General features: G+C 41.2%; 1 long non-coding RNA gene across 2 annotated transcripts; it reads right to left on the reverse strand.

Moving 5' to 3' along the window:
* Nucleotides 1–21,711: 21,711 nt before the first annotated feature.
* On the reverse strand, nucleotides 21,712–58,256 carry LOC143974999 (uncharacterized). Of its 2 annotated transcripts, none has more exons than XR_013272310.1 (3): nucleotides 58,169–58,256; nucleotides 31,763–31,982; nucleotides 21,712–22,831 (listed from the first exon to the last, which is right to left on the reverse strand). It is a non-coding gene; the product is annotated as an uncharacterized LOC143974999 (long non-coding RNA). The 2 variants fall into 2 exon arrangements; XR_013272311.1 differs by lacking the exon at nucleotides 58,169–58,256 and adding an exon at nucleotides 57,801–58,008.
* Nucleotides 58,257–72,089: the final 13,833 nt, after the last annotated feature.

The raw sequence follows: 72,089 nt of genomic DNA on the forward strand, positions 1-72,089 counted from the left end.
CATGGCTCTCTCTGGTGGCGCTGGACAGCATGGCTCTCTTTGGTGGCGCGGGGCAGTGTAGCTCTCTCTCTGGTGGCACTGGGCAGCGTGGCTCTCTCTCTCTGGTTTCTGCCCAGCACACTCCTCATTCTTTGTCCTGTAGCACTCTCTCCCTCAGCTTTTTTCCAGGCTGCAGTATCTCAATCTCTCTCTTGATCGAGCTGTAGCCTCCTCCCTGTGGAAAAGGGGGCTACCAATCTTTGGGACTACATGTTCCTTGATGCTCTCCTCTCCTAGTCTCCTTTGATTGGCCCTCAGTTATGGCCAATAGGGAAGGAACGGAGCGGGCAGGAAGCTGGGCGAGGAACCTGGTGAGAGCTGTCATCTCTTCTCCCAGAAGGGGGGGTGACTGGGGGAAATCTTGATAGCCCACAGCTCGCCTTTCTCCTGTCACAGCACCGCCAAGTTCTCTACTGGACTGAGCAGGAAAAAGAGCCCGCAGTCACACTGATAGAGAACCTTGATGGTGTCACCCCACTGGCGGGTTGCCCACGGATGTGGGCTGCCCGCATCCCGATAGCGATGGAACTGTGTTGAATTTAAGATCTGATCCCTGATTCCAGGGGGGGGCACTTGACCCCCCTTGCCCATACCTGTGGACGCCCATGGTCCTCTCCTCTTCTAAGAGTGTCAACGTACTGTCTATGCTAGCCTAGCTCCTCTATCCTTCCCTTCATCTCCTTTTATAACCTTTTATGTAGCTGCCAGAGGGAGAAGTGAAGAGGAAAACTATAGATGGTGACTTAAAGTGGTTGGAAAGCAGAGAAGGCACTTTAACTGCTTTCCGACCACCGGCTGTCAAATGATGGCCAGGCGGCATGGCTCTTGTGGCGGGAGGCCGTCATATGATGTCCTCCCATTTAAACAGGGAATGTGCGCAATCGCGTGCGCACATCCCAGTTCCTTTGGTGGCAGCGTGTCACGGTGACACACCGCTCGCCACCGAGGGGGGTGAACAGTCATTGAGTATGGCTGTTTACCACGTGATCAGCCGTGATGAAGTCATGGCCGATCACAGATGGTTAACCCTCACTGTGCACGGCGCGTGCGCGCGACCGCGCTGTGCGTGCACGTCGGTGGCTGCATGTTCCCGGGAACACTGCTCATCACCGACGCTGGTAAACGGCCATTGGCCGGCTGTTTACCCACATGATCAGCTGTGATCGTTTCACAGCCGATCACTAAATGTAAACAAACCGCTTACAGTGTACACACCAATCACACTGATTGCCCCCCCCCCCCAATAAAGAGGACCTATCATCACCCATCATAGTACCTGTCACTCACAGTCCATCAGAGTACCTGTCACAGTCCATTCAAGTACCTGTCACAGCCTATCAGAGTACCCGAGTACCTCTCACAGCCCATCAGAGTACCCGAGTACCTGTCACAGCCCATCAGAGTACCCGAGTACCTGTCACAGCCCATCTGAGTACCCCAGTACCTGTCACAGCCCATCAGAGTACCCGAGTACCTGTCACAGTCCACCTGTCCACAGTCCACCTGAGTACCCGAGTACCTGTCCAAGTCCAACTGAGTATCCGAGTACCTGTCACAGTTCATCTGAGTACCTGTCAAAGTCCATATGAGTACCTGAATACCTGTCACAGTTCATCTGAGTACCTGAGTACCTATCAGTCTATCTGAGTACCTGAGTACCTGTCACAATCCATATGAGTACCTGAGTACCTCTCACAGTTCATCTGAATACCGAGTACCTGTCACAGTCCATCTGAGTACCCGAGTAGCTGTCACAGTCCACCTGAGTACCCGAGTACCTGTCCCAGTCCATATGAGTACCCGAGTACCTGTCACAGTTCATCTGATTATCTGTCAAAGTCCATATGAGTACCTGAATACCTGTCACAGTTCATCTGAGTACCTGAGTACTTGTCACAGTTCATCTGAGTACCCGAGTACTTGCAGTGCACTTGTAGCGCAAAGTGGATTTGCCTCTAGTAAATAAACCCCATAGTGTCCAGCGGGATGCCTCCTGAGAGTAAAGACAGCTGCAGAAGTGCCAGCTGACCAGCAGTGGTAAACACTGTGGGGGGTATTTACAAAAGGAAAATCCACTTTGCACTGCAAGTGCACTTGGAAGTAAAGCATCCGAGGGGGACATGCAAGGAAAATAAAAAATAGCATTTTAGCTTGTACATGATTGGATGATAAAATCAGCAGAGCTTCCCCTCATTTCAGATCTTCCCCTTGCAGTTTGCACTTGTAGTGCAAAGTGGATTTGCCTTTCGTAAATGACCCCCACTGTCTTTTGCTAAATTTTAATATTATCACATATACTTGTCTTCAATTCTTACTCATGCACCTGTTGAGCATGATAGTAGGTGTCCAACAAGCCTAGTGAAATAAACAGGACACAAAAATGCAAAGCTTGCCTGTGGTCTGAATTTACTAATGAGCAGAGATGAGATTCAAGTTCAAGTACATGATATTGGAAAGACTAAAATAGCCGCTGACACTAATCACAATCCAAAATGTGTATCAAATCATCAAACAATTAATGTGCAGCTCTAAAACAATCTAAACACATTAAATGTGCATATATAGTAAAAACATAAACATTCTGATAATACCCCACAGATATCACTCCATATGTGAAATTAAAAAACATACAGTGAATAAACGCTTAGAAAATATTTGGACAATTGAGAAACAGTGTTCATATAAGCAAATGATATAACTTGCAAAAATAAAATTGTAAAAACAATTTTAGTTCATAACGTCCCCACAAGGAAAATGCTTCATAAGAAGTGCTTACTTAAATATAATTTTTTACAATTGTATTTAAAAATTTTCAGTTTTATTTTTGTTTTTTGCAAGTTATATTGAATGTTTATATGAACACTGTTTCTCAATTGTCCAAATATTTTCTAAGTGCTTATGCACTGTATGTTTTTTTTTGTTTTTTTGTTACATTTTTAATTTAAAGATGAGACATGGATATAAACATAAAGACAACTTTGCAATGCATATAGAATGTAATGAACATAACTGGTATAACAACCATACAAAATAGTTGCATGTGAGTGAAGGTCACTATTCAGTCAGACTTATACCACTCGCTGAAGTTTAATATGGGGTAAACATAGATGTCTGTGCCCATCACTTCTGTTTCTTTTTTATTGAAAAAGAGAAATAGGAACGGGAGCTAAAGAGAAAGCGAGGGAAAGAGAGGGGAAAAGAAAACCCTCGGGGGCGGGAGGGAAGGGGCAATTACCACCTGGGAGGTACAGATCGGTGACTGGCGATGGGGATCTTAAACAGTGGATCCTGTCATTTATTGGTGGAACTAGGAGAATGAAAGAGGTTCCAATGAAACCATCTGGACTTGTGTTTCTCAGACTTATCTCGCAATGCAGAGGTCAGATCTTCCATTTTCTCAATGTCCTTCACTCTAGCGAGCCATTGGGCTACCGTTGGTGCAAACTGTTGCTTCCAAAGAGGTGGGATGCTGGCACGAGCAGCATTAAGGAGATGCTTTAGGAGGGATTTATGGTAATGTTTCCCCAATAAGGGAGTTGGGTTAAGGAGAACCGCCGCTGGGTTTCCCTGAAGGGGGATGTCCGTGAGTTTCTGTATGAGCTTTAGCACTGACTGCCAAAAAGTTTGGAGCACAGGGCAGTCCCAAAAGATATGTAATAGGGTGCCTGAGTGTAAGCCACACCACCAACATCGATCAGTTTGTAGAGAAAATATCTTAGCCAGCACAAAAGGAGTTCTGTACCAGCGGCTCACTATTTTATAAGCAGTCTCTTGATGTTTGCAGCATAGGGGGGATTTCTGCGTGAAAAAGAGTATGCAGTCTTTTGGGGTTCTGTGAAGGTAACTTGCAAGTCTCTCTCCCATTTAGCTAAGAATGGGGGATCCTCAGTGGCGTGAAGGTCTAACAAGGATTTGTAGGAGGTTCATAAGGACCTCCGGATTGGTCCCTCACCCAAGCAGAGTTCCTCAAAAGAGTGGAGCTTTCTGACAAAGTGGGTTGGTTTGGGCAGAGAGCTGAGAAAGTGAGCTAGTTGATTGATCCTCCAGCGATCCAATGAGAGTGGTCCCTGACCTGAAAGACAGTTCTCCGTAATTAGCCAACCTAATAAACACAAAAATGAGGAGGCCCTAATGAGTTCCAGTGGGACTTGTGAGAGAAAGGGCAGGTCTGTGAGGGCAGGTATAAAATCTGGATGACCAATAATTAGCGTTAGCGGGGATGGAAAATTTCTTAGTGAGGCTAGACGGAAAAACCTTTTCAGTTCCATAAGAGCTGGCCCAATCAGTGGATAAGTAATCAAGTGGATAGCAGGAGTTTTCCCTGCCCACGGAAGACCCTCAAGGGGGGCCCTGGCTGCCTCCTGTTCCAGTGACACCCAGAGCTTCAGATAATTGTGTCGACACCAGTCCACAACCCTGGTCATATGTGCTGCAGTGTAGTATAGGGCTCTCTCGGCCACGGGACAAGTTCCGTTTTTTGCAAATTATGGGTTCTTTCCAGCTTTCCTGCCTGATATTGTGCCTGACTCCTTGGTTCCTGCAGTCCAGGATGGGATAAGTATGCTTCAGTCAAACAACAAAATTTTGCAAGAGGCCATTTCCAAAGTACAACTGGACAATAAAATGTTTTTTGACAAGAAAAGAAGAGGAGACCTAACACTTCAAGTAGGAGACAAGGTCTGGTTAGCCACAGCCAACCTAAAATTGTCATGTCTTCCAAAGAAACTCGGACCTAGGTACATCGGTCCTTTTCCTGTCAAAAGGCAGATTAATCCATCTGCCTATGAACTCTTCCTCCCAGAGACTTATAGGATTCATCCCATCTTCCATGTCTCCCTACTAAAGACCGCAAGAGTAGACCCTTTTCCTGGCCATGAGTCAGGTCCACCCACACCTACTTCTGTCAACGGCAATGAGGAATACGAGGAAAAAACAATTGTGGATTGTAGGAAGAGAAGGAACATGATCCAGTTCTTAATTAAGTGGAAGGGCTACAGGCCTGAAGATATCTCTTGGGAACCAGAGACCAATCTTCATGCCAAGAAGCTGTTGCAGGTGTTTTTCAAGGTGTTTTTCACCTCGAGAAGAGGTTACAGATGGACATCCAGAGGTTGCCCATTGAGGGGGGGCAATGTCAGAAATGTCTGGCTAACAGACGTGCACCTGCACACAAGCATAGGCACACCAGTGTAAAGAAGGACTTGTATTGGCGCATGCGCAGGTGCGCACAGGAGCACGCCAATGCACGCACACAGGAGCACGCCACTGCCCGCCTGCGCACATGTGCACGTATGGGCACCAAGTAGCTTATTTAAACTGAGCACTTACACATAAACTTTGCTGAGTGATCTTTCAGCTAGTGCTTGTTTACCCGATCTGTTCCAGCAGTTTCCAGTGTCTTGACTCGGCTTCACCTTAACCTTCTCTTTGACCCCTGCCTGCCTACCTGATACTGGCTTGTGTTTGACTCTGCTACTGCCTGATGCTCCTGTACCTTGCTGCCCATCTGTGTACCGAACCCGGCCTGTGTCCCATCTTTGCCTCTGCCTCTTGTCTCGGTACCTGCTCTGTCCGGCTGTTGATGACCTACTGGCTTACGTCCCAGCTACACCTCCATCTGCTGACCCAGCAATATGGAGCTCCGATCCTCAGAGCCTTCCCAGTGCTCTTCAGCCATCTGGTTCCTGCCAAGGACCGGCCAGCACCATCCACTGCATCGGCCCTCATGCTACTCTGTGTCTGTCACTTCCTGTCATCACTATCAGGCGTGTCGGACAGGAGGTGCAAGAGAAGCCCTCTCTCCAGCTCGATCTCCACCAGGTACATGACAGTCAGTTTCTGGTGCTTCCTGAGGTCTTTTCTTTTCCTGGTCGATGCTGTGGTGTGCGGATAGCTCCATTTTTGGGATGAAAACCCCCTGTGGAAAGTTTCTATTAGCCACTGTCTATCTGTGAGGAGAGGAGCTCAGCTTTTAGACATCCATTTCACTCCGGCCACACCCCCTGCAATGTACGATTTTTATCAGAGTATTTATATTTTCATTAGATATGCACATTTAATGTGTTTAGATTGCTGCACAGTTGATTGATAAACTAAATAGGTGTTTGATCTAGTTTCTGGCTGCAGTAGGAAGTGATAGGTTTAGGTGTGGTATTACTACTGCTGCCAAATGTAATAGCTTCTGGCTGAAGCTAGTTGTTAGGGAGCATTTGGCCTTTCAGTTATCGTATGGTCTTACAGAGAAAACCTCATTAAAAAAAAAAGAAAAAAGCATGGGGTCCCTCTAAAATCTATGCAATGACCTTATCTGAGCATGAAATAACATTGAATAAATATGGACATGACCATATTTACTCTGTGGCATTAATAAGTATACCCCACCCCTTAGCTTACAAATGGCTGTCAACTAGTGATTTGTCATTACCAGCATACAAGCTGCCAATTTAGAATCCAAATTTTGGTAAAGTTCAGTGAGCGTACCCCAAACTGAACTGGTAAATTTGACTCATCTCGACTAATGAGAGCAACAAATTCCACTTCTGGACAACTTTGGAAATCCAGTCAGTTTTCAGGTTTACTTTTTAGCCTGTTTTCACTCCCTGTAACACATTAATTATTAATTATAATAATTCATATTAATATAATATTAATAACATCAAGATGCTTCTAAATGGGGAGGTGGCAAACATTACTCACTCCTTGTCCTTCTCTGAGCTGGCCTCTCAGCTGTTGGCTAATTGCCAGCTCCTATCTCTCCACAGTGACTCACCTATTGATGATATCCTTCTTGTCAGTCCCGCCTACTTAACCACTTAAGCCCCGGACCATTTGGCTGGCCAAAAACCAGACCACTTTTTGCGATTCAGCACTGCGTCGCTTTAACTGACAATTGCGCGGATGTGCGACATGGCTCCCAAACAAAATTGACAACTTTTTTCCCCACAAAAAGAGCTTTCTTTTGGTGGTATTTGATCATCTCTGTGATTTTTATTTTTTGCGCTATGAACAAAAAAAGAGCGACAATTTTGAAAACAACGCATTATTTTTAACTTTTTGCTATAATAAATATCCCCCAAAAATATATAAAAAACAAATGTTTTCCTCAGTTTAGGCCGATACGTATTCTTCTACATATTTGTGGTAAAAAAAAAAGCAATAAGCGTATATTGATTGGTTTGTGCAAAAGTTATAGCGTCTACAAAATAGGGGATAGATTTTTTTTTTTACTAGTAATGGCAGCGATCAGAGATTTGTATCATGACTGCAACATTATGGCAGACACGTCGGATAATTTTGACACATTTTTGGGACCATTGGTATTAATACAGTGATCAGTGCGATTAAAATTGCATTTATTACAGTAAAAATGTCACTGTCAGTGAAGGGGTTAACACTAGGGGGCAGTGATGGGCTTAATATGTATCCTAGGGAGTGTTATAACTGAAGGGGAGATGGGACTGTGCAGGAGAACTAACAGATTGCTGTTTATACTCGGCATGAACAGACGATCTGTCAGTTCACTGCTTAGAGAACTGGATACTGTGTGTTTACACACACAGCTTCTGGTTCTCTGGCTGCCCCGAGCGATTGCTGGAGCTCGGCGGCGATTGCAGGAGCCCGGCGGCGATCGAGATCAGCGGGCACTCGCATCTGCTTGGGGAGCGAGCGGGGGCGGGCGCGAGTGTCTCCGGCGGAGCACAAGCGCCCCCTAGTGGCCGTTTATGCTACCGACGTAGCATAACGGCGATTTGCGCAGCCGAGCCATGCTGCCCCAGTACAACTGCGGCGGCTGGTCGGTATGCGGTCAAGCTGCCCAGCCCAGAGGATTTTTGCCTTCGCCTTGGTCAACATCACAGAGACTATTTCCTGCGTTCCTGTTAAATACTTGCTTGGCTGACATTCCTTCTGGCTCCACATCCTGCTTGCTGTTCTACTACGCTGATATCTGTCTCCCTGACTTTCTGGCTTGTCTGACTATCCATTCCGGTTACCGAACTTTATTTTGACTACATTTGTTCTATTTACTTTTATTATTAAACAAGTGTAATTTAACGGTACTTCTGTCTGATTCATGGTTTCTGACACTCCTGTCTGTTGGTTGCTTCTAAAACTAGGAATGTTGAGGCACTACAGGAAAGAAGCAAAGGCATTTCAAACCAGTGAATAAAATGAGCAGTCAGATCACAGCTCATAAATACAGTACATTAGATAACTTTTTAGTTGGTAAAAAATGAACTAAGACATCTGATCTGACTGAGAATGACAGTGCTTTGTCAAAAACTGATATACTGTATTTAGTTCTTCTTTACGTTTGTATGATGACTTCAAAAATTATAGTGCAGAGGCTAAAAGTCACACAAGTACAGTGCCACACACACCAAAACGTCTGGCTCGGTCTAAAGGATGTATTTTGGTATTTATTGCTTAAGAACATCAAAAGGAGAGGGGTTTAAGATCACAAGTGAAGCATGGTGGTGGCAGAATCATGCTGTGGCGATTTTTTTTTGCCGCAGGAGCTGGGAGACTAGTCAGGATCGAGGGAAAGATTAATGCAGCAATGTGCAAAGACATCCTTGATGAAAACCTGCTCCAGAGCACTCTGGACCTCAGACTGGGGAGAAGGTTCATCTTCCAGCAGGACAACAACCCTAAGCACACAGCCAAGATAACAAATGAGTGGTTACGGGAAAACTTTTAAAACTTGAAGACTAGAGCCCAGACTTGAATCCGATTGAACATCTCTGGAGAGATCTGAAAATGGATGTGCATCAACCTGATGGAGCTTGAGAGGTCCTGCAAAGAAGAATGGGAGAAATTGTCTAAAAATAGGTGAGCCAAGTTTATAACATCATACTCAAAAAGACTTGAGGCTGTAAATGGTGCCAAAGGTGCTTCAACAAAGTATTGAGCAAAAGGCTGTGAATACTTATGTACAGTATATGTGATTTTTTTTTTAATACATTTGTATAGATTTCAAACAAACTTCTGAGGAAAAAGTGAAGTTCTGTGAATACTTTCCGGATGCACTGTAGCTAGATAGATAGATAGATAGATAGATAGATAGATAGATAGATAGATCAGTCTCCTAGAATTAATTGTAGAAATATTCAAAATCACAGATATTAATTTAACTGTTATGTAAAAGTAATTTTAGCTCAAGAATGTACAGGTCCAATAAGCTATTTTTTTTTCATACTTGAGATCTAAAATACTGCATGTGACAGTAGGAAACTCTCAGTCAAAGCACAAACAGAAATAACATACAGTACATATCCAATACTAAAAGATTAATTAAAATTGATGTCATACAGTCCATTCAGAAAAACAGCATTTGGAATTATGGATTCATGGGACAAAAAAGTGGGATTGGCTGAAAGCCATTGTCAGTTAAAATCTATCATGAAATTTATCATGTTCTTTAAATTTTCTTCTGTAAAGATAATATAACATGATGCAAGTGAAGAGGGTACATTTCAATCCACTTAGTCACATTTTGTTTGGACCATTGCCATCAACAGTCAATAACTTGGACAGCTTAAGCCCCATACACACTATCAGTTTTTCTGCTGAGTTTTCCCATCAGATTTACCAAAACCATATAATAGGAGGTCAAACCTTAGAAGTTTCAATTAGTATACAATCAGGTAGGCCCTTCTACTATATGGTTTTGGTAAACCTGAAGGAAAAACACAGCAGAAAAACTGATAGTGTGTATGGGGCTTTACAAGACATGCATATGCCATTATTTCTCTTGGAGGCCTATGTCTAATCTGAACATTAGGGCACTGTGCAAGGGAAGCAGGTATGGGCATAGTATTTCATAGGGTTGATTTACTTTGTAGGGGAAGTTGAATGTTGCATGGAAAGCTTAGTGAATGAGCTTCCCATATTGTGCAAGCAAAAGTACAGTTTCTTTTTTTTTTTCCTTGCATGTCATTGGGTCTCTGCAAAGTGAAATTTCATCACATTCAATAAGCTCCCTTGCAGAATGCAAATTTCCTTGCAAAGTGAATGGCATATTTTCCTTTAGCAAATTAACCTTTATGTATCTGTCAATTACATTTAAATGCAATAATATTTTTTTACACATGGTATAGTTTTGCTGCTTTGAATGCTATGGGGGTTATTTACGAAAGGCAAATCAACTTTGCACTGCAAGTGCACTTGGAAGTGCAGTCATTCTAAATCTAAGGGGTAGATCTGAAATGAGGGGAAGCTCTGCTAATTTTATCATCCAATCATGTGCAAGCTAAAATGCTGTTTTTTATTGTCCTTGCATGTCCCTCTCTGATCTACAGCAACTTTACTTCCAAGTGCACTTGCAGTGCAAAGTGGATTTTCCTTTAGTAAATAACCCCCATAGTATTCTTGGTCAGGTTCTCAAAGTAACGGCTGCTTCAACGGCAATAACTTTACTCATATTTTGTGCTAAAATATCAAACAAAGGGTTAAAAACATATCAACTTCTTTCTCTTGTACATGAATTGTTATTTGTCTGACAAGTTTACACAGCAAATTACCTGAGCCATAGCACCTTTGCATGCTTTTGATTAGCTTAACCTTTTGTAACTCTGTCCTAGTAGCATGAAAAAGATGTAATAGTAGTATTGTTATTTTTTAAGACTCTTCAATTCCTAACAGAAAGTATCAATTCCACCTCTAAATCGAATTAAAACAAATGGCATTGGGTTTTCCAGTGTCTGGCTGTTTGAAAAAAGGTACTCATAGTTGAAATTATTCTTAGTTCTTACATAAAGTTGCTTTGAAGAACATTTAGGTATCCTTTTATGAAACTGCGGTAAAATACCGCTATTCAGTTCTCAGGCATTCTCAGAGGAGATCGCTCTCCTCTGAATGCCTGTTTATGATGATCTGTACATCGCTTCTCATGTTGTGTTGAGAAGCGAGCTACAAACGCCGGGAACTCCTGAGAACGGCTCCTCTCATTGTAATCTCGCGTGATGTAGCGGGATTACAGCATGAGGAGGTGTAAAATACAAAAGTTAAGCACAAATCAGAACACATTATTCTCCAACATATTAATAAAATAATAAAGTTAAATTCCCCCTACACAATATACTTAAATGTGAATGGTGTATAGTAAATGAATGTAATCCACATATGTAATGCAGCTATACACCATTTATATAAATGTAAAATACATTTATAATCATTAAAAAATTATTTTAATAAAGTATAGAAGTATAAATATTTATTAATAAATTAAAATAAAATATATTTCATAACCGATAAACCCCTGTATAACTGTAATAGGGCATGCCATGGGTAAAACCATATTTCAGTGTTTACAAAATTGTATTTACTAATAAATAAAAATGATATAAAAATGACATTAATAATAGCATTTAAATGCAGGTAGAATATATATATATATATATATATATATAAAGAATTGTTAACAGTTATTTACAATACCTCACATTTTTAAAAATATTTTATTAAATTTTTTCATGTGACAACACTGAAGAAATGACACTTTGCTACAATGTAAAGTAGTGAGTGTACAGCTTGTATAACAGTGTTAATTTGCTGTCCCGTCAAAATAACTCAACACACAGCTGTTATTGTCTAAACTGCTTAAAACTAAAGTGAATACACTCCTAATTAAAAATGTCCAAATTGGGCCCAAAGTGTCAATATTTTGTGTGGCCACCATTATTTTCCAGCACTGCCTTAACCCTCTTGGGCAAGGAGTTCACCAGAGCTTCACAGGTTGCCACTGGAGTCCTCTTCCACTCCTCCATGATGACATCACGGACCTGGTGGATGTTAGAGACCTTGCGCTCCTCCACCTTCCATTTGAGGATACCCCACAGATGCTCAATAGGGTTTAGGTCTGGAGACATGCTTGGCGAGTCCATCACCTTTACCATCAGCTTCTTTAGCAAGGCAGTGGTCGTCTTGGAGGTGTGTTTGGGGTTGTTATCATGTTGGAATACTGCCCTGCAACACGGTTTCCGAAGGGAGGGGATCATGCGCTGCTTCAGTATGTCACAGTACGTGTTGGCATTCATGGTTTCCTCAATGAACTGTAGCTCCCTAGTGGTGGCAACACTCATGCGGCCCCAGACCATGACACTCCCATCACGATGCTTGACTGTAGGCAAGACACACTTGTCTTTGTACTCCTCACCTGGTTGCCACCACACACACTTGACACCATCTGAACCAAATAAGTTTATCTTGGTCTCATCAGACCACAAGACATGGTTCCAGTAATCAATGTCCTTAGTCTGCTTGTCTTCCGCAAACTGTGGACTTTCTTGTGCATCATCTTCAGAAGAGGCTTCTTTCTGGGACGAAAGCCATGCAGATGAATTTGATGCAGTGTGCTTTGTATTGTCTGAGCACTGACAGGCTGACCCCCCCACCCCTTCAACCTTTGCAGCAATTCAAGCAGCACTCATACGTCTATTTCCCAAAGACAACCTCTGGATATGATGCTGATCATATGCACTCAACTTCTTTGGTCAACCATGGCGAGGCCTGTTCTGAGTGGAACCTGTGCTGTTAAACCGCTGTATGGTCTTGGCCACTGTGCTGCAGCTCAGTTTACAAGTCTTGAAAATCTTTTTATTGCCTAAGCCATCTTTATGTAGACCAACAATTCCTTTTTCACATCCTCAGAGAGTTTGTTGCCATGAGGTGCCTTGTTGAACTTCCAGTGACCGGTATGAGAGAGTGAGAGCGATAACACACCTGCTCACTTTTGTTTTCAGCGGTTTAGACATTAATGGCTGTGTGTTGAGTTATTTTGAGGGGACAGCAAATTTACACTGTTATACAAGCTGTACACTCACTACTTTACATTGTAGCAAAGTGTCATTTCTTCAGTGTTGTCACATGAAAAGATAGAAGAAAATGTTTACAAAAATTTGAGGGTTGTACTCACTTTTGTGAGATACTGTAAATAGCTAGAGAGAGAGAGAAAGAGGCTGGCATCACAATTGTGCAATCACAGATATTGCATGTGACGCATTGCTGTGCATATCACATGCAATGTTTGTGCAATGTAAATTTAAATCATATTGCACCAAAATGGTACAGGACCCTTTATTTGGACTGCACTGGAATCGGATCGCATGGGTGTTCACACCCATGCGATCAGATTCCTGCACCATTTCATTGTTCGCACTGCGATCTGTGAAATAATCTAGGGGTGTCATTAACTTTACATTGACACCAGCAGTGCCAGATGCCTAAATAAATATATATATATTAGATTTTCATGTCTCTGGCTGGGTTCACGCTTGTCCCATGTAAATCAGCATAAAAAAACCCTAATGAACTCTGCTTGTAGATAGCTCCTTACTTGCTTAGCATTGTTGTAATCCCTTTTGTTCTTTAGAATGACGTCACTGAGCATCCCTGATTTACGGCACACTCTCTATGTGCTTATCTATCTGTTATCAGGACTTCCTACAGCACACAACACTGAACTCCCAGGAGGCTGCATAATCACTCAGAGCTTCCTCCTACACACCATGTGACCATGTGACATCACATGCAGTGTAAAGCAGGGCATGGGACAGCATTACTGCAGTCTTATCAGCTGAAGCTGATAAGACTCACACAGGCAAACACTAGATAATCAGCACAAGTAAATACTATGAAATAAGCAAGTCAGCTATGAACAGAGAAGCAGGGTTGCCATAGAAACATTGGATTGAGAAGAAGGCTTGGTTAACAGTACAGGAAGTTCTCAATGTAAGGGCGGAAATATACTCCACTGTGCACTCAGAAAACAATACTTAAGATGGTGCTGCCTAACCCCTGGAAACAAGTTTTTTAAAGATTCTTTAAACAGTAAGCAATATGAAATTTGGGCTGGATTACAGTGGCTATAGTTTGATAATTACTTATTATAATGGACTAAATGAAAGAAGCATCAGAGTGGGAGAGTTTACTTCCTTTTTAAGTAAATAGATTTCCGAAATTCACTTATAAAAACAAAAAATTACCATGTGAAAATAATTGTATTATGTTTGTTGATCATTTTTTGTTTGATGCCTCTTTACCCTGATGATGCCTGTGTAGGAAAAAAGCATTGGGTGGTCCAAATATGTGACGTCATCATGCATGTTAATGTTGGGCTGTGCCAATCATTGTACACATGCTGATCTGTCTTCTCTTCCTGTAAGTGCAATTTTAAATAACCTTGGCTTTTGTTTTTAAAGTGATACTAAACATTTGTTTTTATTTTCCTATAAAATAACAAACATGTTATTCTTACCTGCTCTGTGCAATGGTTTTGCACAGAGCAGCCCCAATCCTCTTCTTCTAAAGTCCCCACTGGCGCTCCTGGCTCCTCAACTCCACAGAGTGCCCACCATAGCAAGCTGCTTTCTATGGGGGCACTAGTGCGTGCACACAGACACACAGAGCATGGCTCGGCCCCACCCCACTCCTTAATGGCTTCTGCTACTGCCTTTAAGGCAATGAGTAGTAAGAGAGCCAAGAAAGCATTGACTCTCTTGCACATCGCTGGATCAAGATTGGGCTCCTGTAAGAATAAGGGGGTCCTGGGGAGGAGGGGGTGTGCGCAGAGCCTTTATGCATTTTATGTAACCACTTTAAGTACTGCACTATGGGATTTGTTAGTTTTTATATCTTTCCTTTAGCATTTAGGATTACTGTGTAATCATGGTTACACGGGTAGCCAAGCACATGGTGATCTCTCTGTGGGATCCATCCTTCTGACAAGAATTGTATAACACCAGTGGGAGGGGCCTTGGAGCACATATGTTTGCCTACATATGTTAACACTATACCAGCACTGGGTGTCTTCTCTTGATTAATCGTAGTGTCACTTCTTGGACTTTTTGTTCACTTTATTTTAATGTATTCACATTGCATGAAATATGTTTATTGGAGTATCTACAGATTATATACTGTATTTATTTATAATGTTTGTTGTTTCACGTTTATGTAACATGAGATGATTTAGCAATATTTAAAGGGGCAGCACAACTTTTTTGAATTACATCATTTTTGGATTGACTGATATACTACAAGTTTAAAATGTTGAAAGCATTACATTTGAACCTTAACAAATTAATTTTACATCTACATCATCTGATTGAGATTTGCTATTTTCCTTATTATATTTTCTTCTAAAAGTTTTGCGAGTGATGAGGTTTAACCTGCTCTGTATAGACGTGTCTTTGAAATTAAATTGTGTTTGTTCAATTGCTATACAACAATCAGAAATAGCATTTTGAAAGTGATTCTAATTATGCTTGAGTGTCTGTTGACTGAAAGGTCTCATTATCAGGATATATTTAAGTGATAATTCAAATGCTGGTATAAGTATTCCAAGAAAACCTACTAATAATGAAAAATGTACTGTTTTGAATATATTTTTCCCAATTTTAGTTACTGAACCCCACGATCTGGAAATAAGCATTTTTTTGTAGGCTCTCTTGCTGTTGCCGATCACCATCTATATGTTATGTTCTAAAGCCCATATATTAGCCTTTGACTTCTAATATTATATTCCTATGCGTATTTTGTATTAATTTGTTTATATTGTCACTAAAAATAAATAACAGTAAGGCTAAACTCTTATGACATTTGGGGAGGAGTAGGGATCAGCGTTGGTTTTGGGTTGATCTCATACAACTAATGCAACCCAAAGATTTCATAGTTCACCAATTGGGAGAACGAAATGGGCAAATTTGGCCAGTTCGCCATTCCGTCTGAACCTCTGGATAGTGTAGCCAGAAGTAATTAATTTAGTGGTGGTATTACTACTACGACTACATGACAGTTTTTGGTCACCCACTGGTTTCAAATTGTAAACAAGCTAGCAGGCATTTCATGGCCATAATTGCTCAATGACGTCAGCCAGCACTCCCGTTTTTTTTTTTTTTTTGTTATATTCAGTAACTGGTGAGAAAGGGTTGACACGGGTCTCGTTTTTTTTTTGTTGGTAGGTCATTCAAGTGTCTTTTGTCATGACTAATGATAAATTTACAAATGAATTTACATGACAAGTTGATTGGCATTTATATCTTGCAACATAATTGTATGTGTTGTTGAGTGTACATGTCTTGGTATCATTCAAGAGGGGAGTATAGATAATCATGTCCCTCCTTTCCAGGCCAGCCAGGCTACATTCCTGGATAACAGTCTGCTATGCATTTTGGGGACCCCCATTTATTTTTTTTGTTTTGTTTTTATCCTTACATAGTTATGGATTTGAAGGAGGACCCCAAGCAATATAGAAAGCAGGGCCCCCCCAAAAATCTATAGCTGACCCTTTCCTGGACATGCAACTTAATTTTGCCCTGTAATCAGCAATAAAAAACACTCACCCACTCAATAATTTAAATAAACAGTAAAAAAGGCTAAAGTGACTGGCACCGGAATTTTTTTCACCTCACCATACTCTATTTGTGTGGAAAAAAATGATAAAAATGTCATATGTGTACAGTGTTGCATGACCGCGCAATTGTCATTTAAAGTGTGATAGTGCTGAAAGCTGAAAATTGGCCTGGGCAGGAAGGGGGAAAAAGTGCCCAGTAGGAAAGTGGTTAATCTACGCACACAGCCGGACTGGCCAGGAAAGGGGGGATGAGTGTGCACCCCCCTCCTGAACCAAACCAATCCACATACCATCAACATAATGGGGGTGCCTTGCCAGGGTGGTTTAGCATAGAGCAGCCCTGATCCTCCGCTTTTCATTTCCCCCGCCGGTGCCACCACTTGCTATTGAGGCACTCATGCAGACTCAATCCCTAATCATGTTCTGTGTGTGTCCAACTCAGCCCTGCTCCCTGTTCTTTCCTCACAGACTGTGGTTGACAGCAGCAGAAGCCATTGACTTACATTGCTGCCTCCATGGATAATGAGGAGAGAGAATCATTGCTGAGGGCTGGGGGGAGCTGCTCACAGAAGTTTTTTTACTTTAATGCAGAGAAAGCAATGATCCAGTGACACCGGTGGTTGCTAGGGATGCAGCGGGTGCCAGCACTCACTGCTTCCTTAGGAATCACTGACAGTGGGAATTTATCATTTATAGAAGAAGTAGAAATATCACTTTTATATATGATACTTGGATCCCACAGAACAGGGAGTAATACTAGCAAAAGTCTGGGGATTTTTTCAGAACGCCCAAAAAGCCAAAGTTTGGTCCATACTTTTTATAACATCACTCTTTAATTTTCAGTCTCTGCGATCAATTGCATCACATATAATAGTTTGTTAATTTAACCATTAAAGTTATATATCTAAGAAATGTGACACAATATGGCCAGTTGGGCAACAATTACTAGAAGTTTGACCATGTATAGGGTGTGCTGATTTGAGGAACATGTACATATTTCACCTAAGCCCATATTTTACACTGCTAGTTAGGAGAAGAAAAAAAAAACAACTTGGGCTGGGACAGATTATAAAAGAATTACAGCCAGTTCTGAAATATGCAATCTGGTGATTTTGCATAACAAGAAACATCAGTGTTTCTGGGGCATTTTGTGCTTAGAAGCTTTCATACTTCCCACAAAGGACTTCCTGGTTGCAATGATGCCAGTGACCACTGGTGGCAAAGTAATAGATGACTCATCCCCGACCCATACAGCTGCTGGCCAAGAGATTCCCCAACTGACAACAGGAAGTAAATAAAGAGGCAGGATCCTGTTGATGTCTGTTACACAAACTAAATTTACTATATCTCAGATATGATTTGGGTTATTAAGGGTTCTTTGACCATGAGTAAAAGCTTTAACACAACCACAAAAATGTATTAGGTCTTCTCCCTTTGTCTCTCTCCCTTGACTTAAAGAGATTGTAAACCATAAAAAAAAAATAAAAAAAATGGTAAGACAAAGGCATAATGAGCTAGTATGCATCGCATACTAGCTCCTTAAGAAATACCTTAGAACAAAACCGTTAAAGCGGCGCCCGCACACCGCTGAGGCGGCTGACATTTTCCCGGAGTTTCTTCCGGGTTTGCGGGCTCCGACACTGTGATTGGCTGAAGCCGTGGTTACATCACTATCTATATCTCTATCTATCTATCTATTCATCTATCTATTTACAGTTGCTAATGGAAATTACACATGAACTCCTAATAAGGCAACATGTCACTAATGAAATAGGGCAATGGGCACATTTGGACAATGATGTCACCAGCATCTTCACGTCTGTTGACATTCAGCTGTCTCCTGGATGGCAACTGTATGAGGTCACAGATGAGTTATCTGTTACTGTGGGTTGCACAGTTGACAGAGTCCTAGATAGTAAGAGGCTGAACATGTACCGAGGACAGAGTGTAAGTGATACAATATAGATACTCCAACCTCAGTGGCGCCCTCCACCATGCAGCAAATGCATCTGCCTAGTCCCAACAGGCGCATTAATCTGTCACTTACACAACTTCTGTCGTGCAGAGGAGCAATAGAATTCTAAAGTGTTTATGACACTCTTTATGAAGATGAGCTATACTATACAAGCACAAATTACCTCTTTAGCATTTAGTTATACTGTCTATTAGAACGTCACCCGTCAGAGATAACTGTGCGTTAAAAATGGGCAATGTCCATGTGTATTTTAATTACTGGTAAATCTTTGTAAACAGCTTGGTAAAATGACAGTCTTGAGACTTAATACAATCCAGCTGAACAACTCCTGTTCACTTTACTTGTTAAAAGCTGCTCCCAATTTGTCTGCATCATTTATTTGGCATTGAGAGCATTCTGTTACTGTGCTCGACCTATTTTTCTGATCCACTAACACCTCAGTTGTTTAAATTTACTAACCCAACTGTAACATCCCTGTTTTCACAACTGCAATTACCAAGGAAACCCACAGGGAACATAGAAAGCAATGTCCTCTATCACAAATAACCCTAATCAGGATTCTTAATTAATCTGTGAGATTGTTCCGTATTGACTTTAATGTTTGATGGAGGATTTTTAGCCATAAGCCCATCAGTAAGACTCACACATCTTCCCGTTAGCACTGGAGACTGATTGTAATGGCGTCGTCTTGTACTTCTTATTTACAATCCTAATCACATCATTGATTTCAGTAATCTTTCTGCAGGAAGAGTGGTTATTAATTCTCTAAAAGCCAAGATCTCTCTTTTTTTGACTTTGTAAACCAAGATAAAGAAAATTAAGCTGAGTAATCCTACTCCAGAGATCCTTTAGGGTGGCTAAATCCTCAACTAGGTTTTAGATAGAAGATGCATGCCTGTCACAATGCCCAGCAACGCCTGATGGTATAAGACTAAGACTTTTCATCGTGAGATTTAACTACAGTTGAACGTTTCAATCAGCTGGCATGCTGGATTTCAAGAAATGTTGCACAAAGGTAGCAAATAATGTCAGCTGATTAGAAATCTATCTACAAATAAAATGCTTTTTTTTTATAAATATTTGAGATGAGCTGTTCTGTTCCCAAAGTGTAATTAATCTAGTTATTTTAGAAAATGTCCTTTTTAAAAAAAAAAAGGATCACTTATTTTCTATTTGCCTAAAAATACACAAGTGTGTTATATATGGACAATCATGTAATTCATTAATTCTGATATTAAGAGCACTGATGACCCAATCTATCCATATTTGTTCTACAAGTACATATTTTTTGTGGATTCCCTAGCATTATAATAAACTAGTAAAGATGTCCATTTCCATGTCCATGCACTTGACAGTTCTGTTCTGCATCCTGTGATCTGCAATGATACCCGCACACACTCACTTGTCCCCAAACATATACAGTAATTGAAAAGATAAAGAGTGCTGCTGATGTGCCATTTTCTTCCTCCTCCCATCTTGGGGTGCATAACAGCTGTGTTTTTATTTGCCCAGGTTCCTTGTGCTGCTGCCCCTCTCATGTAATTTAGCGGGAACGTTCCTGTCCCTTGATCTCCTCCTTACTGGTGCATATCAGCCATCTATTTTGGGACTGCTAATGTGTTTTTTTCCTCCTTCTGCCCCCTCAAGAGAGCATAGCGGTCATTTATTTTGGCCTGATAATGCACTTATCCTCTCCGACAAGGGTACATAGCAGCCATTTATTTTGGATCTGCTAATGTGCGCTTTTCCTCCTCCTACTCAAAGGCACATAACCGCCACTTTTTTTTACTGTGCTGCTCATGCGCCTGTTTCCTCCTCCTCTTCTTCAAGGGTGCAGAGCAGTCACTTGCCTTTATGGTGCTGCTCCTACATTTTTTTTCTCCTTCTCCGCTAATCCCACATATTCCTGTCAACTGCCTATGAGGAGTTGGAATGTCTTTGAGGCAGCTATCCCCAATGCACAGGCCCTTGCAATGTTGCTGTAGAAGAAGGAAAAAAAAAATCACAAAATCTCACCCATGCTCAGCATCATCATGCCAGATTTGCCTAACATATCATTTATCACTTTTTGTAGCCTATGCTAAACCAGTGTCAAGTACTCAGTCACTATTATTTTGCCAAGAAGGCCACATACCAGCTGCCATTACTTTATATAGAAGGTCATTCTTACCCTCCACCAGCATGTGAAATGAGATGACACAGGAGGCAGAAAAGGAATGTAAGGAGAGTTGGGGTGCTGGAGGTGAGAAGGATGAGTGTTTGGGGTGATGGTGGTAAGAAGGAAGAGGAGTGTTGAGGTACTGGCAGAGAGAAGAAGAATATTGGTGGGAGGCTTAAAAGGGGGGGGGCATTTCACTCATACCTTATATCCTTATACATGAAGGAAATCTTGGAGAATCTACTGCCACCATCCAAAGGGCATCCCTTTTGGATGGTGGCAGTGCAGGTGTCTTGATCCATTGTACTGGAGGCATATCTGTAGGGCAAATCTACAGCCACGTGATTTCTGCTCTACAACAACACAGAGAAAAAGCAGGTAGCAGAAAATATAAATGAAAAATCTTGTTGGCAGTTAGGAAAAGGGGGAGCGTTGAGGTGCTGGCAGTGAGGAAGAGAAAAAAAATGATAAGAAAAATTAGGGAGGCATCGATGGAGCCATTTCTCCTCTCTCCAATGCAAGGAGAAACATCTAGGTGATATGCTGTCATCATCCAACAGAGGGCCCAAAATGTTCCACTCTGAGGTTGCTGTGAAAAAACAAAAACTATTTTCTGCATTTCCTGATTGTGGCTTGATCTAACGCACTCTAGGCCAGTGTTTCTCAACTCCAGTCCTCAAGGTGCCCCAACTGGTCATGTTTTCAGGGTTCCCATTATTTTGCACAGGTGATTTGAGCAGTTCCACTGCCTTAGTAATTACCATAGCTGTTTCATCTGAAGGAAATCCCGAAACCATGACCTGTTGGCAGGGCCGGGACAAGGGGTGGGCAGGAGGGGTGGCTGCCCCTGGCGCAATGGTTTATTGCAGGGGTAGGGGGCACCCTGACCCTAACCCTAAGGGAAAAGGGGGGCGCAGTTTGCCATCTTTGCCCTGGGCGCTGGATGACCTTGTCCCCCCACTGCCTGTTGGGGCACCTTGAGGACTGGAGTTGCTCTAGACCATGCGGGGGGGGGGGGGGACACTAAAGGCATAGGCCTTCCACAAGATGGTTTTGTTTTGACACTTGCTTCTGACAGGCAAAGCTGCCCTTTGTTTGCAGCATATGTGTAGCTAATCCTGAAGAAATACCAAAAGAAATGTTCTGGTAGACCAAATATATTTTATTTGTTCCATAAGTGACAACCAGGAAAAAAACAAAAGACAACTAATGTGATTTGAAGGATCAAAACTACAAAAAATGACAAAATATACTAGAATGAAAGTTATATATGAGAATCACTTTGATTCAAAAACATTGATAAAAATAGGATAAAAATTGGAATTGTCTATGATAGGCATTAGATAAAATTTACATGTAAAATCTGGCCAAAACTCAAACCAGATTGGAGGTATATAGCTATGCAAAACATGCCACACCAATGGAGCACAATGTCATAGGTAAAAAAAGTTTACCAGTGTCAAGATTAAAGTGACCGTAAAGGTATAATTGTTTTTAAATAACTAAAATATACTTATCTGCTCTGTGCAATGGTGCTGCAGAGAGTGACCCCCGATCCTTCTCTTCTGGGGTCCCCAGCTGGCGCTCTCCATTCCTCTTCCCTTCCAAGTGCCCCCATAGCAAGCCACTTACTACAGGGGCACTCATACTTAATCCCAAGCCGGGCTGTGTGCTTCTATTGACACAAACCACACAGCTCGGCCCCACCTCCCACTCTCTCCTCACAGGTTTTCATGTACAGCAGCAGGAGCCAATGGCTTCCACTACTGCCTCCATGTCCATGTGAGGAAAGAGAGAAATAGCTCTGCTGCTCTCAGGCAAATCGCTGAATCGAGATATATCTCAGGTAAGTATTCAGGGGGCTGGGGGGAGCTGAACACGGAAGGCTTTTTACCTCAAGGCAAAGAATGTATTAAGCTAAAAAAAATTAAAACTTTACAACCATTTTAATTACTGAAAAAATTAAATAAAAAGTAGCACCTAATGAACATTTAGGTTTAAAACAAAGGCCAACAAATATTTGGATCAGTGTTATACATTCTGTGAAGAAATTTACTACAATGAGATCTAAATTAAAATAAAAGCAAAACTAGTTTACATCAAATATCATTAAACTAATGGTTATCAAGCTAAATGTAACATTAAAACATATATTGTTGCAAAGTTATAAACAGAAGAAAAATCCTGCTTTCTGTTAATAGCATAGTTGATGAATAAAAACATAACCTTGCCAGAGGTAATGGATTGGTTCACCTTTAGCAATTATCCAAGTGTTTTATGGATATGGAATAAAAATCCTGGGTATATTCATCTGTATGTGTAAAAAGACAAGAAAAAAATATAGTCCATTAGCACGCCAATAGCTAAGGATAGAAGCATGAATCATTTCTGAAATATAACAGCAATAATAAGACTTATAAACACTTTTTAGGGCCAGAAGAGTAATCAGTGAATGAGTGCCTGTAATCAGCGGCTGAGTGGCATGAATATTGGTACTGTAAGTTAAGGCTGGTACCAGGAAGAGAGGGGAGAAAGCCTGAAGTCCCAGTCACAGTAGGTAGAGTTATTGTTTCCTGTATATTCTGTCATGTGGACTCGAGAGTAGTGATGAGCCCTATGTTTGAGTTGAACGTAAGTGCTTTTGGCCAATCATGGCTCAGGGGGCTGAGTCCACACCCCACACTATGTTAGGCTGCTTACATTGCAGCCGTACCTGAAGGATCTGGTAATGGAGTGGGGGGGACCCACGCTATTTTTATTCAATGATTTTTTTATCTATATTGCCGGGACCCCACAATACATTACAACCGCAAGCAGTTTTGACTTAAATTTTTTCCTTTAGAAATGTAATTTTGCTGTGGTACTATTCTATACATGGGAGAGATGCACTACTTTACAGGCAGACTAAGGACACCTCTAGACACAATATATTGTTTCACTTTAAGCATTAATAAAATCACTGCTTCTAAACGTCTAAACGTCCATTTTTAAAACTTTTTTTTGCATTGATACATGTCCCATGTGGCAGGGCCTGGGTCCCCAAACACTTTTTATGGCAATAACATGCATATAAGCCTTTAAAATTAGCACTTTTGATTTTTCATGTTCGTGTCGCATAGACTTTACCGGTGGTCGCACAGTTTTGTTTGCCTGTTTGCAAGTTCTGGTGCGAACCAAACGGGGCGTGTTTGGCTCATCCCTACTCGACAGTAATTTCACAGAACAGGCTCAATGGGTGGGGTTCATCATGTAATGGATTAATTTTTGTATCTTTTCTAGCTCCAATTGTCTGACCCCCAAAATGCATTGGCTGCTTTTTTCAGCCTGTCTTTCACTGACACAACAAAATATCTTTAGACTCTCTGGACATATGTTTGGTGCTTTTTCTGGCTCAACTACTTTTTAATATAGGTGCCACTCATCCTTTGTGGGTGGTTCCTTTTTTGTGGAGAGCTGAGAAACCTAAGCTATTTGGATCACTAATGGACCTCTTTTCTATTGGCTGTGGATCCATATAGTTTAAATGGCAAAGTGTAGTCTTGCTCTAATTTAATCTAATCTAATCTAAAAAATGGTTGTTGACTGCTTGTGTAACTGAAAAAACAAAACTACAAAGCATAATCCAATTTTCTCCGGCAAAGGAAAAAAATCCTTCTTGATCCCCCAAGAGGCAATCAGATTCCTGGATATTCCCTGGATCAACTTTTTCTATAAATGTTAGTATACGGTTATATTATGTACATTTAGGAAAGAACCCAGGTCTTTTTTAAAGCAATCTACTGAGTTGGACAGAACCAGCTCCTGAGGAAGTCTATTCCACATTTTCACAGCTCTTACTGTAAAGAAACCTTTTCATATTTGGAAATTAAATCTCTTTTCCTCCAGATGTAAAGAGTGCCCCCTTGTCCCCTGTGATGACCTTACAGTGAATATCTCAACACCAAGTTCACTATATGGACCACTTATGTATTTATACATGTTGATCATATCCCCCCTTAATCTCCTCTTCTCAAGAGAGAATAAATTCTGTTCCTCTAATCTTTCCTCATACTCTAGCTGAGCTCCTCCATGCCTCTTATCAGTTTGGTTGCCCTTCTCTGCACTTTCTCCAGTTCCCCGATATCCTTTTTTTGAGAACTGGTGCCCAAAACTGAACTGCATATTCCAGTAGGGGTCTTACTAATGATTTGTATTGTGATTTGTGATGATTTGTATTAAAACTATTATTTTATCGTGGAATTACATAGCACTGCAAAAGCACTGTTGAAAAACGTATCTATAGTAGCCACTTAATGAATGCCCACCACATATATACGCGGTAAGTCAGCCGCACTGAAATTATACACAGAGGGATCTCAGAGTCAGGTGCCGCAGACTTGATGTCCACTGGCACCCTTCAAATTACACAGAACACAGGCAGAATGACAATCTGTCTACTGTATTTAAACAAGGCAGATTGTTATTTTGTCAAAAGAGAAAGCACTGATCCTGTGTTTCTGCAAAGCAGGAACACGGATCTTTGCCTTCCCCTAGTCAAAGCACCTCCCCCACAGTGAGTAAGCACAACCTAGGCATGCTGTTAACCCTTTAATCGCCCCTGATGTTAACTCCCTCCCAGCCAGTGTTATTAGTACAATGAAAGTGGATATGTTTTAGCACTGATCACTGTATTAGTTTCACTGGTCCCCAAAAAAATGTCAAACGTGTCAAACGCGGACAAATCGGACATCTGTATTTAGATGTCCGATTTGTTCGCCGAAAAATTGCAGTCCTGCTATAAGTCGCTGATCATCGCCATTACTAGTAAAAACATATAAAAATATCCTATAGTTTTTAAGACACTATATCTTTTGCCCAAACCAATCAATATATACTTATTGGGTTTTTATTTACCAAACATATGTAGCAGAATACACAATGGCCTAAATTTAAGAAAAATATATATATATTTTTTTTAATTGGTATGTTTAACCACTTAAGCCCCGGACCATTTTGCAGGCCAAAGACCAGAGCACTTTTTACGATTCAGCACTGCGTCGATTTACTGACAATTGTGCAGTCGTGTGACATTGCTCCCAAAAAAAATTGACGTCCTTTTTTCCCCACAAATAGAGCTTTCTTTTGGTGGTATTTGATCACCCCTGGCTTTTTTTTGCGCTATAAACAAAAAAAGAGCAACCATTTTGAAAAAAATGCATTATTTTTTTACATTTTGCTGTAATAAATATCCCCCAAAAATATATAAAAAAAATGTTTTCCTCAGTTTAGGCTGATATGTATTCTTCTACATATTTTTGGCAAAAAAATCGCAATACGCAATTATTGATTGGTTCACGCAAAAGTTATAGCATTTACAAAATAGGGGATAGTTTTATGGCATTTTTATTAATATTTTTTTTTACTAGTAATGGCGTCGATCAGTGATTTTTATCGTGACTGCGACATTATGGCAGAAACATCTGACATTTTTGGGAACATTGTCATTTATACAGCAATCAGTGCTATACAAATGCACTGATTCCTGTGAAAATTACACTGGCAGTGAAGGGTTAACCACTAGGTGGCAGTGTAGGGGTTACGTGAGCCCTGGGGAGTGTTTCTAACTGTTGGGGGGCGTGGCTGTGTATGAGATGTCACCGATCACGGGGAGAAGAAATCAGTGACACTGTCACTAGGCAGAATGGGGAGATGCTTGTTTACATTAGCATCTCCCCGTTCTCCCTCCCCATGAGATGATCACGGGTATCCGCACACGCGATGGCACCGTGGCAAATTTAAAGGGACATACCTGTACACCCATTTGTCTGTCCGTGCCATTCTGCCGACGTATATTGGCCTGCGCTGGTCGGCATGTAGTTAAAGTAGAAAGTAAGAAATATTGTTTTTTTTTCAGAATTTACTTTTTGTTGTTGTTGTTGTTGTTTATAGCGTAAAAAATAAAAACTGCAGAGGTGATCAAATACCACCAAAAGAAAGCTCTATGTGTGGGGAGAAAAAAAAGGACACCAATTTTATTTAGGTACAGTGTCACACGACCATGCAATTGTCAGTTTAAGTAACGCAGTGCCGTATCGCAAAAAACGGCCTGGTCAGGAAAGGGGTTAAACCTTCTTGAGGTCAAGTGGTTAAGCCGCTAAACCTTGGAGAAGCCCAAAATGAGTGACACTGCAATTTGTTGCTGTTAGTATGGAACTGAACTTGCATAGCTGGATATCCTTTCATATATGTTAGAAATTAAGATTTGTTTACCTTAAGTACCAAACACAGTAAGGGTCAAATTGAAGTATTGCTCAAAAAATAAATTAGGCAAACAAGACACTGATAAACAAAATTGCTTATATACATCTCTGATGAAAAAAAAAAAAAACACTTACAGAACAAACAGCTACATAGTTTCTATTAATAAAAGACTGTTGACCTTCAATCGGCCATATTTAGTAATCAAGAAAATTGAGATGCGCGACAAGCATCATTCACCTCACACAGAGAACACAAGAGGCAACTGGTTAGGATAAATATTTCAAGATGAAAGTGGCATACAGAAATGCTTTTGAAAGATAATAACATGCTAATCCATTAAATTGAGTGGTAGGATGGCATTATTTAAAGTAATTTACTCATATTAATGAATGCTACTTTAATGAAAAAAAAAAGTCATTTACAAATAAAAAGACGGCGTTTAGTGAAATCATGAAGCAAAAAAAAAGAAGCCAAAAAGCTTAACAGTAACAGTGGGAAGCAAATAAGTAGACCCTTTAGCAAAATAATAAGGTTTTAGCATGTATAACAACACTTAGATGATGAATAACTTGTTTTCATGTGACAAATTTACGTTTTTTATATTTTTTATAAATGTATTTTATGTAGTATATATAAATAGGCAATCTATAAACGACACCTAGCATCTCAGTTTTATTCTTCAAAGGTGCATGTGTGTATTAAAGCATGTTCTCAAGGTTTGCTTTCAATCAATGGGCTGATTGTGCCTGTGTAGATAGCACTGATTGAACTACCCCTAGAGACATGCCAAGCTGACCTACCTTGTAAACTTTAGTGACAAAGATCACACAAATAAAAATAATGTGCATTGTGGGTTTTTTTTTTTTTTTTTCTGAATTTCCAATAAGCATGTTATATGTGTCTCTGATGAATTAAAAAAAAAAAGGAAAGAGAGAAAAAAGGGGACTAAAGATATGGGAAGGCTATGACAACAAGAGCATAACATGTAACCAGTAAAATCATAGTCCACTCAGACACTTCTTTTTCATCAGTCAAGTCTTGAAATGACACTCTGCCTTCCTTCAATAATTGCTTCTATATTTAGCACACTATGGTAGCATAGTAGACAGTCAGCCATAGAAATACAAAAGGGTAAAACAAGTGTTAATACGTAATTTTAGCTTCCACGTTAGTGGAGAAAAAAATGTGTTATTGTGAATAAAAGAGGCATACAATTGTCATAAATATTATTTATTCAAACATGGCATTATTATATTTTTAATTTCTAGCGCAATGGGTAGACATTATCTCAAAGAGCTTATTGACTATATTCCTAACCTATACAAAGACATTAAATATTTTAGCACACTGATTAGATACATTTAAAATAAATTTACAGATTTATGTCCTTAATTTCAATATAATGCTTATTTAATTTTTTTGCAAGTGAATCTTGTGTAAAAAATAAAAAAAACATGACCCGAAGTCATTGGTATTGTTGCATTGTTCTGTTTCAATAGCAAAAAAAAAAAAAAAAAAGCTCCAATTTGACAGGAAAAATGGTGCATGCTGTGCTGTAAATAAACAACACAATGCAATGGATCACAGAAACAGTAAAAAGCCCCTGTGTATTAATTATCTTAATCATCTTATTTTGCTTTTGCAAAAAAAACTCTTCATATAACATAAACTGTCAGATTTGCTAAAATAACTCGTGTGTGCAACTCATCCATAGAGCAGTGGGAAGCTGGCCATCTGCACCCAAAATCTCTGATTTACAAATAACACCTTTAAGCAGATCTCTCAATAAATATCGTTTTGGTACCACGGTATAAAAATATAAAAATACACACTTTTAAGTGGGAAAACTGTACTATCTTATTTATAAATTCCTTTCAAAAAGACATAGATGTACTTAGCCATCGTTTAGCAAGTCACTCTCTTTGTGTAGTACTTTTGGACAAAGCTCAGTGTACTTTAGTGTCTGAGCAAAAAGGTCCTTCAGTTTAACTGGCAGCTGAGTTGCTGACTAGATGTTCTACCAGGGCCGTCTTTAATATTGATTGGACCCTGGGCAAAACTTTTCTTGGGGGCCCCCTTCCCATGCAGTTTTTACTCTCCACCTGCTCTGAGACCATACAATAAATAGCAGTTAGACTCAAAATCAGTTTACTGAATCAGATCAGGCAGCTATTGCGATTGGTTGCCAGAGGTTTCAGTGTATCATTACCGCTCACTGACTGGTTGCTAGAGGTTACAGAACACATTACAGCTCACTGGTTAGTTGCTAGAAGTTACAGCACATGATTTCTGCTTGTTGATTGGTTGCTAGAGATTACTGTGGATATGACCTCAGGGGGGCATGATATACATATCAATGCCACCGGCCGCCTCTATTTACATATGAATGCTGGTAATGTACATGTAAACACAGGGTCTCCGGGGGAGTCATCTGGGACACAGCACAGGACTAAAACCTCAAGGGGCGAGCGGATTTAAACCAGGATAGTTGGCAAGTATGAAGCAGCTGCTTTGGGCCCCACAACAATGACAGGGTCCAGGGCAGCTGCCCCTTTTGCCCTGTCTTAAAAATGGCCCTGTGTTCTACAGTAGCTTGACCTTAAATCCCAAATTAACTTTCTTTATTTAATACTGTAATGGTTTAGTTTGCATATACAGTAGTAAATGTGCTGTTTCTTTAGTCTTGTATTTATTTATTTGTTCATTCCCTAAGTGCTGCAGCAAAAGCTAAAATATCCTGTGCTGATAGCCATATAGCAGCTCTCACCCACCAGCAGTGGTCTAGGTATCCAGTGGTCAAACCTTCCTCCCTGACACTGTACCCATCAATAGTGCTGCTCAGGAAGCTGGAACATTGTTGATTGGAGCAGTGTGCAGTGCTGTATATCGACCACTCTTTGTGTGAGAGCAGTAATCTGACTCTCCAAACTGTTGCCAGCACTGGGTCTTTTGGCCCTTTCTGCAGCAACTAAAAGAGTAGCATATTTATTACTGTATATACAACTTAAGTGCCTCGCAATAATGAATACAGTTAAACTGGGCTTTAAAGGAGTAGTCTAGTCAAAAGCTACCTAAGCTTAAAACTACTCCCACTATCATTCTAAGCCCTATGCTAACTGCCATGTAGAAGGAAGATGCTTATACTTACCTGATCTAAGGCACTCTAGTCTGGTCACATGATTGGGTCCCAGCACTGGCTTCAGTGTCAGGGAGGGACATCAGACAACAGATGCCCCATAGTAAGTCTATGGGTGACTTCATCACCAAGGTCCTACAGCTGTTGTTGCTGCCTCTCCTCTTCTGAAGCCGGCCGGTGGGGAGTTTGTGTGACCAGACAAGAGTGCCTTTAGGGAAATTCACACATCTTTCCCTTACAAAGTAGTTGGCATAGGGCTTAGAATGGAAGTGGGAGTAGATTTAAAAGAGAATAATGGGTCATAGGAGTGCAAAACAAACTGCACTCCTTTGATCCATAGGAGAAGTGCAGCCAAACAAGCTTTGGCTGTACTTTTCCTTTAACCACTTCCCACACGGCCTATAGCAGAATGACGTGTATATGATTTTCCTCTACTCGCGCTGACAGACATGAGTAGAGGAGAGCCGACCAGTTGCTCTCCTGACAGGGGGTATCTATCAGTGCAGCCCTCGAGGATGCCCACCCAGGACCACAAGGGATGCCCACCCATGGCCACCAGGGATCCCTACCCATGACCACCAGGTAAACCAACTAGAGCCCACCAGGGATGCCCACCCATGGCCACCAGGAATGCCCATCCATGGCCAGCGTGGATGCCCACTTATGGCCACCAGGGATACCTATCCATGACCACCAGGTAAACCAACTAGAGCCCACCAGGAATGGCAAACATTGCCCAATAGGGATGGCACACTGTGCCCATCAGTGATGCCTGCCATCACCTCTGATCAGTGCTGCCTATCCATGCCACCTATCAGTGCCACCTATAAGTGTCCATCAGTGCCACCTATGAGTACCCATTAGTGCCACTGATCAGTATTTATCAGTGCCCCCTATGAGTGAGCATCAGTGCTGCCTATGAGTGCCCATCAGTGCCATCTATAAGTGCCCATCAGTGCTGAATATCAGTGCCTATCAGTACTGCATATAAGTGTCACCTCATCAGTGCCAATCAGTACTGCCTCCTCAGTGCTCATCAGTGCAGCCTCATCAGTGCCCATCAGTGAAGGTGAAAACTTACATATTTACAAAGTTTGTAACAGAACTTTTTTTCCTAACTCATGCTTGCAGTCCTGACTATGACTATGACCTATCCTAACATTTTGCCTGAAATACCATTTGTAATAATGTGTATTGCCTGCATTAGACTTTCACTCCACCATCCAGGTATATTTTGTCTTCCATCTGCTAATGCTTGCAAATATCAGAAACTAAGAAAGGCGAAAAACCAAATATACATTCCCCGAGTATAATAAATAGAAACCTTAGAGTGTATCTAAATGCAAGAACAAAAATGGCAGATTACCTGTTCGTAGGTGTGATGGTTGCATTAGCTTTCTTTTTCTATTTTTTTCTTTATTTCAACCTGGTAATCTTGCCAACAACGCACTTCCTGTCCTAGGACAGGAAGTGTGTTAGGACTACGTAACACTTTTAAAACTAAATAAAATGTCCCTTTCTTCTCCACAACCAGGGGATGTGTTTTGTGATTCACGGAAATAGCAGGGAACATAACTAACTGTTAACAGCCCAAAGGCAAAAACCACAGGATATCATCAGCTCACACTATTTCTAGCTACTACTTTTATAGCTACTTTTTATGCACCTGTCCAACAGAAATGATAAAACACTTTGAATAATAGTATTATTGACCGACCAAAAGGAAGAAAATAAGAGAAACTTATTGCTAGATGCTTTAATGGCCTAGTGTGGATTAGTGCAGTAATTTAGCCACACAATTGGAATTACCAAATTTCACAATGCAGTCTTTATAAGCAAAATTTGCTTGGAAAATTATACACTTACCTTACACCCAGCTTCTTCTCTCAACCTCTTGGTGAAGGTGGCATCAAAATCTTTTGAATGGGATTCTTGTAACACTGAGGATTCCAAATCTCATGAAAATGCTTCTGCACTGTACTAGAGTATCTTGTCCGTAGCATTTTATGCATTAAAGGCATTATAAACATAAGATTGCATTGATCGTGTAGTTTCATGGTGTCATTTGTTTCTCTGTCTGAACAGCCTATAGTAAAGTAAATGTAATAGTAAATGTTTACATTACCTGTCAACAGTTTTTGTTGTGTTCACATATGAGGTAGACATGTGCAATTAGTTTCGTATGAAACTAAAATTCGTACAAATTTCTGGAAATTCGTATGAATCCGAAATACAATTTTTTATGCATACGAATTCCGTACAAAATACAAAATTTCCCTTACGAATTTCGGATCCAAATTCATAACGAAAATTCGTAATTGTTACGAAATGTTAACAAATCTAAAAGTTAAAAACCCAGGAGGTCAGCACAGCACAGGGATGGTGGGAGCCCCTCATAATGATAAATTCATCATAACGAAAATTCATAATTGTTGCGAAAAGTTAATCAACCTAAAAGTTAAAACCCCAGGAAGTCAGCACAGGGATGGTGGGAAACCTATGGGAATTTCTATGCTTACGAATTTCATACGAAATCTCTTTAACAAATTTCGGAATTTCGGATCCAAATTAATAGGATTGCGACTGGTGTTTTTTATTCACCAATCAGAGAAAGTCAGCACAGGGATGGTGGGAACCCCTCATAAAGGGCACAGTAGCTGTATACTCAGACCCAGGAACTCAGCACAGGGATGGTGGGAACCCCTCATAATGGGCACAGCGGGTGTATACTCAGACCTGGGAACTCAGCACAGAGATGGTGGGAACCCCTCATAATGAACACAGTAGGTGTACAGACCTGGGAACTCAGCACAGGGATGGTGGGGACTCCTCATAATGATAAATTCATCATAACGAACATTCGTAATTGTTACGAAAAGTTAACAAACCTAAAAGTTAAAAACCCAGGAAGTCAGTATAGCACAGGGATGGTGGGAACCCCTTATAATGATAAATTAATCATAACAAACTTTCGTTATTTTAACTAAAAGTTTACAAATCTAGCGAAAATTCGTATTTCATACGAATCCGAATTGAATTTTGTACACAAATTACGAGAAAAATTTGACAGTGCCCATGTCTGTATATCGCATGGCAATACACAGGTTATTTGCTTGAACTTCGTCAGTAGTTCCGTTCCGTCAGAACTGAAGCCTCTTGTGAATGAAATGCATATCAAACAATCCCAGTGTCTCTTTATCTGCTGCTTTGCAGGTGAGAGCTGCATAGTAATTTGATCTGGCACAGCCACAAACAGCCAGGGCAATGAAGGAAAGAGATGTGTTTCATCACATTAGCACTCCCACATTCATGATGCAACACAGAAATGACAAGGCATTGAATGGATGTGGTGTGACCCAGAACAGGATTTCCTGTCCCTTTAGCAAATAGGGTAAAGCTAAGTCAATGAATACATGGACACAAGGGGAATTAATCAGTCATGACAGTACAAACTGCAGCCACAACATGTGAGCCCAACATTACAAGGTAAGGCAGATAACACAGAGACTATAATTACACTAATATCTAATTAAACAACAAACACATTTACAGGTATATAATGCCTTTGCATTTACAGGATCAACAAAAGGGTTATGACTCCACCCAGTCCAGTGCTGAAGACAGATGTAAAGTAAATATACCCAGTAAGTATATTTTCAATCTAAGCTTCACATGAGTTTTAATTTAAGCCCCATACACACTATCAGATTTTCTGCTGATTTTTTTCCTTCAGATTTACCAAAACCATATAATATGATGTCAAACCTTAAAAGTTTCAATTTGTATGCAATCAGGCAGGTCCTTGCACTACATGGTTTTGGTAAATCTGAAGATAAAAATCAGCAGAAAATCTGATAGTGTGTATGGGGCTTAACAGATAAAATAAATTATTTTGATATTGGGTGGGGCAATAGGTAATAAGTGGACCTTGCATTTTAGCGCAGGCTTCACAGTAAAGATACCTATTGTGACTGATGTATGGCAGTGCTGATATAAACTCCTCCATGCCCAAAAGCATCAAAGCAGAGGTGTGCATGAAAATTGGGCATACATAAAATGGGGTGGCTAGAAAATAAAAATTCAATAGGCAAATGTTTTTAGCTGATTACAACTTTTATGCTACCCTAAATATTTGCACACCTGGTTTATCATGTATCTGATCACTGACGTCCGGGTCTCAAAACCTAAAAGCAGTTCCAGAATTCATACCGAGTGATAATGCATACAGGATTAAAGTAGAATGAGACAAACCATGTTTTTCTCACAGTAAACGCCATAAAGAGCTATAAAGGACTATAAAAAGTTAGCATTTTGTAGCTAAACTTAATTACTGCCTCTGCTTGTTTTTATCTATGAAGAGCTGAAAATGCTTATATAGAGATATTAAAACACTGAATGACTAGAACTCTCCCTCTATACACATTATTATAGCAGGTAAATGCATGACAAGCAACTCCAGTAGAAAAATGGAATTTACTTTTTTGAAATATTTAAATAGCCACCGTATGACCATATTTATTTGTGGGCAGCCAGGCATTGTTTTTTTTCTTTTTCAGGCTTCCTCATTCTTTTCAATAGTTATACCGTAAAACCTTTGACTTCAATTACTTCTCTGTGTTACAACCCACCTCTTCTGAGACATATTTGTAGTTTATTTTTCTGCCTAATGTTTATATATCTAGATATGGGCTGCCATACTGCTGTCCTAACAATCCTTGCTTACAAACTTCTGACAGGTCCTTTGAGAAAATGGTTCTAGTACATATACCAAAAAGAACTTTTATTGTTTATGCTCTTAAAAAGAACCGTATCTCAACAGAGTTTTCTAAGGTTCTATTGTTTTGTGTTTTTTTTTTTTTGTTGTTGTTTTTTTCACAAAACTACTTTGTCAGGGACCCTCGCTGATCTACTTCTGAAAATGTGAGCTACCAGGCTCTTTCTGGATTCAGTACCTTCTAGTAACTGACGTGAAAGAATTATGCGGACCAGAAAGTAAGAGGGAAACTAAAGCGCTTGGTTGGCATGGCTGTCATGGGTGAGTTATATAAAATATATTAAAACAGTTGGATCAGTGTGACAGCCTGGCAACATGCATTTTCAGATGTAAGGCACTGCCAGGGAGGACGGCGCTTATACAGGACAACATATAACAGGGTGACGATTGAAGGATGTGTATCCATTATACTTTTTATTGAAGGACTGTGGAAGGCCTTGTTTGGCCTATACTCTGAGACCCCTCCTTTACTATATTAGTTTCTGGTTCCTGTTTAGATAACCATGATTGGGTTACCCTGAGAAGGTTAAACAGGAGATTTCTTAGTTTTTATTAAACGGTTATAGCTCTATTAGCTAATATGTTATGGTGAGTCACCTTTTGACTAAGGCTCGGTTCACACAGGGGCGGCACGACTTGCAGCGCCGCGACCTGCACACGATCAGCGGCGACTTGCAAAACGACTTCTGTATAGAAGTCAATGCAAGTCGCCTGAAGTCGCCCCAAAAATAGTACAGGAACCTTTTTCTAAGTCGGAGTGACTTGAGTCGCTCCTATTAGAACGGTTCCATAGTACAGAACGGAGCACGACTTGTCAGGCGGCGAAGTCGCCTGGACAAGTCGCCCCTGTGTGAACCGAGCCTTGATGTTCTTGACTAAGAGGATCTGAGAAGGATCCTGATACAGATTGCATGTGCTTGTTTACTCTTTTGTTCGCTTAACTGTCCCTTGTTTCCTCTGGGCCTGGCTCATATGGATATTGTGTTGAATGTACATTTGGAGGATCCATGGAATTTTTTTCTCTGTATACTATATGCAAACATTTAATAAATGTGTCTATGTAAAAAAAAAAATATGATTGTGACCTGTCTTTTGGGGACTTCCATAGGGCACTTTGGTTGAGCTCAGGGGCTGCACAAATACTCCAACCACGCTGTCTGCTGCAGTGATGAGTTAGTCTTTGCTTGAACAATTGTACATCTGAATATTACACCATTTATCCTACCTGATATGTTTTTGAATGTAGATTTTCCTGTAGAAATACCCCTGATGAAGGAGAAGGACTTGAACCTGAAATGCATCGGGCACCGAACATCGTTCTTGTATAAAAAATCTAATATAATATAATATATATATATATATATATATATATATATATATATATATATCATATGTACATCATATGTACAACTTGCCATTTTTGTAATGTTTGCAATGTTTATGTCATTTGCTCTTGCTCTGCTTTTCTAGATCATCACATGTGTGTGATTGGTCATATTTTACATGTTTAAATAAAATATTTCATTTTTACACAACTCTGGGTAGTGTTGTTGCCATTTAAAGTCCCATTTCAGAGGGAATCTTCTTTTTGTCATGTTCAAACCTTAATACCATAAATCAGGGATATGCAATTAGCGGACCTCCAGCTGTTGCAAAACTACAAGTCCCATCATGCCTCTGCCTCTGGGTGTCATTCTTGTGGCTGTCAGAGTCTTGCAATGCCTCATGGGACTTGTAGTTCTGCAACAGCTGGAGGTCCGCTAATTGCACATCCCTGCCATAAATAATAAACATGTTATTATGTTTACTCCAGGAGTATAAAATGTTTGGCAGTTCTAAAGAAATAATGCAATAAAAGTTAACTAAACCCATTTGATTTTAGTCAACTAAAATTTACTAAAGATTTTAGTCGACTAAAATATGACTACAACTAAAACAACTCAGGTGACTAAAATACGACTAAAGCTAAAATGACATTTTAGTCAAAAGACTATAACTAAATCAAAATTTGATGTCAAAATTAACACTGCTGCCAGCACATTGCCAACCCTTGCCTGTCTCTGACCTGGACTCTGTTTGTGATCTGGTGCCTCTCTGCCCTGCTGTTACAAAAATTCATATGTGATCTGACTCCATGCTTCTGCTTATCTGACATCAGGACCCAATTGGTTGGTCTGACTTCCTGGCACATGCACCTTTCCACTGCCCTAGCAGTCCCTGTCTCCACTTCCAGGGGTTCTGGAATGGGAATTGTGCAAGAGGTCATCTTCATCATCTCAAGCTTCACATACAGGTACACGACATCCAGTTGCATGTTATGAAAGCTACCTACAATAATGATATGTAAAAAAAGATATTTTTGCAAATAATTAAAAATTATTTCAAATTAGTTTATACAAATACAAGCAGTCAAATAAAAAAAAATCACATACAGTTAAAAAATTTTTTTTAAAAAAGTATAGTTTCCTTTTAGTAACTGCCAACAGATTTTGTGGGTTGAAGGCATTCCTTGGCTTTCAACAAACATAAATCCAACCAGATATGTGAATTAGAAAAAGGTTCAAAAATAATTATTGAAACTTCTTTTTATTTGCTTTGCCCAATTGTCTATTTTTTCTGCTCTGTATACTATGGTATGCATCTGTGAGCTGGATGTTTTAACCACTTCAACCCCGGAAGGATTTACCCCCTTCCTGACCAGAGCACTTTCTGCAATTCGACACTGCGTCACTTTAACTGACAATTGCACGGTCATGTGATGTTGTACCCTAACAAAATTGACATCCTTTTTTTCTCACAAATAGACCTTTCTTTTGGTGGTATTTGTTTACCTCTGTAGTTTTAATTTTTTTTCACTATAAATAAACAAAAAAGAATGACAATTTTGAAAAAAACGCATCATTTTTAAATTTTTGCTATAATAAATACCCCCAAAAAATATATAAAACTATTTTTTTCCTCAGTTTAGGCTGATATGTAGTTTTCTACATATTTTTTTTTTTTAAATCGCAATAAGCGTATATTGAATGGTTTGCGCAAAAGTTATAGCATCTACAAAATAGTTTTATGGCATTTTTATTTTTAATTTTTTTTATTAGTAATGGCAGATTTTTATCGGGACTGCAACATTATGTCAGACATGTCAGACATTTTTGACACTATTTTGGGACCATTGTCATTTATACAGCGATCAGTGCTATAAAAATGCATTGATTACTGTGTAAATGGCACTGGCAGTGAAGGGGTTAACCACTAGGGGGCAATGAAGGGGTAAAGTGTGTCCTAGGGAGTGATTCTAACTGTGGTGGGAGGGGCTACAACACACATGACAGTGACCGCGGGTCCCGCGGACTCGATGTCTGCGATCATGTCACGGAGAGGTAGGACAGGGAGATGCTTTTGTAAACAAAGCATTTCCCCATTCTGCCTTGTGACAGGACAGAGATCACTGCTCCCTGTCATCGAGAGCAGTGATCTCTGTCCTGTCACTAGGCAGAACAGGGAAATGCTTTGTTTACAAAAGCATCTCCCCGTTCTACCTCTCCGTGACACAATCGCAGGCACCCGGGAGACATCGAGTGAGGGAGAACGCGGCCGCTTCTTAAAGGGGACCTGTACCATCTTTTGCCCACCAGTGCTATTCTGCTGACGTATATCGGCGTGCGCTGGTCGGGAAGCAGTTAAATGGCAGCTATGCCATAATTTCCCACTTTATGACTTGCCATATACCATGTTTGCTAAAATTGGGCCATGGATTTGCTAATGCAAATCTGTGGTCAATTTTAGCTGTATTCCTGAACTCCAGGAAAAACAAAGCCTCATATCTATGGCAGCAGCAAATACCCACCAGCTGACCATTCAACAGGAGAAACTTGTATATTGGCCATTGCTGCTCCTGAGATAAGTCACCTCTTCTTACAGTGGTGTGAAAAAGTGTTTGCCCCCTTCCTCATTTCCTGTTCCTTTGCATGTTTGTCACACTAAAGTGTTTCGGAACATCAAACCAATTTAAACAATAGTCAAGGACAACACAAGTAAACACAAAATGCAATTTGTAAATGAAGGTGTTTATTATTAAAGGTGAAAAAAAATCCAAACCATCATGGCCCTGTGTGAAAAAGTGATTGCCCCCTAAACCTAATAACTGGTTGGGCCACCCTTAGCAGCAACAACTGCAACCAAGCGTTTGCGATAACGTGCAATGAGGCTTTTACAGCGTCCTGGAGGAATTTTGGCCCACTCATCTTTGCAGAATTGTCCTAATTCAGTTACATTAGAGGGTTTTCGAGCGTAAAACTGCCTTTTTAAGGTCATACCACAACATCTCAATAGGATTCAGGTCAGGACTTTGGCTAGGCCACTCCAAAGTCTTCATTTTGTTTTTCTTCAGCCATTCGGTGGTGGACTTGCTGGTGTGTTTAGGATCATTGTCCTGCTGCAGAACCCAAGTTCGTTTCAGCTTGAGTACACGAACAGATGGTCGGACATTCTCCTTCAGGATCTCTTGGTAGACAGCAGAATTCATAGTTCCTTTTATCACGGCAAGTCTTCAAGGTCCTGAAGCAGCAAAACAGCCCCAGACCATCACACTACCACCACCATATTTTACTGTTGGTATAATGTTCTTTTTATGAAATGCAGTGTTCCTTCTACGCCAGATATACTTGGACACACACCTTCCAAAGAGTTCCACTTTTGTCTCATCGGTCCACAGAATGTTGTCCCAAAAGTCTTGGGGATCATCAAGATGTGTTGTGGAGAAATTGAGATGAGCTTTGATGTTCTTTTTGCTCAGCAGTGGTTTTCTCCTTGGAACTCTGCCATGCAGGCCATTTTTGCCCAGTCTTTTCCTGATGGTGGAGGCATGAACGCTGACCTTAACTGAGGCAAGTGAGGCCTGCAGTTCCTTGGACGTTGTTGTGGGGTCTTTTGTTACCTCTTGGATGAGTCGCCGCTGCGCTCTTGGGGTAATTTTGGGCGGCCGGCCACTCCTGGGAAGGTTCACCACTGTTCCATGTCTTCGCCATTTGTGGATAATGGCTCTCACTGTGGTTCGCTGGATTCCCAAAGCTTTGGAAATGGCTTTATAACCCTTTCCAGACTGATAGATCTCAATTACTTTCTTTCTCAATTGTTCCTGAATTTCTTTGGGTCTCGGCATGATGTGTAGCTTTTAAGGATCTTCTGGTGGACCTTACTGTGTCAAGCAGCTCCTATTTAAGTGATGCCTTGATTGTGAACAGGTGTGGCAATAATCAGGCCTGGGTGTGGCTAGAGAAATTGAACTCAGGTGTGGACAACCACAGTTATAGTATGTTTTAACAAGGGGGGCAATCACTTTTTCACACAGGGCCATGATGGTTTGGATTTTTTTTCACCTTTAATAATAAACACCTTCATTTACAAATTGCATTTTGTGTTTACTTGTGTTGTCCTTGACTATTGTTTAAATTGGTTTGATGTTCCGAAACACTTAAGTGTGACAAACATGCAAAGGAACAGGAAATGAGGAAGGGGGCAAACACTTTTTCACACCACTGTATGTCTTCATGCTCATTCTTTATCCACTTTTTATTCATATAAACATGCACACAAGGGTGCAATTAATGGGATTTTTTTTTTTTTATCGCTGTCTGAATCCCTGTCGGAGATTCCCCTAAGGCCTAGTGTACAATTGTGGTTAGGGGGAAGGAGGAGGTGGCAAAATTGGGCCCAGTCTCTACCACCCCCAAACCCCCAAGCAAAAATGAACCCTTCTTTTGTATGTAACCCATTCAAATAAATGGGAGTGACGCACAATCAACCCGCTACCATGTGCAGAGTTTATAAGGGATTAAAACAGGCTTGTCAAATGCCTTCACTGCCTGCCATATGTCCTCTGAAGAGTTATCCAATGTGAATTGCTCTTTGGGGGGGGCAAGAGTAATTGAGGCTTTACTTCCTTATTAACGACGTTGGGTCATACAAATTGCAATCAAAGCCTAGAGGGATTTAAGCCTTGCTCCCCTCTGGTAATACCCATTTAGCCTGGGGTTACACTTAGCAAGACAAAGGCAATGTGCAAATGATAAGAATGCATTTCAACCATAATAATTTATCTCGCTGTCCTGACTAAGAGATAACAATTGGTTGCTATGGGTTACCAAACTTTACATAACATAATTACATTGTATAACTGAACTAAGTTTTTTTCTAAAAAAGCAAAAAGAAAGTGCTTCCATTAGATTAAAATTACCATCAGTGTTTCATAAGTCGATGTGAAAACACTGCTGTTGTTTTGATATCACATTGCTGGCATATTATTCAAATACATGTAAAAATCTGAAAGTTAAGTTGGCAGATGATCCAGTGTATTAGACTATTCTATGATACATTTGTCTGACTTGTGTATGCATTTATTTTATCCGTATTATTTATTGAATGCATCTGATGCCTGAATTATTCATAAGGCAAGCAGACTAAGCTGGGACCCCTGTACTGCTCCCTTGTAGCAGCTGCATGATCAGCTGCAGTTATTGTTTGCATCCGTCAATGAATACTAACCAATAACAATTGGCTAACGCTTGTCATAGCAACTAACTGGATACAATATTAAATTAGGTTTTACCCACTTAAAGTGGCACGAAACTCTACCTTTGGAAATGAAAAAATCTATTCAAGTATCTACTATTAACTGGAAATTGCAGCACCTTCTATTGCTCTCAGTCTCCTCCAAATCTCCAAATTCTTATTTTTTTCTGAAAACATAGACCCTGGAGAACAAAATGGTGGTAGATGCAATTTTTTTATCTTACACAACATTTGCATAGCTATTTATCCCATGCATTTTTTCCAGGAATAAATATACAGGCATACCCCACTTTTAAGTACACAACGGGGTTTATTTACTAAAGCTGGAAAGTACAAAATCAGGCTTCTGCATAGAAACCAATGAGCTTCTAACTCCAGCTTGTTCAAGTAAGCTTTGGTAATAAAACCTTGAAGCTCATTGGTTTCTACGCAGAAGTGAGCCTGATTTTGCACTTCCCAGCTTTAGTAAATAAATCCCATTGTGTACTTAAAAGTGGGGCATGCCTGTACTAAAATGACATTTAGTGCAAATAAACACATTATTATACCCTTTTAAAAAAAATATATAAAGTATGGTTCTATGTTGAGTAAATAGATATCAAACATGTCAAGCCTTAAAATTGTGCATGAAATCGCAATAAACTCTAGTACCCAAACTTGTCTGTAGGCAATGCTTTAAAAGGCTTTACATGTTATCAGTTTAGTGTAATCCATGAAATATGGCTCTGGATTTATTGTTCTCACTAGAGACATTTGGATGTGGGTTTGTACAGGGGTAAGAGGGGCTGCTATGTTTTTATTTTTATTATTAATGTTTTTATTTATTTTTTACCCTTTTTCTGTATTTAACTTTATTGCTATCACAAGGGGGCTAACAAGCCCCCTTAAGCCGCGTACACACGTAGCCGTCTGTCCGACGTACTTAGTCTGGCAGACTTCCAGCCAGACTGTCCGTCGGACTTTCCGAATGGGCTACTTGCCCACACACGGCACTTTTTCAGCGGACTAATACGGCGTACTAAGTCCGCCGTACTATCCGCCCTACTTTTGAAATGAACGGACTCGCCCACACCCGCGGAAAGTCCGCTCATTTCGAGCGGGTCTCCAGGTAGGCGGGGCCCGCGAAGGATACGTCGCTGGCCCCGCCGCCTGGTATGGACTTAAAGGGGAACCCCAACGCCGAAAAAAATCGGCGTGGAGGTCCCCCAGGTCCACATCAGACCCTTGTCCGAGCAAGCTATCCGGCCGGCCAGGAAAGGGGGGGCGAGCGAGCGCCCCCCCCCCCTCCTGAGCCGTACCAGGCCACGCGCCCTCAACATGGGGGGTGCCTTGGCGAAGGGGGGGGGCCGCGCGCCCCCCCACCCCAAAGCACCTTGTCCCCATGTTGATGAGGACAAGGGCCTCTTCCCTACAACACTGGCCGTTGGTTGTAGGGGTCTGCGGGCGGGGGACTTATCGGAATCCGGGAGCCCCCTTTAATAAGGGGGCCCCCGGATACCGGCCCCCCACCCTATGTGAATGAGTATGGGGTACAATGTACCCCTACCCATTCACCTGTAAAATAAAGTACAAAAAAAACACAACACACAAGGGTTAAAATAGTGGGGCCAGCGACGTATCCTTCACGGGCCCCGCCTACCTGGAGACCCGCTCGAAATGAGCGGACTTTTCTCCGGGCGGGAAAAGTCCGTTCATTTCAAAAGTATGGCGGACTGGCATACACACGGCCGGATTGTCCGCCGAAATGCGAGTCCGGCGGTAAGATTGGAGTGTAAAACTACTTTCTAAGTCCGCCGTACTTTCGGGTCAAAAAAGTATGCCGGAGGCTACACACGGGGGATTGTCCGGCGGACTTGAGTTTGCCGGACTTTTCCACACGCTTGTTTGATCGTGTGTACGCGGCATTAGTGACATCATTATGCAGGTGACAGTTCCTCTTTAGACCCCACCATTTTTACCCTTCTCTCCTTTGCAGCTAATCGAGCATGATCAAATCATAAAAACATGGTACCCAAAACTCTTCATAGGCAACGGTTTAAAGGCCTTTACAGGCCATCAGTTTAGAGTTAACTATGAACTATGGCCCAAAAGATACTGCCTCTCATCTCAATACCTTACATGTGTGGCACAATTGATTTTACATGCACATGCTCTCCCCACACTGTGCTATTTTTATGAGGTGTGTACTGGGGTGATGGGGTGCTTTACATTTTTTTAATGATTCTTATTTATTTTAAACAATTATTATTATTATTATTATTATTATTATTTTATTTTTACTTTATTGCAATCACATAGTGAACTTTTCATCCCTCTATGTGATAGCATGGGCAGATGACAGGTCCTCTTTATAGAGACAATAGGGTTCTGTTAGGCTCCCAGTGTCTCCCTTTACTCCAGTACAACTATTTTATTCTATCCTTCTAACATCCCCTGACTAGACAAGGAATGACAACTAAGAGCCCAGAAGTGACATGTCTTCCAAGGTCAATAGTTGCAGGAGGGACTAGGGAAGAAGTTTCCTATGGTCCTGAGATCCTCAGTTAAACAAACTTCTTTGAGAGCCCCACAACAGTGAATGGGCATCTCTAGAGCCACCTAATCACTTTTATCGGAAAGCCCTTCTCTGTCTCCTAAGGCTAATATCAAGCTCATAGATTTAACCACTTGTCCACCATGACATTTATAAATGTACCTTGTAGACAAATGGTTAAAACAAAATTAAACACTTCTATCCTTTACAGCCAAGGTAGCTGCCATCTTAGCTTTTGTTTGACCTACAGTTGCCATAGTGCTGCACATGTGATCAGACATGACACCAGCTATTTGATAGCAGACAAGCAACTGTGACTATAACTGTTTTGGAAAATTATTAAACTGATGTTATTTGATATTTCCATCTAGACAAATGAATGTGGGATAATTCATATTAAACTGGTGGGGGTAATTAATGATATATATATATTTTTTTTTTTTTTTCAAATGGCTCAATAAGGTCTTGTTAGGTCTCTAAAGAAATGAGATCCTCAGGTCCCTGGAAGAGAATACAGTATATACACAATCAAATGAAGGTACATCACTAGAGGTTGCAGAGGGTGTTATCTGCATTGTGGTATACACTGGAGTTGTTCTTTATGTATGTGTTACTCTCAACCTACCATAGCATATGGCATAATATATGGTAGGGGTCTCCAAGCTTTCTAATCAAAGGGCCAGTTTTTTATCCTTCAGACTTTAGGAGGGCTGGTCTGTGGCCAGCGAGAGTGGAAATTTCCCTGGCCTTAGTGTAAACATCACCTCATTTGGTATTAGAAGAATAGTGCCCCATTGTTGGTGTCAGTGGAAGAAATGGTGCTCCTTTGTTGAGGTCAGTTGACAAAATAGTATCTCATATCAATGGGATGAATATACCCCAAGAGCCAGGTAAAGGCAAGCAGGGGGCCGCATCTGGCCCCTGCGCCGCAGTTTGGAGACTCATCTACTTTAAGGTACCTATATGTAAGATGATATTGACTAGAGGCATAATAACTACAATAGCAGACAATGTAGTTTTGCTGTGTTTTTGTTCTAAAGTATTAGCATTGTGTATAACATTTGACAATCCAAAGGAAACATCTAAATCAACCATTTATTTATTTATTTATTTTACAATTTACAGATTGTAAAAATGTCACATTATTTGGTCTTATGCAGATATGAGTATACAAATTCAGTCACCTAATGGTCAAACGGATAAAGCAAATCTTTAAAAAAAAAATACTTAGAAGAAAAAAAGAAATAATGTCATGCTACTCTATTCATTGTTTTTCCTTTGTAAAAAAAAAATCTACATATCATCTGAAAGAAAAAACAAACAAAACACTTCAGGCTGGTGGGAAATTTTGCTTACTAATTGACTTAATCATATGATATTCTAAGTGAGTACTTAGTGAGAATTGCTCTTTGTCTATCATTTTGCGATCTGCAGAGGAAAATATGTTATTATATGTAATTTTAAATATGCAATAAGTTGTTGTGCAATATTTTGTTGTGCTATAGATTAAGTGAGACCACAGTAATAATTTCAATTGGGATTTACAGATGTCTTGTAACCCTTTCACTGCTGGCCCTGATGAAGTGGATTTATCTTTGAAACGTGTTGACTGCAATTTGTTGCCTATGAAATAGGACACTTACTATGAAAATGCAAATAAGGTTCTCATGTTATAATAATTTTTGTGCAATTGAGCATCATTATTTGTCAATATAACTTGTATATTTATGAAAGTGAGGTGATACATTTTTTATAAGTGTGTTCGATATGTATTGCTTCCTGGTTGATACTTTTGAAAGTCCCTTTGTTATGAGGGCTGAATCAATATATATTTTTTTTTTGGAATGGTAGCCCCTAGGATCTACCTTTGTGCCACCACTATCTATATTCAAAGCAACTGGAGATTTGATCATGTTCGCATATGATTAAAGTTCAACGCTGGGCAGAAATGTTTTTTAATATCTATAATTGTACTTTCTTACTTTGAAGAAATGTGGTGTTGCATGCATTAATAATTACTTTGAGGATGAGATATCCATTTTTATTCTACAGCCCTTCTGGCCTGTGCATTCTATCCTCCTGTCCACCAGTCTTGTAACTTCTCAACATCTCAATCGCAAGCTCCACCTGCACACCAAGGATACAACTTCCTGTATATCCCATTGCATTATAGGAAATGTAGTGTATTTTCCCTGCACAAATGTGATATGTGAGAGGACAGAACAAGAGGACTCTTCCTGGCATACGGAAGTATGCTTATTTCAGAGAGGCTTGATGACATCAGCTGAGTCCAGAATCACAAGAAAAGTAATGCCCCGTACACACGATCGGAAAATCGTATGGAAAATACCGCTTTCAAAGCGATCGTATGATAATCGGATCATTCATACAGAGCATTCGAGAGTCGATCAGGACAGTTCATCCAATATTATTCTATCGGACATGCACAAAATTTTTTTTCGTAGGAAGCCAGATTGTACGATTTTCATTTAATCAGCACAGCTATCGTTCGAAAATGCAATACAAATGCATTACAACACATGACATCACTTCCAAATTTTATTTCTGTTGTGCAGAAATTTTCGTGACTTTAGTAAACTCATCAGATTCGATCTGAGATTAGCATGCAATAAAAAACGGATGATCATTCGTCCGATAATCTCATCGTGTGTATGGGGCATTAGGCATTCTGATTTACAATGTGTCATCATTTTATTAAAGCCTGAGGAGAGCATATGCAAGTGCAAACTTAGTAGGATCCTGGAGTTGGGCTTTAAGAATTCCAAAAATCCAGCCACCTGATGTAAAAAAAAAAACATAAAAAATAAATAAAAGAATTACTACTTTTTAAATCTTTTGCACCATTTTTTATTGTTGTTCCTAAAAAAAATCTAATCAAAATCAAATGAAAGAAAAACAAATAAAGTAAAATTACTGCCAAGTTGAATCACAACTTGGCAGTTGTAAGGAAGGAAGAGAGAATATAGAAGTAAAATATATTAGCTTTAGCGTCCTTGTAACTGTAAAAAGTACATAATGTTAAAAGTACATAGGACCATGTTAGTGCAATCATTACAATCGATCAAGGAAAGATATACGACACATTATAAACGTAATTATAAAAGTGAAGAAAAGTATTTTTTGAAAGTCAAACTGAATTCCTTTAACAAGATGGTTAATTAGATAAAAAGCATTATAGGAATTTTGAAAGGCACTTGACACAGAATGTCTCAACAACACTTGTCATAAATGTTACCCACTGATTGATTTTATAAAATAACTTTCATATTGCATTGTAAAATTCTGAAAAAAGTGAAAAAGCTAACATTTTTTAAAGGAAAATTCCACTCAAATCAAAGTAAAGTTAAACTTTAAAGGCATGTAAGCATGTATTAAAAAAAAAATAAAAAAAACATATTTGTCTGGATGCAAACATTATGATCCTTTCAAATAGGCCACATGCCTAATTTACATGTTTTGTCACCAACCACATTACGATTTTCTTTTTAGGCAGAGATCTCATTGGACAATACTCTACTGCTCGACCTATAGGTTAGAACTTAAGACTTTAGAAAAGAAAACCAGGTTGCTGAGATTGGATTAATTTGTAGATAGTAGATATTCGCCAATCACCTATTTGATCTGTAGAACCCAGTCTGATCTACATTGTATTTGTTATCCTCCTTCTACAGTTTATTTATTATTAATTAAAAACAAATGCCCCTTTTCTAGTTACGAATACCAGAGCACCAGATGTAGCAAGAGGACCATAAGTGTGTGGGCTACCTAACATGTTATCACTTGGCAATATGTACCTTTCAGTATTTTTTTACTGAACCAGGCTGCACCACCTCCTGAGATGACAGACTGCAGCCAAAAACCCATCTGGTGTCGTCATGCTTTTGCTCAGATCTTGTATTTCTGGATCAGCCATGTTGGTGAATATATGAAACAAGTCTGAATTGCTTACTCTCTCCTTGATCTTTTTTTTTATTATCTAGGTGGTCATGATGCCTCCCTGCAAGCACTGTTATGCTCTAGCAGACACTCATATTGTTGCATGTAATATCTCCAGTCAAATCACTCGGTCCAGCAGACATGCTCATTGCTCTGATTTATTTCCTGGAAATATAACTCCTACTCCTTGACTGTTTTGGCTCATTCAAAGTGCGAGCTAACACATATTTGGAGTCTGTTCAAACTTATTTGTCTAGGACAATTAATTCATGTCCCAATCAAAGTAGACCAGCGGAAGTAGACCAGTGGACCCCTCCAGCCAACCTTTGGCGTGGCCAGTCCCTAGTACCTAGTACCAGGGTGATTGTGGACCACTGTTTTAGGAGGTAACTGTACCTTTATCTCTCTGGTACTATTTGAAAGATAGAGAGTAGAAATGGGCCAAACACCCCCCTGTTTGGTTCACACCAGAACTCCCTAACAGAGTAAAAGTTCTGACCTGAACAGCGAACTCTGTTGAAGTCTATGGGACCCGAATGTAAATAAAGACTTATATGCAAGTTATTGGCCATAAAAATGGTATGAGGGTCTGGGTATTGTCCTGGGGGACATGTATCAATGCAAAAAAAAAAGATTGTTTTCACAGCAGCAGTGATTTTAATCATGTTTACATAGTACCCCTATCCATTCATCAAAAAAGTGTAAAAATAAATAAAACAGAAGGCAGTTTTTGACAATTCCTTTATTAAAAAAAAAAAAAACGGTGTCCCCGATGTAAATCAATTATCAATTATAACGATGCCACCCCTGGACCAGAAAAAAAAAAGCTCCACCGTCAACTAAGGCAAACCGCTGAATGTCTGGGTTGCCATTTGACAGTTCTTATATAGTTAAGGGCGGCGCCACCTGGCAACGTCACCTGGTGGCACTGTCCCTTGCGACATCACTGACCCAGTATGCGCTGGTCGGTGACTTCACAAGGGATGGTGGTGCCATCAGGTGATGTCCCCAGGTGGCTCAGTCTCTTACCTATATAAGAACTGTTAAACAGTAAGCCAGGCATTTCCTTAGTTGATGGCAAAAACTTTTTGTTCTTTTTTGGGTTCTGGCTGAGGCGGCAGCATCGTGATTGTTATGGATTTACATTTACTTTTTATTTTTACCAAAGGAATTGTCATAAACTGCCTCCGGTTTTTATTTATTTTTACACTTTTTTGGTGATTGGTAGGGGTACTAAGTACCCCATACTCATTCACATAGGAGGGCAGGATCTGGGGGCCCCCTTGCTAACTACTTCAGCCCTGGATGGATTTACCCCCTTCCTGACGGGACATTTTTTGAGCTATGGCACTGTGTCGCTTTAACTGACAAGTGCACGGGCGTGCGATGTTGTGCCCAAATAAAATTGACGTTCTTTTCTTCCCCACAAAAAAAGCTTTCTTTTGGTGGTATTTGATCACCTCAACAAAAAAAGACAGAGAATTTTGAAAAAAATAATATTTTTTACTTTTTGCTATAAGAAATATCCTCACATTTTTCTTTAAAAAACAAATTTCTTCATCAGTTTAGGCCGATATGTATTCTTCTACATGTCTTCTACATATTTTTGGTAAAAAAAAAAATTGCAATAAGCGTTTATTAATTAGTTTGTGCACAAGTTATTGAGCCTTTAAAATAGGGAATAGATTTATGGCATTTTTATTATTTATTTATATATTTATATAAAGTAATGACGGCGATCAGCAATTTTTATTGGGACTGCAAAATTGTGTTGCCAGCAGATCAGACACTTTTGACACTTTTTTGGGACCATTAACATTTATTCAGCGATCAGTGCTATAAAATTGCACTGATTACTGTGTAAATGTCACTGGCAGGGAAGGGGTTAACATTAGGGCCGATCAAGGGGTTAAATGTATTCCCTAGGTGTGTTTCTAACTGTGAGGGGATGGTACTGATTAGAGGAGTACCCAGACCGTTGTTCTTACTTAGTAAGAACAGACGATCTGTCTCTCCTCCCCTGTCAGAACAGGCATTTGTGTGTTTACACACATAAATCCCCATTCTGGCTCTCATGTCGTGGGTGGGCGGCGGTGATTGCTATGGCTCTTAAAGGAGCTGCTGTACGGGTATGGCAACTTGTGCAGCAGTGCCACTTTGCCGAGATATATCAGCGCAAGCTGGGCTGCGAATGATGACTCATTCGTTGTTAAGAACGTGGCAGCCTGCTTCCCAGCCCTGCTCCTTAACAACCAGCTTTGCTCAATCAGGGCTTAGAATGTATTGCGCAGCACGATATTCAGGGTCTAGAAGAGCTTAGGTAATGGGACCACAGTAAAGACAGCTAGGATTTCACATTACCTTAGAATTCCAAATATCATGAGAAAATCTTGTATTTCATGAAATTTCAGGGGGGACTGATTGTTCCCCAATAATCTTGCTCAAAGAATAGTGATTCCACTCCAGCAATGTGGAAGGCAGTGATCAGGAACATATTTTTTTTCCCCACATGCACGTTTTTGTACTACTATGATACAGCAAGTTATAAAGGAGAGGGGGGCCCGGAGATAATGAGATCCCTTTTTTCAAGGTCTGCTATAAGCTGTTTTGCATATAGTAGCTGGGCGAGATTCTTCCACAGCAATGTGAGATCCCGATGTACACCTAGAGGATTCATTTATCTACAGTCATTTAAGCTATAGTTACTCCTGTGAAGCAGCAGTTACCTTCTCAAATCCACAACTGTCAATTCCCTTATCCTTCTTACCAAGCAAATGACATAAAAAAAATACAGGCGTCAATTTTTATTTCCTTTCTCAGACTCCATTCCTACACTGCTATAACTGACAAAAAAGAACATTTAATGCGAAAAGCAAGAACAGTTTTAAAAAATAGATAGAGAAAGAAACTTTCCTTTAGATTTACCAAAAACATATAATATGAAGTCGAAACTAAACATTTTCAATTTTGTATGCAATCAGGCATGCCCTTATACTACATAGTTGAAGGTAAATCTAAAGGAAATTGAACACGAAAATTGTATAATGTATGGCCAGAGATAGAAAGATAGATATATACTGTAGATAGATAGATAGATAGATAGATAGATAGATAGATAGATAGATAGATAGATAGATAGATAGATAGATAGATAGCTCAAATTGAATATAGAAGATACAGTAGATAGAAAGAGAAAATTGAATACAGAAAATAGATAGATAGATAGATAGATAGATAGATAGATAGATAGATAGATAGATAGATAGATAGACATATTGATAATGGATAAATAGATAGATAGATAGATAGATAGATAGATAGATAGATAGATGGACATACATAGATAGATAGATAGATAGATAGATAGATAGATAGATAGATAGATAGATAGATAGATAGATAGAAAGATAGAAAGATAGATAGATAGAAAGAAAGATAGAAAGATAGATAGATAGAAAGATAGATAAATAGATAGAAAGATAGATAGATAGATAGATAGATAGATAGATAGATAGATAGATAGATAGATAGATAGATAGTGGATAGATAGCTAGACAGATAGATAGATAGATAGATAGATAGATAGATAGATAGATAGATAGATAGATAGATAGATAATGGATAGATAGATAGATAGATAGATAGATAGATAGATAGATAGATAGATATATTGATAATGGATAAATAGATAGATAGATAGATAGATAGATAGATAGATAGATAGATAGATAGATAGATCGATAGATAGATAGATCGATAGATAGATAGATAGAATTTTATAAATAAGGTTATAGAGAAAGGCAGACATGAGAAGAATGAAAGGCAGAGATAGGAGGAAAGAAGAGAAGATATAATAACTGTATTTAATGGCAGTTCTTGAAACCCTAGAAAACACCGGATGAATACATATGAATAATTGCTCCGTTGTGAAATGGTCCTGTTCTTAACACCTCTCCTAGTAAATGTGCCTGCAGAGATGATACCTCGTGAAGGATTAAAGTGTGTGGGTATGGCCCCTGAAGGTGGATTCTAATTGAAATATCTATGTTTGTTGTCGCTGCCCCCTGCTTGTCTGATATGTGAACACAGCATGGCTGCTTCACTTCATGTCAAGATTGTTAGGATGGCTGAGCGTTTGCAGCAAGGAAAAGACTGTTGAAGATCCAAACCTCCATTTTACCTCCTATTTCTTGCAAAAACAGAGAGAAAAAGCCTCCTGTTTCCAAGCTCTGTGCACACAGTGTAATAATAAGAGGATTTAGAGTTAGATTGCTTTCAAGTCATTTAAACCACTGCAAGCAGTCAGTTATCCATGCGTAGATAGGTTAACAAACCGTTTTCTTATCACAGGGCATAAAGAACAGCAATTGCATTATCTTATTTGTGGTAATGAATTCACAGAACATTTGGCAGCCTTTGTAATTCCAAGGAAAAAATGATAATGGCATATAAAGCAGCATGGGTGGGTCATTTTAGGCTAACTTTTTTTAAGCACAGAGCAAACCAAATTCAGTACAAGGTAGTTGCAGAACTCGGATCTATAGTGCACAAAAAGGCAGGGCAAACGTTAAGGGCCCATTCATACTAGAATGCAGTGCCTGAAGCCCATGTGTTGTGCCTATTTCCCTCACCGCGTTTTAAATGTACTGCAGTTGCGATCTGCAGCGGATGTCAATTTTAAGTTAACGACACCCCCAAAAAGCTTCCTTGCATCTCACCTACCCTGTCCGGCTCCAGTACCTCCCAGCAGTGAAGGTGGCTTTGCCTCTCTCTCTTGCAGGGAGATCATTGGTTGGCATCTGTGCACCCCAACACAGATGGGGATCATAGGGCAGCTTACCGTGCAATGTCCTATCCCACAATGCACCTGCATCTCCCTTGTCTCCCCCATGAGTGCAGGACAGGCAGGGATCTGTGAGAGCGGCCAAGAGGAAAGATATCCTTGTAAACATAGAAGGCTTCTGTGTTTACAAGTGGCAGTGGTGAGCGGAGGGTGAGAGCCAGAGGTGGCATAATGGAGTTCCACCACGTTCTGGCTGTAAAATAATCCCTGGGTGTGAGGGCCACATGATATAGCCTGACAGGCCGGATTCAGCCCGTAGGATGTCACACAAGTCACAGGCGGTCACACAAGTCACCTAAGCGATCTGAGCTGAAGTTCAGCCCTTTCCTTTCTGTCCATTCAGTGCAGCATGGCTTGCATCTGTGCAGTAGGGAGTCGGCTGTGAAGCTGCCAGGAGTTATAGCCAGCTTCCCAAAACTAGCATTGAGGCAAAGTACTGGAGGAGAAGACCTTCGAAGAACTGGCCCGGTAAGGACTGCATTGGATCCCTGGACTAGCAAGTTTCTGTTTATTAGAAAACAATATCTGCAGTTTTTGTAGCTGCTGACTTTTGTTTTTGGAAACCTGACTGTAGTGCCACTTTAAGATTTGTTTTACCCTCTGTTACAAGGTGTTAAGGGTCGTCCTGATTCCTAGAAGATAATGAATGGATCTTTACAAGTAGAAGATGATGGGGTTAATTTACTACTAGTGAGCTGTGTTCCCTTCAATCATCCAGTCATATGCAAGAAAAATTCATTTTTTTTCTGTTTCATGTGTCCTTCTCCAGAGACAGAATGTCTGAAAGAAAACAGCTTCTGCTTTGTCATCCTTGCTGGCAAACTTTTTTTTTTAAGAAACTGTTCTCTACTTTTTATTACAGACACACACATAAATAAATAAATAAATAAATATATACAGGCATACCCACTTTTAAGTCCACAATGGGGTTTATTTACTGAAGCTGAAAAGTGCAAAATCAGACTCACTTCTGCATAGAAACCAATGAGCTTCTAACCCCAGCATGTTCAATTAAGCTTTGGTAATAAAACCTGGAAGCTCATTGTCATTGGTTTCTATGCCGAAGTGAGTCTGATTTTGCACTTTCCAGCTTTAGTAAATAAACCCCATTGTGTGCTTAAAAGCTGGGGTATACCTGTATATATATATATATATATATATATATATATATATATATATATATATATATATATATATATATATATATATATATATATATATACTGTATGTCAAACTTTTTTTCAACAGACATAAGGGAACTCCCCAGGTCTAATTTGGGGGCAAACATTTGTGCTAGTGTCAGTAATATTACCAAGATGTTAAGTGATTTTGGGTAGTTCTTACTACCACTACTTTAAAAACCAGCTGTCGTGGCAGTGACAAATTCTTAAATAATTATCACAAGTTCTCAAATTAAGAAACTGGCAGAAATTAAGGTCAACTCTGAGCTGGCGTACAAAAGAATGTCAGTAATCAGAATCAGATTGGGTGGTGCCTGTGGTGGAAAACTATCATGTACAGTATGTGATAGTTTCCTGCACAGAGTCCTAACCCCATTCCTGGAGATACCCAGGCCAAAAGCATGTAAACCACGGGATATAGGTGATGTCATTACCCAACTATGGCAATATTTGGAGAAATTACTTGTCACTGGATGCGCTGAGTCTGATGGGGAACTAAAAGACTAGTTCCGCATCCAGACCATTTTTTTGATTGAGTGGCAACACCCAAATCAAGAAAAGTCCCTTGAGGCCTAATGGTGACCTCCAGGGTTAGGGACAGCTGCCTTTCTTCTGAGTAGAGAGGGTTACAAGGCATGGTGGGTGTACTGTAAGATGAAATGGTGAGCGCCAGACACTTTTTGGATGCAAAAAGAGATATATTGTCTCTTGAACAGAACTGGGGGAGAGAGGGTTCGAGCCAGGACACCCTTAAGTAGATTCAACGGCAATTGGCAGACTCAGAGACTTCTATAGGTAGACAGCTACACAGGTGAAGGCCTGCAGTGAGACACCACTTCTGTATAGGTAGGAACGCTGTCTCCTATGGCAACAATCTTGTAGCAGTTACTAACGACAATTGTATTCAACTATTTGCAACACGATCAGTTCCCAGCTTACTCCACTAGCACTCACTGTGGGTCTTCACTCAACGAACTCCCAGTCTTTCACTAGACTTTGGATCCAATAGCCATTGGATTCCCTGAGCTCTTCCACTTCTAGTACTCAATATCTTCCTCAAGTGACACTGCTCCCCTGCTGGGTCCCTGGCTTGGCACTCACAGATACTCTTCAATCGTCACCTCCCCCCCCCCCATTGACACGCTAGGTCCCTGGCTTGGCACCCACTGATGCTCCGCAAGCATCACCTCTGCTGTCCCTGACTTGGCACTTGCTGAGGGTTTCCACTTCTTCACTGTCCCCGACTCGTGAGAAGTCTGCTCTGGTACTGGCCTCAGCTTACTCACAGTGGTCTCCGGTAAACAAGGTGGATGGCCCCTTAGTGGCGACAGATTCCCCAGTTCCACAGTTGGTTCTCCGCCCGGCTGAACTGCTACTTCTGGTTGGACTACAAGCCTGCAGTCCCCACCCTGCACTGCTCTTCTGCGCCCTCAGACAGCCTAGCAGCCAGATGTCACTGGGATAGGCCTCAGGCTTTTTCCCTAGCAGCCCGGGGAAGCATAACAGGTGTTCACCCAGACAGCCATCCTGGTGGCACAGAACCCTGATCACCTAACTCCACCCAAATAGGCTCCCAGCAGGCCAAGAGACTTAAAGAAACCTCTGCCAATTGGCTGAAACACCCCATCCACACATAATCTGTCCTTACTATGTCCTTGTCTTATCTAATGTCACCAGGTACAATGCCACCCAGTGACAGAAGAGAGAAGTGCAGTAATTTAAGATTTAGGGGAAATCAATTAATCTCCTAACAATTGGCCAAAGCAACTATCGCCTGGCTACTAAATTTGATAGCAACCCTGCCTAAACATCAGGGTGCTACATCTATAAAGCACAATCACTGGGACATTACATAAATCAACTGAGAGTTTAATGTAAATTTAACTCTAATTTAAACAGTAGGAGGGGAGGAGGTAGGCATGGACACAGAGCTGACAGGTAGGGAAGGGAGGGGGGGGGGTAGGACAGAGGAGAGCACAGAGGAGAGACAGGAGACACAGCGGATGATGGAGGCATGTAAACTGACCGCTCAGCAGCCATGATATATCGTGTTCAGTTTACAAAGCGGAGGGCAGATATGAACCAGGTTTTTCTGGTGATATAAGGGGTCAAATGACACAGCACAAGCACTGTGCTGTATAACATGGTTTAAAGGAACTGCATTTTTTTTTTAGGTTAACAAACACTTTAAATTGAATAACAAAAGTGTAATATACTGCAGCTTACCAATCCTTAAGCTGGCCATACAATTTTCTTATTAAATTTTCTTTAGATGTACCTTTAACTATGTAATGCATGGGCATGCCTGATTGCATACAAATTGAAAGTGTTTAGGTTTGACCAACTATTATATGGTTTTAGTAAATCTAAAGGAAAGTTGTACAAGAAAATTGGATAATGTATGGCTAGCCTTAGCCCTTGTACACACAGTTGGACATTCCGACGGAAAATGTCTGATCGGACCATTTTGTCGGATAATCCGACTGTGTGTGGGCTCCATCGGACTGTTTCCGTCGGAATATCCGACGGACAAAGTTTTAGAGCTGGGCTATAAAACTTTCCGACAACATGATCTGATCGGACTTTGTCCGATTGTGTGTAGAGAATTCCGAACGGACAAAGTGCCACGCATGCTCAGATCAAATTCCTAGACCAAAGCTATTGGCTACTAGCCTGAACATAGTCCCGTCCTAACGAAATAACGTCATCACGTTACATACGATCGGATTTTCCAACAACTTTGTCCGACCGTGTGTATGCAACACAAGTTTCAGACAAAATCCGACGGATTTTTGTTGTCGGAATGTCCGATCGCGTGTACAAGGACTGCATTTGTTTTCTTTTTTAGACTTTTTTTGTTTTCCTTTTTTTACCTGGTAATCCAACCAGCAACACACTTCCTGTCCTAATGTGTCTCCACTCTGTATGGAAGACTTGACTAATAAATGAAAGACAAACTCAAGCTAGCAATTTATAAGCTGTTACAGCAAACAGTATTTTTTATTTTTGTTACATAAATAAATAAAAGCTGCCTATTGTAAGCACCAGTCAGTGTCAGTGGTACATTTATTTTCCGAACCCTCTAAATGTCACATTTGCTGTACAGCTTGATCTGTAAATAGAGGCGGCAGTAAGTTTTAAAATAACAAACGTATTGGTTAGATCAGCAGGTGAAACAAAGGCAAAAAAAGACTAAAATAGAAAGCGAATGCAGTGCCCACATCTAGGGAATGTAATCTGCATTATGCAACCCTTTTTTTGAATTTTTTTTTTTTTTTGGGAGGGGTTTAATACCGCTTTAAGTTTAAATTCATTCTGTAAACTGAACATGCTCTACGCCTTTAGTAAATTGAGCCCCCAAAATTGGTTTACAGTTGGATGGTGTATGCACTTTTAGTGACAACCCCAATACCTGTTATAGGGATATACACGGATTTAGTGAAATGTGTGAAAAACTGAAATAAACTTTTTTTTTTTTTTTTGTATTAAATTCACAAGTACTATCTATCAGATAATTACCAGCTATCTAGCTGCAACTGATTAAATAACACCTGATGCCAGAACTGTGTTTCTCATACACGAACAGCTTCACATATACAATAGTTCAGCTTGTAAAATATGGAACAAACAAGCATCACTAGAGAGGGATCAGTTGTGTGCGTGCCAGAATATTAGTTTAATGCTGAGAAAAGAGGCCAAGCATTTGCTGGGTCACTTCTGGTATGTGGGTGGACAGCGAGATGGTTGGGTATGGCGCAGATATAACGAGCTTCATCAGTATCATTGCCTCCTGTTACCAGCAGTATTGTGCCTTTCAGCTGAGATCTCAGCTCTCAGCAGAGCGTGAATAAGACTCTTCTCATTTGCCTTTTTTTTTCAGACAGCCTTTAGTGTAATCCCAGCAAGAAGCTGTTAAAACAATGTATCAAACCGCTGATCGATCGTAGAGTTAATTACAGACATGCACAATCAACACCAATGTCGAAAAGGAACAAACAAGAGAAAAAAATAAAAAAAGAAGCTATTTCAAGCACTAATGTACTCACCGACCACGTATTCCCTTGCGCAAAGGCGATGCGATAGTTAAATGCTTACAACAACGGCGATGTAGAAAAACATACATTAAAAAGGGGGGGATTTACTAGCCGTGCAATCAGCCAATGAGCTTCTAGCTGTCATTTTCAAAGCTTAAATGAGTAAGCTGAAGATAGAAGCTGATTGGTTGCTATACACAGCTGTTCCAGATTCTGTCTGCTCCAGTTTTAGTAAATTAGCCCTATTGCATTGTACGTTCCAAGAAAATAATCCATTCTACTGACAGCTGATACAAAAAAAAAAGATCTATGATATTCCTAGGCAGCCCATACATTTTACAGTAAAAAAGAAAGGTGGATTTATAGCTGATAAAGCTCACCTGAACCGATTAATGCATTTACATAAGCCCTAGAGGAAGGCTGGAAGAGAAGCAGCAGTAAAAATGATCTCTAGAATGAAAAATGGAGAAGAATAAAAAAAAAAAAAAAACTGCTGCAGTGAGCTCGTGCGGACGCTAGAGGGCGCTTTTAATCCACGATTGCACGCAAAGTCCTTGCTCTGTGCTCGAGCAGATCCAATGATAATCTCCAATCAATTGAATGTATTGTATGAATTTGGAGCCAATATGAGATAGTCACTAGAGGGAGAAGGCAGAGAAGGGAGATTTCACAGCATATTGCGTTCAGAAAGCGTGACTTTTTTTTAATATCAAGGAATTGATTCAATCTTGTTTACTTAAATGTCGCAATGTCTGTAAATTGTTATCTGAAGTGTCCCCACCGCGCCGCTTTATAATGAAACATCCCCATGGCAATTCCTGGACCTCGGATCGTCACATCGATTATCTACTGCAATCCAAAATAAAGCAGATCTGTCACCGGGCTTCCTTCCAATCAGGTCTGATCGTCAGATGGCAGCATACACACACCCAATCCTCTTCACCCCTCCGCCTGGGGACATTGGACAGAAGAGCTAGCAATTCTAATTGAGACCCAAAGGAATGTGATGATTGCAATGAGTTAATGCAGCTTGTAGAATGGATCCCCTATCCAATGTCTTGTCACATCAACCTATGGTTGCTGGCCCTTAAAGTGACACTAAAGCCCCCCTTTTAACCCTTTACAACTGCCTGTCACATATGTGCGTTGGCAGATGTGGACTTTAATGCCTGCACGCCGCGCTAATATGGGCCTTTATGTGCTGAGAGCTTACTCGCTGCATGCTCTCAGCACATATAGGGCAATGAAACCCAGCGCTATGGTAAGTGTTAGGTGCCTGCAAATTGCCCTGTGAAGGGTTAATCTAATATCACTATCACCAATTATGTGCAACACTCTCGTGCCAGGCTACAGATCATTAGCCAGCGAGACTGGCTTTCGATTATGGGACCACTTAGACCCCTTTCACACTGGGGCCCTGTTAGCGCCAAAGCACCGCTTGTTTTAGCGGCGCTTTAGCGCTGTTTAAGTGGCATTTTTCGGCTGCTATCTGGGTGCTTTTAACCCCAAAGAAAGGGTTAAAACTCCCGTGTTGCGGTGCTTCGAAAGCGGTCTTCAGGCACTTCGGAAACGCTGCCCATTCATTGCAATGGGCAGAGGCATTTTGAGGGCGCTCCCAAACTTCCCCAAAGATGCTGCTTGCAGGACTTTTTCTAACGTCCTGTAAGCACACTGCCCCAGTGTGAAAGCCCCCATTGCAATGAATGGGAGGCAGTTTTCCGGTGCTTTACAGTCGCTATTTCTAGCGCTATAACACCTGAAAAATGGCTCAGTGTGTGAACAGGGTCTTAGACAGTGGTCACATGATTGCTGATCCTTGCCACCTCCCAGGCATTCTGGACTACTTAAAGGAATGCCAGGGTGGGTAGGAAGGAGGTTAAAACAGTTGTAAAGTCATTTTTTTTTTTTTTATTAAAATGAATAAGAGATATTTACTTGCCTGCTATGTGCAGTGGTATTGCACACAGTTGCCCCTTATGCCGCGTACACACGGTCGGAGAATCCGTCGGAATGCGTCTTATTGGACCGTGTCGTCAGATAATCCGACTGTGTGTGGTATGCATCGGACTGATTCCGTCCGAATCTCCGTCGGACCCAATTTTCCAACATGTTGGAAATATTTCCCGACCAACTGGGCCGGTCGGACGTAATCCGATCATGTGTAGAGAATTTTGATTGGACCAAGTGCCACGCATGCTCAGATCAAATTCCTACATCAAAGCTATTGGCTACTAGCCTGAATCTAGTCCCATGGTAACGAAATTACGTCTTCATGTTCTGAAAGATCGGATTTTTCGACAACTTAGTCCGACCGTGTGTATGCAACAGTTTCGGACATAATCCGTCAGACTAAATCTGACAGACAAAATCCGACAGATTTGGTTGTGGAAATCTCCGACCGTGTGTACAGGGGCTAAGACCCATTTTAAACAGAGCAGAATCAGTTGAGCAGATCAGCCTGCTCAGCGGTGGATCTCTCCACTGATCCTCGCTGAGTAGACAGGTCCAGGTCTGCTCCACTTATGCAGAGTGGGCACAGACATAGCCCATTGGTCTCTATGGGGTTGTCGGATGGAAACGGACTGCCTGCCTGTTTCCATCCGACTGTCATTGAATCCGATGTTTTAGTGTACCGGATCGGATGTTGGTGGGTGTCAGCAGACACACGTCCACTGAAATCCACCACTCCATAGAGAACAATGGGTGGTCTGATCGGGTCTGCCTGTATATTTTTCAGGTGGACCCATGAGACCATGCATTGTTTTCTATTGATCAGTCCGCTGGTGTGAAAGGGACCTTACCTTTTTTTTTGGTCCCTCACAAGTGCTGTTCACTCATTATCTCCTGAATGTGCCCCTATTGCAAGATGTGTGTTATAAGAGTTGATGTGCGGGCGTGCTCCGGAGCCAGGCTTTGTGCACCCATAGACACGTGCAGCACAGCAGCTAATGGCTCCCACTGCCTGAAAGAGTAGGGAGAAAGAGAAGCTGCAGATGGACACAGAGCTGGATTGACGTAAGACTCAGGTAAGTGTTATGGGGGGGGGGGGGGCGGGGGGGACTAGTGCAAAGGGTTCCTATGAGCTTTAATATCTTTTTTTTTTTTTGTGCCTGCTGTTCTTCTCTACTACCTGTCATCCCACTGTTAGATTCCTCTGTTGTCCATATTTATCCTGTGATTCACAGGAGGGCACTTATTTCTGCACTCCTGTAACCCTGATTCTGCTGAGATCGGGCGAAAGTCCACTGTCAGCTGACATCACCGAGCCGGTCCCGGCTCTGCTGGAATACTGACAATAATGTCAGGATCCGTCCAGATTCCTGACTGCTAGCTGGCTCAGAAGCTCCTGCCCTTGCCCACAAACCCTTGCCCACACACCATCTGGCGCTCCAGTGAATGCTGGAGGGGTAGAATAGAGAACAGTTACTGACAGTCACTGCTCACTGCTCAGAGTAGATTTGAGAAGTCAGCAATCATTGGTCATTGATCCCTTAGTTCTCCGTTTAGAGCCCATGGGGGACAGCTGCAGCATGGGATCGATGCAGCTATCTAGATGAGTACAAATGTTTGTTATTTTTTAATCCTAAAAAGGTTAAAAAAAAAAGTTGTTTTCTAAAACAGTTCATTGCATGCTGTGAATGATAATGGTCACAGGTGCTTGTGCTCTCAGTCAACCTCTCAAGTCATTAAATGGCTTGTGTCATAACTGATCACATGTGCAGCACCAGGACCGTTTTTAAGGTAGGGCAAAAGGGCCAGCTGCCCTGGGCCCCATCATTGTTGTGGGGCCCAAAGCAGCTGCCTCATACTTGCAGTTTAAATTTTAGTCCAATACTGTGTCCCGATTTCTCAGTGTAAAGTTCTGTGGCTGCTGTCCAGCTCTGTCCAGCTCTGTCTTTTTGCCATGTATAAGAATGAGCTGAATGAGCTCATTCTTATGAATGAGTGTCCGGTTCGGTTGGCACCACAACATGCGAATACCATTTGTCTATGGGACACGAATATGAAAAACCAAAAGTGCTCATTTTAAGGGCTTATATGCAAGTTATTGTCATAAACAGTGTTTGGGGACCCGGGTCCAGTCCCAGGGGATATGTACCAATACAAGAAAAAGTTTTAAAAATGCCTGTTTTTTAGGGAGCAGTGATTTTAATAATGCTTAAAGTGAAACAGTTTTCCTGTGTTTAGAACAATATCACAGCAAAATGACATTTCTAAAGGAAAAAGGGCATTTAAAAATGATCGCGGCTGTAATGAATTGTTGGGTCTCGGCAATATAGATAAACTCATTGAAAAAAATGCCATGGGTTCCCTTCCAGTCCATTACCAGGCCCTTTGCGTCTGGTATGTATATTAAGGGGAACCCCGAACCAATTTTTTTTTTAAAATGGCATAGGGCCCCCCAAAATCCATACCAGACCCTTATCTGAGCACGCAACCTGGTAGGCCGCAGGAAAAAAGGGGGATGAGAGAGCACCCCCCCTCCTGATCCAAACCAGACCACATGCCCTAAACATGGGGAGGGTGCTTTGGAGTAGCCCCCCCCCCCCAAAGCACCTTGTCCCTATGTTGATGGGTACAAGGGCCTCATCCCCCCAACCCTTGCCTGTTGGTTGTGGGGGTCTGCGGGTGGGGGGCTTATCTGAATTTTGAAGCCCCCTTTAACAAAGGGACCCCCAGATCCTGCTCCCCTCCTATGTGAATTGGTAATGGGTACATTGTACCCCTACCATTTCACAAAAAAAGTGTCAAAAATAGTAAAAAGAAGACAGGAAACACTTTGGGACAAGTCCTTTATCAAAAGATAAAAAAATAAAAATGTCCCACAATGTAGATCCATCTCATGCCGCCGACGATGTGGAAAAAGCAAAAAAAAAAAAAAAAAAAGCTGAAACAGCTCCGCCTCTATAGCAGGCTCTAGTCGAGTGATGCTTCTTCTCTATGACAGCTGTTATATAGCTGAGGGTGGAGCCACCCAGTGACTTAACGGGAGACCTCTTATGCCACGTGATGTCAGAGGAAGGCGGGGTTTCCCCATTTCTAAAATCGCTGCTCCCGAAAAAACTGCCATTTAAAAAAAAATTGCATTGTTACATGTCCTCTGGGGCAGGACTCAGCTTCCCAAACACTTTATATGACAAGAACTTGGAAGAACTTTTCATTTTTCATGTTAGTGTTCCATAGACTTTAACAGTGTTCCGCAGCTTTCGAATTTGCTGCGAACACCGCATAAAGTTCATTGTTCGCCAAACGTCCAAACAACCAGAGTTCGGCCTGAACTTGTGCTCAGGCCAAACCGTTTGCCCATTCCTATACATGTACAGAGGTCTCACCTGCAGACCCTGTATTTACATGTAAATAACCTGCCTTGATATGTAAATATCGGCTGCAATAATATGTAAATAGTCGCGGACCACGGCATTGATATTTAAATAGAGGCAGCATTCATATGTATATTATGTCCCCCTGAGGTCATATCTATCATCACTTCTGCTGAATGCTGCCCACTAGGGAGATAAAGGAGTCCTGCCTACAACTATAGACATTAAGCCTAACATTAGCCTGTTCAGCAAAGGCAAGCAAATTGAAGGTGGAACCCTTCTTCAAAATAACACAGCACACTGAATTTTGGTGCATGTGAATACGCACACTTCAGCTGATGCATGAGGGTATCATTAACAATTAATGCCACTGCTGTGTATCTGCTAAAGGGCAGCATGTTTCTGTGGTGTCAGGAAAGTGATTTTGCATGTGTTCCGGACACACGCAAATTTGAACACAGGCTAAATGTCTCAGTTACATTGGTGGTCAGTGTAAATATTCTCATTATATTGGGGCTTGCTGTACAAGCCTTTTATTCACACTAGTGACCAGTGTGAAGGCCCCTCTTACATCGGTGGTCAGTGTAAACCCCTCTTTACATTGGTGGTTACTGTGAATGCTCCTATTACATTAGTGGTCAGTGTAAATCCCCATTACATTGGTAGCCAGTGTAAAAACTCCTCTTCATATTGGTAATTGTTAAAAAAAATCTAAACTTGCATTTTTGGTCAGTTTTGAATCATCCCTTACATTGGTGGTCCATGTAGAAGCCCTCTTTAAATTGGTGATGAGTGTAAATCCCCCTTACATTGGTGGCCAGTGTATAAATCCCCTTTATTTGCTGTTGATGTAAAATCCCCCATTACAATGGTTGTCAGTGTAAATTCTTCATAACATTGGTGATCTGTGTACATTTACCTTTACATTGGTGGTAAGTGCAGAATTGCCCTTACACTGGTGGCCAGTGTAAATCCCCCTTTACATTGGTGGTCAGTGTAAATTCCCTCTAACATTGGTGGTCGGTGTAGATGTGTCCCCTTACATTGGTGCCAGTACAAATCTCCTTGACAATGGTTATGAGTGCAAATTCCCTCTTACATGGAGGTCATTGTATATTCCTTCTTACAATGGTAGTTGGTGTAAATACTCTAATTACATTGGTGTCAGTGTAGAAATCCCTCTTTCTTATTGATGAGTGGCGTAAAATCCCCCATTACATGGTGGTCAGGGCAAATTTCCCCTCACATTGATGGTCAGTGTAAATCCCCTCTCACATTGGCGGTCACTGTAAATTCCCCATTACATTGTTAGAATGCTCCACTATATACTTGCCAAAGATTTCCAGCTTTGCTCTACAAGATTCAGAATTTGCCACAGTGTATTGCCTCCTAACTAATCCCATCCCCCCACCACTGTTACTGATCCCATCAACCCCGCAGCATTGCCACTGATCCCAGGAGTCTTAGGATCCCTAGGAGTTTTCTGTCTATTGATGGGTCCCCTCACAACCCCAGTCCATGGTGTGCAGGCAGTGAGGAGATGATGTGCTATAACCTTTTGACAAAAAATCCGTGAGCAGTAATGCTGTGCACTAACCTCTTGCTACAACCAATCATTGAGTGATAAGAATATGCAGTAACCTCTAGGAACCATTTAGTGAGTGGTATAGATGTCCAGTAACCTCTAGAAATCAATCAGTAAACAGTATTGATGTACATTAATCTCTAGCAACCGATCAACAAGCAGAAGCATTGTGCTGTAACCTCTATAAAATAAACAGTGAGCCATAATGTGTGCTGTAACCTCTAGCAACCAGTCAGTGAGCGGTAATGATACACTGTAACCTCTGGAAACCAATCGCACTTCCTGCCTGATCTTATTCAGTAAACTGATTTTGAGTCTAGCTGCTATTTATTGTATGTCTCAAAGCATGTGGAGAGCGAAACTTCACGGAAGAGGGGGCTCAAGAAAATGTTTGCCCGTGGTCCAGTCAATATTAAAGATGACCATGTGTAGCACCATGGTAACTGGAAATCAAAGACTGGCTGAGATAGAGCTCTCCTGGCTGAGGGTGTAGCTCCACTTTAAGCTGAAGTTTAGGTATGCATTTTATAATATAATTACAGTGGTCCAGCTGTACTATAACTGGCTGATCCCTGTGGAATCGGAAATCACTAGAGTAGCCATCGCTCCTGGGTCCTGTTGCATAGAGAACACAAAGGGGGTTATTTGCGAACGGCAAATCCACTTTGCACTACAAGTGCAAACTACAAGTGCAATGTGCACTTGAAATTGCACTGAAAGTGCCCATGTAAGTGCAGTCGCTGTGAATCTAAGGGGTAGATCTGAAATGCTGTTTTATATTTTGCTTGCATGTCCTCCTCAGATCTATGGCGACTTTACTTCCAAGTGCACTTTCAGTGCAATTTCAAGTGTACTTTGCACTTGTAGTGTAAAGTGGATTTGCCTTAAACACCCAAAGAGTCACTTGCTCCTGGGCACCATTCACATAACACCTTGATTTTTGCTCTAGGAAAGCAAGGTGTTTCTGCTTGGATTAAGTAACGATCAAGCTGCCATCACCCTTTCTCTCCAACTCAACCCAATCAGAGAAAACCTTGCATTCATTAAGAAAATTGCAGGGCATTCTGTGAATGGTGCCAATGCTGAGCGAGTGGCTTTTCACTTCACTTCATTCAGCTTTTCACCTAAAGAACCAATTCCATAAAACTATATACATGCTTTTAACAAAGAACATTGAGGGAAATTTCTCAGCACTGGAGCAGCCAGAATCTGGAGCAATGTACCTAACAAGAAACGTGTTAGAAGATAACCTGTTCCTGCAGGATATTCTAATAAAGGAAGAAAGTATTTTTGGATCTCGGTGTATGTTGTCGGTATGGTTGATTGCTCTGGTGGAGGGCACCTCAGATGTGATTGTCTAGTGTGGAGCCCCATCTCACCATGTGCAATATTTGACATCATAATTTGGAACACATGTACATAGCAACCATTCAGCGTCTATCACTGATTTTGAAAAACTAGCTGAACATAAAAGATAAATGCTGATCAGTTGCCATGCACAACTGCTCCAGATTCTGTCTCCTCCAGTTTTGAGTGAAGTACAACGTGTGGTAACCCTTAGCAACTATTTTCCTATAATTTTCCACTTCTGGAAGCTAGAAACAATAAAAATCATGGTTGTTATTGGTTACTACAGCTTTTATAGTATTGTATTTCTTTTTATTTTCTTACAAACTAAGCTTGTGATTATTATCCTTTAAAGAACTGACCCCAGAAGGTCTTCTATAGTATTGTTCAGGATGACCATACACTATGCAGCTTAATTTCGTAACCAAGGGTGATAAGTGATGTGCAAAGTGCAGTGACCACAGAAACCAATTGGCCATTATTTCCAATTGTTCCAACTGCTGCAAACGAAGGAAAATGAAATCTGATGCTTGCTATCAGTCAGTGCAGCTTCTATAGCATGAAGTCCCTTTGTACTTTATTATTGAGTCTATTGTCTCTGGTTCAAAAGAACTGACTCTAGAAGGTCTTAGCCCTTGTACACACGGTCGGACATTCCGACAACAAAATCCGACTGATTTTTTCTGACGGATTATGTCCAAAACTGGTGTTGCATACACACGGTCGGACAAAGTTGTCGGAAAATCTGATCGTTCTCAACGTGATGACGCTTGTACGTTACGACAGGACTACGTTCAGGCTAGTAGCCAATAGCTTTGGTCTTGTAATTTGATCTGAGCATGCGTGGCACTTTGTCCGATCAGAATTCTCTACAAACGATCGGACAAAGTCCTATCGGATTATGTCAGAAAATTTTATGAAGAAGCATTCAGAAACTTCAGAGCAACCAATCAGCAGTCTTATTTCATTGTGCCAGCAACTAAATACTAAGGACAAATGACTTTGATGATTGCAGTGGTTTACTACAGTTTGCCCAGCATTACTTGTGAACCGAAGGAGAATGTATGTGAGCCGCTCAGGCTTTGAAGGGTCGCTAGTCCTATGTCCACCGTTGTGAGTGCAGGCTGAAGAGGGAGCTCATCCCGGCTTCAAATGCCAGTGGTGTGGTGAAGATGATGTACCGTAAGCCGCACATCGAAGGAGACCCACTATGGTGGAGCGCAGGGGTCTCCAAACTTTTCAAGCAAAGGGTCAGTTTACTGTCCATCAGACATTAGGGGGGCCGGATTCTGGCCATTGGGGGTAGAAAATGTCCTGGGGCCGAGCATCAGTGAAAATAAACATGGCTTTTATGTTAGTGGTCAATAGAAGGAGGACTCGTGCATCATCATTGGTATTAGTGGAAGAAATAGTGCCCCATTGTTGGTGTCAGTGAGAGGAATAGTGCCTCATACCATTAGGAGCAATAGTGTCCCGAGGGTCAGATGAAGGCTAGCAAAGGGCCATATCCGGCCCTCGGGCCACAGTTTGGAGAGCCCTGGTGTAGCGTGTGGCAACCTCAGCCTGGGCTCCGATTAGGGCCATTCCCCCAATGTGATTGCAAAACACGCTGAGGTGTGGCCTGGTTGGAGCCCAGGCTGAGGTTGGCACACACTACGACATAGTGGGTCTGCTTCGATGTGCGGCTTATGTCTCATTATGTCTCCTTCTGTTACCCTATTAGATAAACCTGTGCTCACTGGGGTTTGCAGAACTACAAATCCCAGAAGGCCATGTACATTATTACTTATTTAGTAAAGAAAATAAATGCATGCTATGCAAAATGCAGTTACTCATAGCAACCCATCATCAGTCATCTTTCATTACTGCAGCTGCTGAAATGTAATATCTGATGGTTGCTATGAGGTATCATAGTTTGATTTACTAAGTAACCCTGTGCCTCTGGGCATTTTAGTGCACCTGGGGGGTACAGGTGTAGCATTTAGCCCTGCTGCTTGCAGCCTGTTAAGCTGGGTTTACATACACTATATTGTCAAAAGTATTGGGACGCCTGCCTTTACATGCACCTGAACTTTAATGGCTTCCCATGCAGTCTTAGAACATAGAGTAGTACAGAGACTTTTTTTTGTATATGCAACTTAAGTCGCTGGGACTGCATCTCTGGGGGCTTCCCAGAGCTGAGTGATTGATTATACTTGTGGACTAATTTATTTAAATATTATATTTGGTTGATCCAGGCATCCAATTCATTTTTCTTAGTACATAGAGTTCAATATTAAGTTGGCCCACCCTTTGCAGCTATAACAGCTTCAACTCTTCTGGAAAGGCTGTTCGCAAGGTTTAGGAGTGTGTCTATGGGAATGTTTGACCATTCTTCTAGAAGCGCATTTGTAAGGTTAGGCACTGATGTTGGATGAGAAGGCCTGGCTCACAGTCTCCATTCTAATACATCCCAAAGTTGTTCTATTGGGTTGAGGTCAGAACTCTGTCATGTTCCTCCAACCCAAAATAGCTCATCCATCTCTTTACGGACCTTGCTTTGTGCATGGGTGTGCAGTGATGTTGGAACAGGAAGGGGCCATCTCCAAATTCTGCCCGTGAAATTGTCTAAAATGTCTTGGTATGCTGACACCTTGAGAGTTCCCTTCACTGGAACTAAGGGGCCAAGTTCAAACCCAGAACAACAACCCCTCCTCACCAAATGATTTGGACCAGTGCACAAAGCAAGGTCTATAAAGACGTGGATGAGCGAATTTGGGGTGGAGTGACTAAGCACAGGTGTGTGAAACGTGTTTGCTGAACCATGTGTGTGCAGACTGTGTCCTCGTTTTTAATGAATCTGAAATATAACTAATATTTTTTATGCTGGTTAGTGCCGCCATTGCCTTTTTTCCTCTATGCTCTGGCTGTGGACCAAGGCTGGCACCCAACAATTGCTATAGCAGGAGAGATCTCATATTTCCTCTGGAGCGGTGCAACTTTTGTGCTTTATTTTAACTTGGCCTGCACAGAGTCCTGACCTTAACCCAATAGAACACCATTGGGATGAATTAGAGCGGAGACTGCAAGCCAGGCCTTCTCGTCCACATCAGTGCCTGACTTTACAAATGCGCTTCTGGAAGAATGTTCAAACATTCCCATAGACACACTCCTAAACATTGTGGACAGCCTTCCCAGAAGAGTTGAAGCTGTTATAGCTGCAAAGGGTGGGCCAACGCAATATTGAACCCGACGGACTAAGACTGGGATGCCATTAAAGTTCATATGCGTGCAAAGGCAGGCGTTTCAATACTTTTGACAATATGTGAATCAGAAAAGGGCCGGCGACTCGGAAGCTCTTGAAAAAAAGTCCTTTATTTTGGTTACATGGGTACACGGGTACAGGCTACACTGACGCGTTTCGGCTAAGAAGCCTTGATCAAAGAAACTTTTGACAATCAAGTGTATATAAGAACTGGATGTGTTTTTAACGGTACCGTCTTCGCATAGCATGTGAATGTGAATGGCTTTCAATGGAGCTGGTTCACACTTGTCCGGGGTGTCTGCAGTGCGGTCTGAAAAAAGGATCCTGTGCGTTTTGGGGTCTGGTACACACAGCCTAACGCACCGTGTTCCAGGTGCGAGCTGAGACGTGACATCATCAGCCCGCCTTTCAGAAGAAGCTTTGGCCCAAACAAACTATGTAAAGTGTGTGGAAAGATGGAGTTCTTCTTTAAGGCTGGGTTCACACTGCTGCGGGGGGAGATCCGGATGTGATTCGCACCGCAAATCACATCTGATCTCCGTAGCGATGCGAGTTCAGCCATACAGATAGTATGGCTGAATTCGCATCGCTCCCGCAGCAAACTCGCACGGGACCCTTTTTTTGGTCCGCAACAGAATCGGATCGCATGGGGGTTCACACCATGCGATCCGATTCCTGTGCGAGTCGGCAGATCGCACTGCGATATGCGGACGGATCTGGGGGTGTCATTAACATATCATTGACACTCCCAGCCGTCCGCATAGGGCAGTGTGAACTGCCGGCGGGAGTAATGCGATGCGGGAAAACGCCGCGGATTCGCGGCGTTCCCGCATCGCAGCGGTGTGAACCCGGCCTAAACTGGAATATAGGCATAAAGGATAAAGACGTTGCATACTCAATGAGTCTTGGTTCAGACCTATGTGGGCTGCATTCCGCCTGTACAGCAGACCATTCATTTCAGTGGGCTGCCCTTCCAGCAGAATGCAGGGAAACAGGGGCGGACTGACCATTTGGCCACTCGGGCACTGCCCAAGGGCCCCGGGCCACTAGGGGGCCCCATCAGTAAAACCAGGGACAGTATGTAAAAATCTGTGTTTTTTTTACATCTGTCTCTGAAATATCCCTTATCGACATACTTTTGGTCTAAAAATCCCGAGATTATAGCTGCCCCACCTCTCCAGTACCTTCTCAGCCAATAGAAACATGTCTGTGTATACTGTGTGTACATGTATTTGTATACTGTGTGTGCATGTATGTGTATACTGTGTGATTGTATACTGTGTGTGCATGTATGTGTATACTGTGTGATTGTATACTGTGTGGCCCCATAATCTCTGATTGCCTGGGGGCCCCATACTCTCCTATTGCCCGGGGGCCCCATGAGTTGTCAGTCTGCCCCTGCAGGGAAAGAATTCCCTGGACTCCTTGTATAAATTGCGTCGTAAGGAACGGCGTGATGCTTTGCCGATACGTAGGGGTGCCATTAAGAATTAAATACACTCCACAAGTCTGCTAAGGAGCAGCGGCTTTCCTCTTGCACGTCGAGGAGCGCGCCCGATTGTGCGCTTGTTCCCGCCACTCAATAATGTGAACCTAACCTATGTGATTAAATCAGCTGAATAAAAAAAAAAAAACCTATATCACTCCCGCGTGGAGATTTTTCTGTCCCCCATTCCTAATGACTGCACCTGGGGGGGTATTCATATCAATGCCATTCCTGCTGCTGCCAGGGTGGTGGTGAAAACCAAGCACACAATGTGATTTCCCTTGACAGACATGCCTTCTATTTTACTCAACGTTGTAAAGAATGTGGAATAATGCAAGCTGTGTCCCTGCTGCTCCCTATTGAAACCAAATGGGCCGGCGTAATAAAAGCCAGGTATGTATGAATGTAATCAGACTTTGCCATGTGGGGTATGGTTGGGTGACAGCAGCTCAGCCCATTATTACTGTATTATTATATATTTAACAAAGTGCATTCTATAAATAACTAGTCCTTTCTGCGGAGTTTCAGATATTACCGAGTGCATTTTCTATTCAGCTCAAGACAGATTTTTGATGCGGAGAAAACGACGCCCACCGATTAACTTGCCTTAAACACATCTGTTTGTTTTTACTGGGTGGCATTGGTGAGAACAGCAACCGAGTGCTCCTTCTGAGTCACCATCACACGGATCATTGCTGGCTGGGTTCTACCTCCTCCCTGCCACTGACATCCCATAATACTCAGGGCACTGGCACACAGGGATTCCTATGGAACCCTGCAGGTAAAGTGACATGGATGACATTCTTAGCAGCACAGCACAACAGGAGAGCCCTAGACTTCCTCTGTGCTGTCACTGATTTATACAGCATGTGTGCCATTACCATCACAGCTTATTGTCTGTGTATAGAGGATGCGCACTTATCAGGTGCCGCTCGTGACATGAACCAATCAGGGATCTCCAAACTACGGCTCTCCAGCTGTTGTGGAACTACAAGTCCCATGAGGCATTGTAAAACTCTGACAATCACAGACATGACTAGGCATGATGGGGATTGTAGTTCCTGATGAACTGGAGGGTCGTAGTTTGGAGACCCCTAATCTAGATCATAGAAGACTTTACATATGTTACCACTAGTGTGACTTTTCATGCGACTCGGGACTGAAAAGTCGCATGACAAGTCGTTCCCCATGATTTCCAATGAGTGCCGTTCATATCTGTGCGACTTCAAGTCGCAGCGACTTCAACGCAGTCCCTGCACTACTTTGGTCCCACTTTGATGTGACTTGAGGTCCATAGACCCTTAAGCCCCGGACCATT

The sequence above is a fragment of the Lithobates pipiens genome, unplaced genomic scaffold (assembly GCF_037356315.1).
Source record: "Lithobates pipiens isolate NorthernLeopardFrog02 unplaced genomic scaffold, aLitPip1_a1.2 Scaffold_13, whole genome shotgun sequence".
Lineage (NCBI taxonomy): Eukaryota > Metazoa > Chordata > Amphibia > Anura > Ranidae > Lithobates > Lithobates pipiens.